Below are 72,089 nucleotides of genomic sequence, written 5' to 3'. Positions count from 1 at the left end.
AAGCTCCACCAAGGGACCCAACTCACCGGCTTGCCCAGGCGTGTGGCCCGGGGAAGCCCTGGAGATCTGGAGCAAGGCGGCAGAGGGGTGCTAGGGTTACCCAAGTCCCGCACCCCCCCTAGGCCTGGCCAAGCAGACCAATCACTTCAGAGGAAATTGAAGATGTAATCAAGAAACTCCCTAAGAACAAAAGTCCAGGCCCAGATGGATTTACAGGTGAATTCTATCAAACATTTCGAGAAGACTTACTACCATTTTTCCATAGGCTCTTACAAACCATAGAAAAAACAGGAATTCTCCCCAACTCCTTTTATGAGGCTAATATCACACTCATTCCCAAAGATGGCTAAGACACCACCAAGAAAGAAAACTATAGACCAATCTCATTAATGAACATAAATGCAAAGATACTCAACAAAATCTTAGCAAACCGAATCCAGCACTTCATCAAAAAGATCATACACTATGACCAAGTGGGATTTATCCCAGGAATGCAAGGTTGGTTCAACATATGCAAATCAATCAACATCATACATCACATCAACAACAAGAAAGACAAAAACCACATGATCATATCAATCGATGCAGAGAAGGCGTTTGACAAAATCCAACACCCTTTCATGTTGAAGACACTCAGCAAAATAGGGTTAGAAGGAATCTTCCTCAAGAGAGTTACAGCAATCTATGAAAAGCCCACAGCCAACATTATCCTTAATGGAGAAAAACTAGAAGCATTCCAACTAAGGTCGTGAACTAGGCAAGGCTGTCCACTCTCTCCAGTCTTATTCAATATAATCTGAGAAGTCCTTGCAATAGCAATCAGACTAGAGAAGGGAATCAAAGGGATCCAAATTGGTAAAGGGGAACTCAAATGATCACTTTTTGCAGATGATATGATGATATACATCAAAAACCCTAAGGAGTCCACAGTAAAACTCCTAGAAACAATTAACCATTACAGCAAAGTGGCTGGTTACAAAGTCAATACACAAAAGACAGTAGTGTTTCTCTATACAAATAACAAAGCTGAGGAGAGAGATTAAAAATACAATTCCATTTAAAATAGTTTCAAAAAAATATCAAGTACCTAGAAATCAACCTTATAAGAGAAGTGAAGGACCTATTCCAGAAAAATTTCAAAACACTTCAGAAAGAAATTGAAGAGGATCTAAGGAAAAGGAAGAACATCCCATGCTCATGGGTAGGTAGAATCAACATAATCAAAATGACTGTCCTACCCAAACTTCTATATAGATTTAATGCAATCCGCATTCAAATCCAGGCATCATTCTTTCAAGACTTAGAACAATCAGTCATAAAATTTATCTGAAACCACAAAAGACCCAGGATAGCCAAACAGATACTGAAAAACAAGAAGTTGGGTGGCATCTCTTTACCTTACCTGAAGCTATACTATAAAGCCATAGTGATCAAAACAGCATGGTACTGGAACAAAAAAAGAGCCTCGGACCAGTGGGTTAGAACAGAATTTCCAGACATAAATCCCCAGATATACAGTCAACTAATAATTGACAATAGAGCCAAGAACTTGAAATGGAGCAAAGAAAGTTTCTTCTACAAATGGTGTTGGTACAACTGGAAAACCACCTGTAAGAAACTGAAAATTGACCCATACCTAACTCCTTATAAAAAAAAGTCAACTCAAAATAGATTAAAGACCTTGAAATTAGATCAGAATTTATAAAGTTTATTGAGGAAAAATAGGCACAACACTTGAAGACCTATATATTAAAAAAGTCTTCGAGGATGGAACACCAATGGCAAGGATTTTAGCATCAAACATAAACAAATGGGATTACATCAAACTAAGAAGCTTCTGCATGGCGAAGGAAACCCAACTGAAAACAAAAAGACAGCTAACTGAATGGGAAAAAATTTTCGCACTCAATACATCAGATAAAGGGCTGATAACCAGAATATACAAAGCACTCAGAAAGCTGAGTCCCCCAAAACCAAATAAAGCCATAGAAAAATGGGGAGATGAAATGAATAGACACTTCTCCAAGGAAGACTGAAAGATGGCCAACAAACACATGAAAACATGCTTACCTTCACTCATCATTAGGGAAATCCAAGTCAAGACAACAATGAGGTACCACCTTATACCAGTGAGGATGGCTCACATCAAAAATAATGGGAAAAATCTGTGTTGGCGGGGATGAGGTATGAAAGGCACTCTTATCCACTGCTGGTGGGAATGCCCTGTAGTCCAACACCTATGGAGGACAGTCTGGAGAGTGCTCAAGGAACTCAGAATTGAGCTCCCATTTGCCCCAGAAATCGCTCTCCTAGGCATCTACCCCCAAGTAGAAAGGACATTCATCCCAAAGTATGTATGTGCCACTATTTATCGTAGCACTCAGTATAATAGCCAAGTCTTAGAACCAACCTCAAAGTCCAACAACAGTAGAGTTGATCATTAAGATGTGCTATCTATACACAATGAAATACTACATGGCAGTCAGAAATGAGACAATCACAGATTTTGCAGCAATGTGGATGGACCTACAACATATTATTATGTTAAACAAAGCAAGCCAGAAGACAAAAGTTAAACAAAGAATAATAGCACTATTGACCTTGCGCCCCCCCCCCCCCAGAGAGGCTGCAGGGGCCCGGAGCTGCTCCAACTGAGGAGCAGGGACCCCCGCGCTTGTGACTTCCCTGGTGCCCAGGGTGAGTGCGTTCCCCTAGGGCGCTCCCACGTGGGTGACCGAAGACATCCGCGCCCACCACCTTGCGCACTCCCCCAGAGAGGCTGTAGGGGCCCGGAGCTGCTCCAGCTGGGGAGCAGAGACCCCCGCGCTCGTGACCCCGCCAGTGCCCAGGGTGAGTTTGTTCCCCTAAGGCGCTCCGACGTGGGCAACCGAAGACATCCGCGCCCGCCACCTTGCGCGCCCCCCCAGAGAGGCTGCAGGGGCCCGGAGCTGCACCAACTGGGGAGCAGGGACCCCCACGCTCAAGACCCTGCTGGTGTCCAGGGTGAGTGCGTTCCCCTAAGGCGCTCCCACGTGAGCGCCCGAAGACCTCCAAGCCCGCCACCTTGCGCGCCCACCCCAGAGCCACTGCAGGGGCCCAGAGCCGCTCCAACTGGGGCACAGGGACCCCCGCGCCCGTGACCCGCCTGTGCCCAGGGTGAGTGCATTCCACTGGAGCCCTTACACGTGGGCACTCGGAGAATCACACACACGCCAGCTTGTTGGCACAGAGACCACACCACCCATCGCCTCATCTTCCAGGCCCCAGAGTTCACACCGCCCAACCAGAGCTTAGACAGAGGAGGGCATTCCCTAGTTCTTAGTGGGCCAGAGTCACCTGCCCACTGGGACAGGCTGGGACGAATAGACTGAGTGAGCTTGGGCCTGCCCTCTTGACCTTTAGGTAACCTAGAGCAACCTAGCCCCGACCCCCAGAGTGGACCTGAGACCCCCCAAGGGCTGAGAGCAGCTACCGGGAGGGCTTGACTGGGGGAATATTTTCCGCGGAAACTCGGAGGAACAGAGCTTCATTGACTCCCAGATAAGGGAGGGAACAGAGTGTTAGGCTCAACAGCACCCGCAACCAGTGTGGCCAGGAGCGGAACTACACCTGCTCACAGGAATAAAGAGGAAGGCTGACTTCCAGGTAGTAGAGGAGGGGAGAAAGAGCTAGGCTCAACAGTGCCCTTCACCATTGTGGTCAGGAGAGGGCCAGTAGTAGCTGCCAACAAAAGGACAAAACAACTAACCAGGCCACATAAAGAGCACAGGAGGAACCAAACCTCAGCGAGTTCACCCAAAAGTCCCTCTAGAACCACCCTCGGGGAGGAAATCCATTCCCACACCACAGGGGATCAAAACAGGCAGAATTTAGAAGCACAGCACTCTAAAGCACACCATTAAATACAAAGAAATATGCATAAATCAAGGAGAACCCTAATATCTGGAGATATGGTGACAAACCCTAGCAAGTTTCCAAGTCCACCAAAACGCACAGATCCCTGCGAAGAAGACCTAAAAGCAGCCATGAGGAAGGAAATGCAAGAATTAATAAAAAAAAATGAGAGAAACACTAGCTACCGAGTATAAGAAATCTATGGATGAACAAATCAGCCAAATTAAAGAAGAAATGTTAAAGAACATGAGAGAGACCATACAAAAAGAAATGAAAGAATTAAAAGACAAAGTAACAAGCCTTACAAGCAGAAACACAGAGTTGGAGAAACACATTGAAGAACTCGAAGGAAAACTGCAAACAAAAAATGATCAAGAAACCAACAAAGAAATAAAAGGCAAAGCACTGGAAGGAAAAGTCCAGTATCTAATGAACAAGGACAAAAGAAACAATCTAAGAATTGTGAGTATACCAGAAGGAGAGGAAATAGGGAAAGGGGAAGAACAAGTAGTCAGAGAGATAATAGCAGAGAACTTCCCCACCCTCTGGAAAGAAACTTCAATGCCAATACAGGAAGTAAAAAGAGTTCCCAATAAGATAGACCCTAATAAACAAACACCAAGACATATAGTAATCCAATGGGCAAAAAACAAAGAGAAAGAGGAACTCCTTAAAGCAATAAGGAAGAAAAGAAACCTCAAGTACCAAGGTAGGGACATAAGAATTAAACCAGATCTCCCATTCGAAATAATTCAAGAAAGAAGACAGTGGAATGACATATTTAAACGACTGAATGAAAGAAATTTCCAACCTAGGGTCCAATACCCAGCAAAACTTTCATTCATATGGGAGGATAGACTAAAAACATTCTCAAACAAGAGCAAACTTGAACTATTTGTGCAAACAAAACCGATCCTAAACGACTTACTCAGAGACGAATTACAAATCCAAACCCCCGATTGTAACAAAAACCACCCTACACAACACATCTGCACAACAATCCTCTCTCTCAATAATCTCCCTAAATGTTAATGGACTAAACTCTCCAATTAAAAGACACATAGTAGAGAACTGGATTAGGAAAAATAAACCAGACTTCTGCTGTGTGCAAGAAACACACCTACAGATACAGGATAAGCACAGGCTTAGAATAAAAGGATGGAAAGTAATTATTCAGGCCAATGGAAAACAAAAAAGAGCAGGGACAGCCATTCTTATATCAGACCAAATTGCATTCAACATCAAGAAAGTGATCAGAGACAAAGAGGGTCACTACTTACTGATCAGGGGAACATTAGATCAAGAAACCTAACTCTGGTCAATATCTATGCACCTAATGTAGAGTCAGCAACATATGTGAGGCAACTGCTCGTAAACCTGGAGAAACACATGAAGGGAAATGTGATAATAGTAGGGGACCTCAATACTCCACTATCACCACTGGACAGATCCACCAAACAGAAAAATAGCAAAGAAATAAGAGCTCTGAATGAAAAATTAGATTTAGGACTAATAGATTTATATAGAGCCCTCCATTCCCAGAAAGCAGAATACACATTCTTCTCAAGCCCACATGGAACCTTCTCCAGAATAGACCATGTCTTAGGATACAAAGCCTACCTATATAAGACCACAAAGGTAAGGATCATTAGAAGTACACACTCAGATCACTGTGCAACAGAGCTCAAATTGAGGTCAAGAAGAAGCAATGGAGAAAAACTAATACCCCGAGATTAAACAACATGCTGCTCAACAACAGCTGGATCAAAGTACAACTCAAGGAAGAAATAAAAAGATTCCTTGAGACAAATGACAACGAAGAGACAACATGTCAAAATTTATGGGACACAGCAAAAGCAGTAATTAGGGGGAAACTCATAGCAATACAGGCCTATGTCAAGAAACAGGAAAACAACAAATCCAACAGTTTAAAAGATCACCTCAAAGAATTGGAACAACAGCAACAGAGAAATCCAACCACAACCAGAAGGCAAGAAATAATAAAAACCAGAGCAGAAATAAACAACATAGAATCTAAGAAAACAATACAAAAAAATCAATGAGACCAGGAGTTGGTTTTTCGAAAAAATAAACAAGATAGACAAACCACTGGCAAAACTCACCAAAAAAAAGAGGAAAAACACCCAAATCAGTAGGATCACAAATGAAAGGGGAGATATTACAACAGAACCCCAAGAAATACAACATATCATGAGATCATATTATTAACAACTATACTCAACTAGGCTAGAGAACCAAGTAGAAATCGACAGATTCTTGGACAAACACCCTCTTCCAAGACTGGAAAAGGAATATCTAGAAAGCCTAAACAGACCAATCACCTCAGAGGAAATTGAAGATGTAATTAAAAAACTCCCTAAGAACAAAAGCCCAGGCCCAGATAGATTTACAGGTGAATTCTATCAAACATTTCAGAAGAGTTACTACTACTTTTCCATAGGCTCTTCCAAACCATAGAAAAAACAGGAATCCTCCCCAACTCCTTTTATGAGGCTAATATCACACTCATTCCCAAAGAAGGCAAAGACACTACCAAAAAAGAAAACTACAGACCAATCTCACTAATGAACATAGATGCAAAGATACTCAATAAAATCTTAGCAAACCGAATCCAGCACTTCATCAAAAAGATTATACAACACGATCAAGTGGGATTCATACCAGGAATGCAAGGTTGGTTCAACATAAGCATATCAATCAACATTATACATCACATCAACAACATGAAAGAGAAAAACCACATGATCATATCAATCGATGCAGAGAAGGCATTTGACAAAATCCAACATCCTTTCATGTTAAAAACACTCAGCAAAATAGGGTTAGAAGGAATCTTCCTCAAAATAGTTACAGCTATCTATGAAAAGCCTACAGCCAACATTATACTTAATGGCGAGAAACTAGAAGCATTCCCATTAAAGTCAGGAACTAGGCATTGCTGTCCACTCTCTCCACTCTTATTCAATATAACCTTAGAAGTCCTAGCAATAGCAATCCAACAAGAGAAGGGAATCTAAGAAATTCAAATTGGGAAAGAGGAACACAAGCTATCTCTGTTTGCCGACTATATGATGATATACATCGAAAACCCTAAAGAGTCCACAGTAAAACTCCTAGAAACAATTAACCAATACAGCAAAGTGGCTGGATACAAAGTCAATACACAAAAGACAGTAACATTTCTATATACAAACAATGAAGTTGAGGAGAGAGAGATTAAAAATACAACTCCATTTAAGATAGTATCAAAAAATATCAAGTATCTAGGAATCAACCTTACAAGAGAAGTGAAAGACCTATACCAGGGAAACTTCAAAACACTCCAGAAAGAAATTGAAGATGATCTAAAGAAATGGAAGAACATCCCATGCTCATGGATAGGTAGAATTAACAAAGTCAAAATGACTATCCTACCCAAACTCCTATATAGATTTAATGCAATCCCTATCCAAATCCAGACACAATTCTTTAAAGAAATAGAACAATCAATCACAAAATTCATCTGGAACCACAAAAGGGCCAGGATAGCTAAACACATACTGAAAAACAAAAAGCTGGGAGGTCAGCTAGGGAGACCCCGTCCAAACACGCCGCCCGCACGAGCAGTTTGGCTCTGCCCCTGGCAACTTCCTTCAGTATTCTTCAGGTAGGGAGACCCCGCCCAAACACGCTGCCTGCGCGAGTAGCTTGGCTCCGCCCCTGGCGAATTACTGCAGCTCTCCCCAGCTAGGGAGACCCCGTCCAAACAAGCCACCCGCGCGAGCAGTTTGGCTCTGCCCCTGGCGAATTCCTTCAGTAATCTTCAGGTAGGGAGACCCCGCCCAAACACGCTGCCCACGAGAGCAGCTTGGATCCGCCCCCGGCGACTCCCTGCAGCTCTCCCCAGCTAGGGAGACCCCGTCCAAATACGCTGCCCGCGCGAACCGCGTGAATATAGCTTAACACAACTTATAGGTATAGCCAGCTCAGGCCTAACCCCAAAATTTCTTAAATAATCAAGAACCCATAAAATTGGGGGAAAAAAAAGGTGGGCATTCAGAGACCTCTGTGCCCCCCAGTCTGCGTGCTTCTCCCTAAAGTGAGTGCAGCACCCAGAGGCCGCTCCACCTGGGGCATAGGGATCCCCGCATCCATGACCCCCCCCCCCGCACCAGTGCCCAGGAAGAGTGCATTCCCCTGGGACCATTCCACATGGGTGTTCTCCAAAGCATACCAATAAACGCAAAGAAATATTGGTAAATCAAGGAGAACCCTAACATCTGAAAATACAGAGACAGACCCTATCAAGTTTCCAAGTCCGCCAAAATGCACAGATCCATGGCAAGGTGACCTAAAAGCAGCAATGAGGAAGGAAATGCAAGAATTAATTAAAAAAAAATGAGAGAAACACTAGCTACCGAGTATAAGAAATCTATGGATGAACAAATCAGCCAAATTAAAGAAGAAATGTTAAAGAACATGAGAGAGACCATACAAAAAGAAATGAAAGAATTAAAAGACAAAGTAACAAGCCTTACAAGCAGAAACACAGAGTTGGAGAAACACATTGAAGAACTCGAAGGAAAACTGCAAACAAAAAATGATCAAGAAACCAACAAAGAAATAAAAGGCAAAGCACTGGAAGGAAAAGTCCAGTATCTAATGAACAAGGACAAAAGAAACAATCTAAGAATTGTGGGTATACGAGAAGGGGAGGAAATAGGGAAAGGGAAAGAACAAGTAGTCAGAGAGATAATAGCAGAGAACTTCCCCACCCTCTGGAAAGAAACCTCAATGCCAATCCAGGAAGTGAAAAGAGTCCCTAATAAATTAGACCCTAATAAAACAACTCCAAGACATATAGTAATCCAAATGGCAAAAAATAAAGAGAAAGAGGAACTCCTTAAAGCAAAAAGGAAGAAAAGAAACCTCAAGTACCAAGGTAGAGACATAAGAATCAAACCAGATCTCCCATTCGAAATAATTCAAGCAAGACGACAGTGGAATGACATATTTAAATGACTGAATGAAAGAAACTTCCAACCTAGGGTCCAATACCAGCAAAACTATCATTCATATGGGAGGATAGACTAAAAAAAATTCTCAAACAAGAACGAGCTTGAACTATTTGTGCAAACTAAATGACCTGCTCAGAGATGAATTACACAATCCAAACCCCCGATTGTAACAAAAACCACCCTACATAACACAACTGCACAACAGTCATCTCTCTCAATAATCTCCCTAAATGTTAATGGACTAAACTCTCCAATTAAAAGACACATAGTAGAGAACTGGATTAGGAAAAATCAACCAGACTTCTGCTGTGTGCAAGAAACACACCTACAGATACAGGATAAGCACAGGCTTAGAATAAAAGGATGGAAAGTAATTATTCAGGCCAATGGAAAACAAAAAAGAGCAGGGACAGCCATTCTTATATCAGACCAAATTGCATTCAACATCAAGAAAGTGATCAGAGACAAAGAGGGTCACTACTTACTGATCAGGGGAACATTAGATCAAGAAACACTAACTCTGGTCAATATCTATGCACCTAATGTAGAGTCAGCAACATATGTGAGGCAACTGCTCGTAAACCTGGAGAAACACATGAAGGGAAATGTGATAATAGTAGGGGACCTCAATACTCCACTATCACCACTGGACAGATCCACCAAACAGAAAAATAGCAAAGAAATTAGAGCTCTAAATAAAAAAATTGAAGATTTGGGGCTAAAAGACTTATATAGAGCCCTCCATCCCCAGAAAGCAGAATACACATTCTTCTCAAGCCCACATGGAACCTTCTCCAGAATAGACCATGTCTTAGGATACAAAGCCTACCTATATAAGACCACAAAGGTAAGGATCATTAGAAGTACACACTCAGATCACTGTGCAACAGAGCTCAAAATTGAGGTTAAGAAGAAGCAATGAAGAAAAACTAATACCCCGAGATTAAACAACATGCTGCTCAACAACAGCTGGATCAAAGTACAACTCAAGGAAGAAATAAAAAGATTCCTTGAGACAAATGACAACGAAGAGACAACATGTCAAAATTTGTGGGACACAGCAAAAGCAGTAATTAGGGGGAAACTCATAGCAATACAGGCCTATGTCAAGAAACAGGAAAATAACAAAACCAACAGCTTAAAAGATCACCTCAAAGAATTGGAACAACAGCAACAGAGAAATCCAACCACAACCAGAAGGCAAGAAATAATAAAAACCAGAGCAGAAATAAACAACATAGAAACTAATAAATCAATACAAAAAATCAATGAGACCAGAAGTTGGTTTTTTCAAAAAAAAAAACAAGATAGACAAACCGCTGGCAAAACTCACCAAAAAAAAGAGGGAGAACACCCAAATCAGTAGGATCACTAATGAAAGGGGAGAGATTACAACAGAACCCCAAGAAATACAACATATCATGAGATCATATTATGAACAACTATACTCCACTAGGCTAGAGAACCCAGAAGAAATCGAAAGATTCTTGAAAAAAAACCTTCTTCCAAGACTGGAAACGGAAGATCTAGAAAGCCTAAACAGACCAATCACCTCCGAGGAAATTGAAGATGTAATTAAAAAACTCCCTAAGAATAAAAGCCCAGGTCCAGATGGATTTACAGGTGAATTCTATCAAGCTTTCCAAGAAGACTTACTACCACTTTTCCATAGGCTCTTCCAAACCATAGAAAAAACAGGAATCCTCCCTAACTCCTTCTATGAGGCAAATATCACACTCATTCCCAAAGATGGCAAAGACATCACCAAGAAAGAAAACTACAGACCAATCTCACTAATGAACATAGACACAAAGATACTCAACAAAATCTTAGCAAACCGAATCCAGCACTTTATCAAAAAGATGATACATCATGACCAGGTGGGATTTATACCAGGAATGCAAGGTTGGTTCAACATACGCAAATCAATCAACATTATACATCACATCAACAACAAGAAAGATAAAAACCACATGATCGTATCAATCGATGCAGAGAAGGCATTTGACAAAATCCAACACCCTTTCATGTTAAAGACACTCAGTAAAATAGGCTTAGAAGGAACCTTCCTCAAGATAGTTACAGCTATCTATGAAAAGCCAACAGCCAACATTATACTTAATGATGAGAAATTAGAAGCATTCCCACTAAGGTCAGGAACTAGGAAAGGCTGTCCACTCTCTCCACTCTTTTTCAATATAACCTTAGAAGTCCTAGCAATAGCAATCCGACAAGAGAAGGGAATCAAAGGAATCCAAATTGGGAAAGAGGAACACAAACAATCTCTATTTGCAGAGGATATGATGATTTACATTGAAAACCCTAAACAGTCCACAGTAAAACTCCTAGAAACAATTAACCAATACAGCAAAGTGGCTGGATACAAAGTCAACACACAAAAGACAGTAGCGTTTTTATATACAAACCACGAAGTCGAGGAGAGAGAGATTAAAAATACAATTCCATTTAAAATAGTATCAAAAATATCAGGTACCTAGGAATCAACCTTACAAGGGAAGTGAAAGACCTATACCAGGGAAACTTCAAAACACTTCAGAAAGAAATTGAAGATGATCTAAAGAAATGGAAGAACATCCCATGCTCATGGATAGGTAGAATTAACATAGTCAAAATGACTATCCTACACAAACTACTATATAGATTTAATGCAATCCCTATCCAAATCCAGATTACATACTTTAGAGAAATAGAACAATCAATCACAAAATTCATCTGGAACCACAAAAGACCCAGGATAGCCAAACAAATACTGAAAAACAAGAAGCTGGGTGGCATCTCCTTACCTAACTTGAAACTATACTATAAAGCCATAGTAATCAAAACAGCATGGTACTGGAACAGAGACAGGACCTCAGACCAGTGGGTCAGAATAGAATTTCCTGACATAAACCCCCAGATATACAGCCAACTAATATTTGATAAAAGAGGCAAGAACCTGAAATGGAACAAAGAAAGTCTATTCAACAAATGGTTTTGGTACAACTGGAAAACCACATGTACGAAAGTGAAGATCAACCCATACCTCACCCCTTATACAAAAGTCAACTCAAAATGGATCAAAGACCTTGAAATCAGACCCGAATCTATAAAGTTTATTGAGAATAAAATAGGCAGAACACTCGAAGACCTATATATCAAAAAGGTCTTCGAGAATAGAGCACCATTGGCAAGAACTTTAGCAACAAACATAAACAAATGGGACTACATCAAACTAAAAAGCTTCTGCATGGCGAAAGAAATCCTACTTAACGCAAGATGACAGTTAACAGAATGGGAAAAAATCTTTTCACTCGACATATCAGATAAAGGGCTGATATCTATAACATACAAAGCACTCAGAAAGCTGATCCCCCAAAACCAAATAAAGCCATAAAAAAATGGGGAGATGAAATGAATAGACACTTCTCTGAGGAAGACAAAAGGATGGCCAACAAACACATGAAAACATGCTCACCTTCACTCATCATCAGAGAGATCCAAATCAAGACAACAATGAGATACCACCTGACACCAGTGAGGATGGCTCACATTAAAAATAATGGGAACAATCTCTGTTGGCGGGGATGCGGTATGAAAGGAACTCTCATCCACTGCTGGTGGGAATGCCCCCTTGTCCAACACCTATGGAGAACAGTCTGGAGAGTGCTCAAAGAACTCAGAATTGAGCTGCCATTTGACCCAGCAATTGCTCTCCTAGGCATATACCCCCAAGATGGAAGGACATTCATTCCAAAATATATGTGCACCCCACTATTTATCACAGCACTCAGTGTAAAAGCCAAGTCTTGGAACCAACCTCGATGTCCAACAACAGATGAATGGATCATTAAGATGTGGTATATATACACAATGGAATATTACATGGCAGTCAGAAATGATACAATCACAGACTTTGCAGCAACGTGGATGGACCTAGATCATATTATATTAAACAAAGTAAGTCAGAAGACAAAAGAGAAACACAGAATGGTAGCACTATTCTGAAGCACCCAGAACACACATCTTATACACAACTGATACTCAACAATCAAATAACATGGTTTAACAGGGTAGAAACTCCAAACACTGCAATAGTCAACATATACTCAGGAGCAGTGCCCAAAATACTTGAAAAAGGAACAACGCAAACTCTTGACTACACATTATTCCACAAAGAAAACAGCAACACCAAAAACTGCACCGTAGAGAGAACAGGTATGTGCGGGGTCCTGAAGCCCCCCAGGGGGGCCCGGCCAGCAGGAATTAGCTGGGAAGGCTTCTCAGACAACCGCACTCCTATTTTGCTGAGCAGAAGAGCAACCACACCTGTAAAAAATCTGTGAGAGGTTAATAATAAAGACCCAAGGCAGCGTCTCACTGTTCAAGGGTATCTTTATTGGCTACAGTTCCTTCTTATATAGTGAAGGAGAAGGGGGCAGTACAAAGGTGATGTCAGTCATACTTTTGGCGCGAAGGCCCATACAAGGCAAGGATATATTTCAGGTTTCAAGGAACAAAGAAAGTTAGGCATTCTCTAAATAAGGAAGTGGGCAGTGGGCTAGGGGGCTGGATGACCTTCAAGTTATGATGAACATGCTGTTTCCATGGAAATTTCTAGTGACCTTCCAGCTGCATTCCTAATTGCTTAACTATCAGGAGGTGGTGCAAGATGTGCCTGCCTCAGTGATCTTGAACAGACAATGTAGCATACACTTATTGATAACAGCCTAGTTCACTCCGGAATGTGGTCTTAAGGAGTGAGGCCTAGTTTCTGATAAGGTACCAGGCAGCTTTTGCTCTCCTCCGGGCTAGAGCTAATTATATCTACAGCTGCACATTCCTTTCTCTATAGCTCAAAAACTTACAGCAAGACTGCAAAATAGCTTTTAGGTGAAAAGCTGGAATATGGCAGAAAGAACAGCAAAATGGCCTCAAACAAGTCAGTCCCCAACAGGTATGTAATCAACCTTCCACGACAAAGGCCCACAACAATCACTTAGAGATAGTATTCAGGAACACAGGTAAAGAACACCACGGGAAATCACTGTCTCCAATGGAATCATCCCATAACACTACGTTTTAATGCCTTTATCTTATAATATTTAAAATAACCTCTCAGCTTTTCTGTCCACAGGCATCCTTGAATACAAATGGCGGATAAACTAAGATGGCAGCGCGGGATACCACACGAGATACCATACCTAGCTTGCACTATGAGATGGCCCCGAGAAAATTCTTTAACATACACTTTATCTCTAGGTTACACCTTCTTTTAGGAACTGAAGCACGTGACCAGTCAGACCACCGAAGCAGTAACTGAGACGTACAGACTTAAACTACACGCTCTATTCTGTGAACACATTCAAGCAAACTAGCATTCCCCTGCTATTCTCTCCTCTCTTCTCACTACTTTCTTTTTTATTTTTTCTCTTCTTTTTTTCTCTTCTTTTTTTTCTTTTTCTCTCTTTTTTCTACTCTTCTCTTTACTTTTTTCCTTTTCTCTTCTCTTTTTCTTTCTAAAGTATTTTCTCTTTTCTCCCTTCCTACCCCTTCCTTATACCTTCCCCTTTTCCCCCTTTGGAAATCCAACTATCCCTTCACCCCTCAATCCCATACAGACCTCCCGCCATATTAAAACTCTCCACCCTCAGTCCTTAATCTATTAGGCATCAAGATTGACCTCCTACCCCAACGAACCACTACCCAGCACCCAGTCGAGAGGACACCAGTCAAACCCACACCTCGTCTCCTGCAAGAAAAGGCAGCCAACTCCCCTGCGGGTCCATGCTGCGCGGCCCTCCCCACCAACTCCCCCTAACATGGACTGTTACCTGAAACCGGACTTAGGTCTAAAAGTATCCTCAATGCAAGAACCCTTCCAGGACCTCCCTGCTGCAAATCTTTTGCCAATCTGAAAAAGATCTGGGGATGGGAAGGAAAGACGCCTGGGAACCCACACACCACAAGAAAAACCCAAAAGACAATGGGAAAACCTGTATTTCCAACATAAGCATAAGAACTGTATCACACCACCTCTTTACCTGCTTTTCCCCAAATGTAAGATAGTCTTATGCATCACTTTGGTCCTTTAAATACTTTGCTACCTCATTTAAAAAAAAATCTGGCCTACATATACATATGTAAGCACATACATTTTTATTACCTATTTTTTTCTATTTATTATTTTTTCATCTTTTTTTGGGTATGTAACCTGTTTCTGTTTTCCCCTTTTGACCACCCCCAAATGCACCAACAATATAATGTAGCACCATTTCCCCCTGCAAAGGCACACTAAAAAACAGGGGAATATATATAAAGAGAGCTCTTATCTATTAGAGATAGGAACTCATAGTTGTTTACAATAGAGGGATATCTCTATTTCCCCCTGCAAAGGCACACTAAAAAAAGGGGGAATATATATAAAGAGAGCTCTTATCTATTAGAGATAGGAACTCATAGTTGTTTACAATAGAGGGATATCTCCTACCTTGAAAATATGTCATGTGGAATTAACTTAGACCTCAAGTGTTTAGATACCATCCATCCAGCCTTGAACCCAGGATCCCAGACACAGGAACGGCACAGTTCTTCACAACTGCTACAGGAAACAAATCCCATCTGGGACAGCCACAATACTGTGAGGTCACCAACAAGTGCCAGCTCTAATATGACGTCCTGACGAAGAAAATGGGAACAACTTGACCTAAGTGCAGGTTATCCTACCTTTCCAGCTAACGACAAGACAAAATCAGAAGACTTGTCACCCTTTGGTAGGTCCAAAAGCCAAGATTGCGAGTTACAGATGACTGCTGCTAGAACCATGACCAGACTGTATACAGCCTGGGACCAATAAAAAAGCCCTAACCTAGGGTTTGAACTACGATCTGCACAATAAACATGATCCCCAGTTCCAAAGGTCTGGCAGAGACCATTGTAACGGAATGGGGCTTCTGGAAGCACAAAGAAAGACACTGTCCTAGGTGCCATCCTAGGTTCAGTGCAAAGACCAAGATCACCAACCACAGAAGATAAATTAAAATGACACTGATGGAACAGAACTTCTAGAACCACAAAGACTGACTTCATCATAACTCCCACCGCAGGATCTGTGCAGATACTGAGATCCCTAGACACAGAGGCCTGATAGTATCACCCAGGACAGAGCAGAGGTCTTACAAACACCACAAAAGCACCACCGGGAGAGTAAATGATCCTGAACAGAGTCTATAGTTGATCCCATGACAATACACTCCAAGGGCGGAGAAACCCCATATTTCTTAGGCCAAGTGAATTCCTTTTCGAATGACCCCAATATTTACTGTGCCTGGGCAGGAGGGAAAAAAACAAAAAGCACAAAACATTATTTATTTTTTATATATATTATTTTATTTTCATTTATTATTATTTTTTATTTACCTATCTATTTTTGGTCAATTTCTCTGTTTGGGTGTGATAATTGAAGTTGTCCCCAGTTATACTTATTCTTTCTCTTCTTTTCTGTTCTTCCTTTGTATGCTATGCCATTTTTCTTATATCAAGACCATGGCTTTTTTTTTGTTTGTTTGTTTGCTTGTTTTGTTTTGTGTTTGTTTTTGTGGGTTATTTTTGTTTTTTTGTGTTCTTTTTTTTTTTTTTTTTTTTGGTGCTTGTGTTTATTCTTGGAGTCCTCACGGGATATTTGACACTTCTTTTTGTACTGGTGGAATGTTTCACCTTTTTTCCCTCCTTCGTTTCTCAAACTGATGTTGAGAGCCTCTAGAAGAATTCCGCTTATTTTTGGCGTATTAGACTTTTACCCCAGTTTATTACTTTTCTCTCCTTCAAACAAAACCACGTAACTTGAACTAGCTAGTCCTGCCCCCCCAATTAGAGGGGGAAACAAGAGAGACACCAGGACCAAACAGGTGCAAGACTACTATGCAGTAGGCTAGATACAGAGGAGACCACATATTCTAGCTACTCTGGGGGTGAGGGAAGAGGATATGGGTGGTAGGACAAAAATGGAGGTGTAGGGAGGACAATTTGGTGATGGGAATCCCCCCTGATTTTATGTAAATATGTACCTAAAATATTATTGTCAACAATATGTAAGCCACTATGATCAAAATAAAAAAAATTAAAAAAAAAAGCTGGGAGGCATCTCCTTACCTAACTTGAAAATATACTACAAAGCCATAGTAATCAAAACACCATAGTATTGGAACAGAGACAGGACCTCAGACCAGTGGGTCAGAACAGAATTCCCAGACATAAACCCCCAGATATACAGCCAACTAATATTTGATAAAAGAGGCAAGAATCTGAAATGGAACAAAGAAAGCCTATTCAACAAATGGTGTTGGTACAACTGGAAAACCACATGTACGAAAGTGAAAATCGACCCATACCTCACTCCTTATACAAAACTCAACTCAAAATGGATCAAAGACCTTGAAATCAGACCCGAATCTATAAAGTTTATCGAGAATAAAATAGGCAGAACACTCGAAGACCTATATATCAAAAAGGTCTTTGAGAATGGATCACCAATGGCAAGAACGTTAGCATCAAATATAAACAAATGGGACTACATCAAACTAAAAAGTGTCTGTATGGCAAAAGAAACCCGACTTAACGCAAGAAGACAGTTAACAGAATGGGAAAAAATCTTTTCACTCGACATATCAGATAAAGGGCTGATATCTATAACATACAAAGCACTCAGAAAACTGAGCCCCCAAAACCAAATAAAGCCATAAAAGAATGGGGAGATGAAATGAATAGACACTTCTCTGAGGAAAACAGAAGGATGGCCAACAAACATATGAAAACATGCTCACCTTCACTCATCATCATGGAGATCCAAATCAAGACAACAATGAGATACCACTTGACACCAGTGAGGATGGCTCACATCAAAAATAATGGAAACAACCTTCGTTGGCGGGGATGCGGTATGAAAGGAACTCTCATCCACTGCTGGTGGGAATGCCCCCTTGTCCAACACCTATAGAGAAAAGTCTGGATAGTGCTCAAAGAACTCAGAATTGAGCTGCCATTTGACCCAGCAATTGCTCTCCTAGGCATATACCCCCAAGATGGAAGGACATTCATTCCAAAATATATGTGCACCCCACTATTTATTGCAGCACTCAGTATAATAGCCAAATCTTGGAACCAACCTCGAGATCCAACAACAGATGAATGGATCATTAAGATGTGGTACATATACACAATGGAATATTACATGGCAGTCAGAAATGATACAATCACAGACTTTGCAGCAACGTGGATGGACCTAGATCATGTTATGTTAAACGAAGTAAGTCAGAAGACAAAAGATAAACACAGAATGGTAGCACTATTCTGAAACACCTATAACATATATTTTATACACAACTAATACCTAACAATCATATAACAGGATTTAACAGGGTAGAAACTCCGAACACTGTAATAGTCAACATATATGTGGGAGCAGTGTCCAAAATACATGAAAAAGGAACAATGCAAACTCTTGACTACACATTATATCACAAAGAAAACAGCAACAACAGAAACAGCAGCATAGAGAGAACAGGTATGTAATCAGACTTCTACAACAAAGGCCCACAATAATCCCTTAGAGATCGTATACAGGAACACAAGTATAGAACACCACGGGAAATCACTGACTGCAATGGCAACATACCATAACACTAGGTTTTAATGCCTTTATCTTACTATATTTTAAATAACCTCTCAGCTTTTCTGTCCACAGGCACCCTTGGATACAAAGGGCGGACAAACTAAGATGGCAACTCGGGATACCACACGAGATACCATACCTTGCTTGCACTACGAGATGGCCACGAGAAAACTCTTTAACATACACTTTATTTCTAGGTTATACCTTCTTTTAGGAATTGAAGCACGTGGCCAGTCAGACCACCGAAGCAGTACCTGCAACGTACAGACTTAAACTACAGGCTCTATTCATCGAACACATTCAACCAAACCAGCTTTCCCTTGCTATTCTCTCCTCTCTTCTCACTACTTTTTTTTCTTTTCTATTCTTCTCTTTACTTTTTTCCCTTTCTCTTCTCTCTTTCTTTCTAAGGTATTTTCTCTTTTCTCTCCCTTCATACCCCTCCCATATACCTTCCCCTTTCTCCCCTCCGGAAATCCAACTATCCCTTCACCCCTCAATCCCATCCAGATCTCCCACCATATTAAAACTCTTCACCCTCAGTCCTTAATCTATTAGGCATCAAGATCGACCTCCTACCCAACGAACCAGTACCCAACACCCAGGCGAGGGGACACCCAGTCAAACCCACACCTCGTCTCCTGCAAGAAAAGACAGCCAACTCCCCTGCGGACTCATGCTGCGAGGCCCTCCCTACCAACTCCCCCTAACGTGGACTGTTTCTTGAAACCGGACCTAGGTCCAAAAGTATCCCCAATGCAAGAACTCTTCCAAGAGCTCCCTGCCGCAAATTTTTACCAATCTGAAGAAGGTCAGGGGGTGTGATAGGAAGATGCCTGGGAACCCACACACCACAAGAAAAACCCAAAAAACAATGGGAAAAACTGTACTTCCAACATAGGCATAAGACCTGTAATACACCACCTCTTTACCTGCTCTCCCCCAAATGTAAGGTAGTCTTTTGCACCACTTTGGTCCTTTAAAAACTTCGCTAACTCATTTTATTTCTTTTCTTTTAATTAATTAATTAATTTTTTTAAATGTTTGTCCTACATATACATTTGTGAGCACATACATTTTTATTTCCTTTTTTTTATTGTTTTTGGGTATGTGACCTGTTTCTGTTATCCCCTCTGTCCACCCCCAAATACACCGACAATATAATGTAGCACCACTTCCCCCTGCAAAGGCACACTAAATAAAGGGGAAATCTTACATATAAAAAAAAGCTCTTATCTACTAGAGATAGGAACTCATAGTTGTTTACAATACAGGGATATCTCCTACCTTAAAAATATGTCATGTGGGGGGCCGGAGAGATAGCATGGAGGTAAGGCGTTTGCCTTTCATGCAGAAGGTCATCGGTTCGAATCCCGGCATCCCATATGATCCCCCGTGCCTGCCAGGAGCAATTTCTGAGCATGGAGCCAGGAGAAACCCCTGAGCACTGCCGGGTGTGACCCAAAAACCACAAAAAAAAAATATGTCATGTGGAATCAACTTAGACCTCAGGTGATTAGATACCATTCATCCAGCCTTGAACCCTGGATCCCAGACATAGAAACGGCACAGCTCTTCACAACAGCTGCAGGAAACAAATTCCATCCGGGACAGCCTTAATACTGCGGGGTCAACAACAAGGGCCAGCTCTAACATGATATCCTGACAACGAGGAAAATGTGAACAACTTGACCTTAGAGCAGATTAGGCTACCTTACCAGCTAACGACAAGACAAAACCAGAAGACTTGGCACCCTTTGGTAGGTCCAAAAGCCAAGATCGTGATTTACAGATGACTGGCTGCTAGAACCACGACCAGACTGTAATCTTGGGACCAATAAAAAAAGCCCTAGTTTAGGGTTTGAACTATGACCTGCACAATAATCATGACCCCCAGTCCCAAAGGTCCGGCAGAGACAATTGTAATGGAATGGGGCTTCTGGAAGCACAAAGAAAGACGCTATCCTAGGTGCCATCCTAGGTTCAGTGCAAAGACCAAGATCACCAACCACAGAAGATGGATTAAAATGACACTGTGGTAACAGAACCTCTAGAACCACAAAGACTGACTTCATCATAAGTCCCACCTCAGGATCTGTGCAGATACTGAGACCTCTAAACACAGAGCTCTGATTGTATCACCCTGGACAGAGCAGAAGTCTTCCACACACCACAAAAACACCACCGGGAGAGTAAATGATCCTGAGCAAAGTCTAGAGTTGATTCCCATGACAGTATACTCCAAGGACGGAGAAACCCCATATTTCTTAGGCCAAGTGAATTCCTTTTCAAATGACCCCAATATTTATTGTGCCGGGGCAGGAGGGAAAAAACAAAAACACAAAAAGCACAAAATCTTGGTTATTATATATATATTATATATATAATATATTATATATATACATATATATATTACCTTCATTTATTATTGTTATTATTATTTTTATTTACCTATCTATTTTGGTTGATTTCTCTGTTTGGGTGTGATTATTGAAATTGTTGTCCCCAATTATACGTATTTTTTTGTCTTCCTTTCTTTTCTTTCATTATGTGCTATGCCATGTTTCTTATTTCAAGACCATGGCGTGTTTTTTGTTTGTTTGTTTGTTTTTGTTTGTTTTTTGTTTGTTTTGTTTTGTTTTTTGTTTGTTTTTTGTGGTGCTTATCGATATGGCTGGAGTCCTCACTGGATATTTGACACTTCTTTTGGTACTGGTGGAGTGTTTCACCTTCTTTTTCTCCTTCATCTCCCAAATCGATGATGAGAGCCTCTATTCCGCCCATTTTCGGGGTATTAGACTCTTACCCCAGTTTATTTATTTTCTCTTTTTCAGGCAAAACCACGCAACTTAAACTAGCTAGTCCTGCCTCCAGTTAGAGGGGGAAATAAGGGAGGCATAAAGATCAAACAGGTGCAAGACTACTAAGTAGTAGGTTAGATACAGAGGGGACCACATATTCTAGCCGCCCTGGGGGTGAGGGAAGAGGAAATGGGAGGTAAGACAAAAACGGAGGTGTAGGGAGGAATATTTGGTGATGGGAATCCCCCCTGATTTTATGTAAATATGTACCTAAAATATTATTGTCAACAATATGTAAGCCACTATGATCAAAATAAAAATTATATTAAAAAAAAGAATAATAGCACTATTTTGAAGTACCTAGAATATACACCAGCTATACAACCAATACCCCACGATTAAATAACAGGGTGAAACAGGATAGAAACCTCAAACACTGTAATAATCACCATGTACTGGGGAGTAGAGCCCAAAACAAAGGGGAGAGAAATAACACAAAGCCCGACTACACATTATTTCATAAAAAAAAAAAAAAAAAAAACAGCAACAACAGAAACAGCAGCGTAGAGAGAACAGGTATGTAATTATCATTTTACTACAAAGGCCCATAATAATTTACTAGGGATCTTATACAGGATTACAGGTAAAAATTATGAGGAGAAATTACTGAGTCCAATGGAAACACTTCAAAACATTGCACTGCAAGAACTCTACCCAAGACCTTCATGCCTGGACCACATACCTCACAGGAAAACCTCAAAAGACAATGGGGAAGCCAATACTTTCATCATAAGTATAGACCTATATAACACAACCTCTTATCCTGTTTCTCCCCAAATAAAAAGTGATCTCCTGAATCACTTTCTCCCTTTTCTTTGTTTTGTTTTCTTTTTTTTTTTTCATTTTTATTCTTGTTAGTTTCTTTTGTTTGTTTGTTTTAGTTTTAGTTTTTGTTATTTGTTTTGATTTGTTTTTGCTTCTTTTGGGTCACTCCTGATGGCACTCGGAGGGTGCTCCTGGCTCTATGCTTGGAGAACGCCTCGGGTGGGCATGGGGAACCATGGGGGATGCCGGGATCTGAGCCACCGTCCTTCTACAGGAAGGATAGGCGCCTTGTCTCCATGCTATCTCTCCCGGACCCATTTTATTCCTTTAATTACATCTTTTATTTAATTTTTTTTCTTTTTTTATTTTCTTCCCACCCCCTATTTAATCTTTTTTTAAATGAAACTTTTTTCCTTTAGATATGTGTGAGCATATATATTCTTAGTTTTTGTCAGGTGTCTGTTTTCTTTTCTCTCCACCTCCAAATCCACCAGCAATATAATGTAGCACCACTTCCTCCTGCAAAGACATATTAAACAAAGGGGAAATTGTACGTGTAAAAACAAGCTCTTATCTACTAGGGATAAGAACTCATACTTGTTTACAACACAGGGACATCTCCCACCCTGAATGTATGTCATGTGGAAACAACTTAGGCTCCATGGAACTAGACACCAACTGTCCAGCCTTGACTCCTGGATCTCAGACATAGAAATGACAGAGTTCTCCACAACAGCTCCAGGAACCAAATCCCCTCGAGGGCATTCACAATGCTGCTCTGATGCCAACATGCACCAGTTCTAAATTGATAACCTGACAATAGGAAATGGGAACAACTTGATCTAAGAGCAAGTTGTCCTTCCTCATCAGCTAAAGATAAGACAAAATCAGAAAACATGTCACCCTTTCATCTATGCAAAAGCCAAGATTGCTATATACAGATGACTGGTTGTTACAACCAGGACTGGACAGTACTCATCCAGGGACCAACAACAACAACAGCAAAGAAAAGCTCTAGCCTAGCTTTTGGTCTACGATATGTTCAACAAGCAAGATCTCCCATTCCAGAGGTCTGACTGAGACAACCGCAACTGAACGGGTCTTCCGGAAACATAACGAAAGACTCAATCCCAGGCTCCATCCTAGGAGCAACATAATGACCAAGACCACCAACTACAGAAGATGGATTAAAACGACACTGAAGAAGCATAACTGCTAGAACCACAAAGAAAGACTTCATCATAAGCTCCATTCCTTGATCTGCACAGTCACCAAGATCTCTAGATACAGAGGTCTGATTTTACCATCCAAGATGAAGCAGAAGTCTTCCATACACCATGAAAGCACCAAGGGGTGAGTAAATGATCATGCAAGGAGTCTAGAGTTAATCCCATGACAGTATTCTTCAGAGGTGAGAAACCCTGTATCTCCTAGGCCAAGGGAATTCCCTCTACAATATCCCCAATAGTTACTGTGCCTATGCAGGGGGGGAAAGAAAAGAAAAAAAAGCACAAAACAATCATTTTTCCATATATTTATCAATCGATTGATCAATTTTTGACGTCTTTATTTTGGTGTAGAGATTGAAGTTGATATCTCCAATATTATTTTATTTTATCTATCTTTCTCTTTCTTTTTGTACTCCAGCATGATTTGATTTCAGAACGGAGACTATTGAGTGGTGTTAGTCTTTATTGCTGTAGTGCTCAGTGGATATTTAATTTGATATTTCTTTCTGTATTGTTGTGGTGTTTCAATTACCTTTTTAACATCCTATCTCAAACTGAGGTTGAAAGCCTCTAGAAGGATTCCGCCCATTTTCAGCGTATTTGACTTCTTTTTTTTTTCTTATTTTGTACCCCAATCTATTGCTTTTCTTTCCTTCAAACAAAACCACATAACTCGATTTATTTATCTCCACCTCTTAAATAGAGGGGGAAACAAAGGAGGGTACCAGGACCAAACAGATATGTGATCACTAATAGTAAGCTAGACAAAGAGGGGACCACCTACTCTAGCAGCCCGGGGGTGATGGTGGAGTATATGGGTGGCAGAAAGGGAATTGGGATGGGGAGGACATATTTGGCGATGGGTATTCTCCTGATTCAATGTTAATATGTACCTAAAATACTACTGTGAAAGATATGTAAGCCATTATGTTAAAAAAATTGTGTTTAATCAGAAATGTTCTTTGACTTACATATATTATTATATTACATTAATTATATGTTATGTTATGTTACTATATTATGTTATGTTAGTTTACCTCAATATGTTAATCAATTTTGTCTCTTGAATAAATTCTTACAATAAAAATAAAGTAAAAAAGTCATTGATTGACTAATGTAATGGGAGACTTAAGGTGATTTGAAAATACTTCTATGTAGAGACTCAGCCTAGCTCTGTATCTTATTAGTTGGCACTACAGGTATTAGGACTCATCCATGAAAAGAGTCATGTATTATGTGTTCTCATGACACTATCTACTGAGTAACTTTCCATGTACAATTAAATATTAGTTAAAACATAGAATTTATAGTGAAAAATAAATACTAACACATAGAGTTTAAAAGTGTAGTCATCCTTAGAGATAACTTTGAATTTTATACACATAACCTTGAAGAATATTTATTATCCTCACAGATAAATTGCTTTGAGTCTTGATGACCTTGAGCTCGCCAATCCTCGGACACACAGTCTTATTTTGAAGGATATATGAAGTCACAGTTCCTGGCATCAAACCAAACCCCCCAAATTTCAGCAACAGCAGCCTGAATGACTACTGCTAAAAGTAGATTCTAAAAATCTGTTTTCACTTATTATAAAGATACAGGCAAAGTTCTTACAGAAGCAAAAACAGGCAACATAAATTTAATCGCAGATTTAGGTTCAGTTAATGGAACAAATTAAGCTATCAGAATGTTCCCTTTTTCCTGTTCCCCATTTTTCCCATTAATTGTCCTTTCCTCCCCCTCTGTCTCCTTAAGTGGTCATGTCTGCTCCAAGCAGAGTGTCATGAGTAGCATATAGCGCATAAGGAGATGACATCAGTGCCCAACCTGTCCTTTACTCCTTGATTGCTGTATCCTTTGTCATGAGGGTATGGCACTGGGAGACATGGGGTTGGCATTCAGCCATTGATGAATAATATATTTGTCAAATGAATTCTGGTCCCAATCTCAGGTTGTAAATCTCAGGTTGTGTTGGCTACTCAGTGAGATTAATTATAGGATGGTACCACTGAAGCATGACTGGAAAGATAACTTAGACTAGTTTCCCAGTAGAATAAAGAAGCATGATAAATTGCATGTTTTGGATGAGATTCAAGCACTCAGGAGACTAGCAAAAAAGATAAAATATGCAAGCTACCTGCCTAGCTTATACCAAGGTATTCATGTTTTATACCAAGGTATCAAGTTAACCATTGAGAAGCAGTTGAGTTCCAGAGAAAATCATACAGGTAAAATATCTTTACTAAAATGAGTGTCAAAATATCCTTCTACTCATGTAGTGGTGGATTTTCACACGAAACACTACTAGGTGGAAAAGTGGGATTTACATGCTCTCAATTAGAGGTGTTTCGAAGGCCTTAGAAAGATAGTAAATTTACTTTTCATAGAAAATACTTCTAAAATTTATAGTTTATTTTAACTTTTTAAGTAGCAACCAATCTAAAATCCAATTTAAAAAATAATCAAAACTAAAAGAATCTAATTGGTTGATTTTATTCACATGCACAAATATTTCATTTTATAATCCTGACACTCTGGGATAAGTAATGGTGATGGAAATTTTCATTCTTTCTATTGTCTTAATGATTGTAGTATTTAAATATTTCTATTAGCATTTTTAATTTTTTCAGTAGTGTTGCCTCAATATTAAGGTTGTAATTCAGCACAGCTACGTAGCTCAAAGTAGATTCAGTGCAAATGGGGGAAATGAGAAGTGGATAATATGCCAAGAAGAAACTCAAGTAAAATTAAAAAAAATAATGCTGTTTCTAATGAAGGGCAAATAGAATTCTGTGGCCTCCAAAATAAGGATTGGCATATGGATCAGACAGAATCTTCAAGGACCCTTTGAGGTGACTTTTGTGATCACCATATTTGTCTCACACTATAATGGCAAACACATACTTTCTGAATAGCTTTACACCTGTTCTCCTAGGACCCTTGCTTTAGGTAGAACCACCACCAGCTGGGCCTGGATTTTAACAGCGTTACTAAAATATTTTACCCAACTCCCAGGACTTCCTCTGATTGCTCTTTTCATGTCTGGAACCTCCAGTTTCATGACAGAGTTACAGGGAGATGGTTTCGGATGATGGTTATTGTAGAGGACAGTCTGAATAGAATGGAAGTCAAAAGACAAACACAGGATCATTTAAGGGAGTAAAATTCTTAAGAAAACATTGAGGTATTAACTATAAAAATGAAAATAGTTAAGATACAAATGTATAAAATAGTAGTGAAAAGAGAAAAGTTTTCAGTTGCTCAAACTCTCTAAAAGAGATTCGTCAGCCAGATTGCTCCAAGCTTATAAAACTGACAAGTGTGTGCTCTAAATGTTCCCCTTTGACAGTGGGCTCTTGATTGCCTGCCACTGAAGTTGCAGCTACCCATTGATAAGGCAAGTTTAGTTCTGGTTCTTAGTCTCTGGCTATCAGGTTGTGCCCAGATATATCTCGTATTATTGTAAGTGACAGGTAAAGTAAAAATAATTTCAACAGAAGTGGCTGCAATTCCCTGTGGCAAGAATGATCCAAGAATGGTCCTCAGGGAGATGAGCCACATATAGAAATAGTAACCATTATTCATGTATCTTTGCTCAAGTCACAAGAACAAGAAGCAAATCTGAGAAAGTGTTCTTTGATGGTCAGAGCCTCCGTGTTCATCTTGTGAATTTAACAGCACTTCAACCAGAAATGGCATCCCAAGCCTGCCGACTTCATCCACATTCTCCAGCACAGATGCTCAAGTAAGTTTTCTTTTAATCTACTTGGTTATAATTTCCGTTGTGAACTGAATAGGTCTGTTAGAAAATTCTTAAATAATTTCTTTAGTAGATAAGTTTTCTGGAGCCATTAAGTGTTATTTTGAGATACCTACTACTTATGGTTCCCCAGGCCACAGGGAAAACAACCTCTTTCATATGTTCTGCAGCATAAACTTGAAAACCAGGTTCTTTAGACTTTGTAAGTTATTTACAGAGCTTCATTGTGGTGCACAACATGCTCAGTTCACAGTGCTGAGTGACAAAAGTAAGTGGAAATTGTAGGTCAGCTTCTTCATTTGTGAGCAAGAGATGCAAAAGAATGAAACAAAATAATGAGGTGATAGGTCAAAAGGGTATGGTAATTTGTCAAGACAGCTTCACTATACCATGCTGCCTTGCAGTGTCACCAGACAGCACTGGCACATTAGTTCAAGGTAAATGATTGCTGTGTGCCATTCTCATGATTTTTTTTCATGGCTTAGATTGAATCTTCATCTAATATTTAGAAGAGATATTTAAGGGTGTGGCAGATAAGGAAATATTTTCAGAATTTTTAAATATTTACCTGTAAAATGTAAAGGCAACTACAAAACAGTGCTGAATCTCTTTATTCCATTAAATTTGATAAATGTTAAATGGTACAGTTATAATTTTGTAATGGTTGGCTCAATGGTTATAAAAAATAAAAGAGGAAGTAAATTTCTTTCTCATATTATATGTGTGTATGTGTATGTTTGCAATTATTCCAAAGAGAAACACTGCTGCTTGTTGGAATCTATACATCAATTATCACTGTCTTAGTTTTGGCACATTATGATATGTAGAAATAAAGTACCACAGATCAACTTTACTTTTTTTTTTACCAATGAGAAACTTGAAATATTGGCATTCTATCAGAATTCTCAAAATTAGTAAGAAGCATTTTATATGAAGGCTCTGTCTTTATTAATATCAGTCTTAATCTTTTCTTATAAGTGCCTTTTGTCCAAGAAATTTTTACATATATTGTGTATATAGCTGTATAAGATAAGTACACACAGGAACCTGAGCAATAGCACAATGGATAGGACACTTTCCTTGCACACAGCCAACCCGGGTTTGAAAACCAGCACCCCATATGTTTCCCTGAGCTTGCCAAGAGTTATTTCTCAGCACATAGCCAGCTGTAACCCTTGATAGCCATCAGGTGTGGCCCAGAGACCAAAAATAAATAAATAGATAAATACACACATTGAAACAGTTATTGATAATAACCATAAGAGGTTTGTTTTTAAACAAATTTTTAAAAGTTAATGCATTCCCCCAAATTAAGAAGCTTGGATCTCTATACATCAAAATCTATATCTACATCTACACTTACCTCTATAGGGAAGAGAATTAATCATACATAGGAGAAAATTAAGGATATATATATAAGAATATTGACAAGAAAAAACATATTTACACATAAGTGAAAGATTTAAGTGCAAGATTATTTTCTCACAATGTATGCACTAAAGAACCTAACAAGTGCCTCTATCAAATGATGGCTCATCCTTCCTCGTGATCTCAAAGGACAAAATTTGGTTACTGTTAACATTTTATTCTGAATCAGTTCCCATTTATTTGTAAGTTAAAAGGCAACCTGGCTACACTATGGCTGATGTTGATGGTTTTGATATACAAAATCGCGAGGTCTTCACACCACCAAAGTGCCTATGGCCTTCCAGCACTGTGCTATGTCCCTTCTCCCCGTGACTTGGTCCCCTCCACTCTCATACACCATCGGCTACAGTAATCTCAGCTTTTGGAATCAGAAACTAAGGGTTTGCATCATTTGATCTAGTCTGTTTCTTTTCATTTTTTCTCTCTCTACCATAGATGATGCTCCTTTAACTTATTTTTTAGTTTGGGAGTCACAACCTAAGATGGTCAGTGCTTATTCCCGGCTGCTCTGCGCTCAGGGACAACACCTTGTGGAGCTCAGGTGGCCATGTGGGCTTCCAGGTTCCAAGCCAGGTTCAAGGCCTTCCCTGCCATAATAGCTCTCTTGTCCTCATTTTACTTTACTTTTCTTTTTTGCTTAATAAATATTTATTTTAAATATTGTTTTTTAAAAAATGTAAATAGTATCTTTATTTAAGCACCATGATTACAAATATGTTTATAGTTGAATTTCAGTTATAAAAAGGAACACTGATTACACTTTCTCCATCTATTTGCACTCTGGGTAATTAATTTACTTTTAATGGATAGGGAATAATTGTAGATTACTTTTGTACAAAGAAAGAAATAGATTTTCTTATGAAAGGTTTCCACTATTAGAGAGTTGTGGCACTACTAACATGTTGATACTTTCTGAACAGATGCTAGGTAGACAGATGCATAGAAGAACAATTGGTGACTAAATAAATAATGATAGATCAGATGTGTCCATAAGATATAAAAAAGTGTATCCTTGTTACATAAATTCTGTAACTAGATCTATAGCTATGTGTCTTCATGTCTTCCTGCCAAAGGTTAACAGATTAAATCAAATAAAAAATATATGGAATTTGGGGATTCTTTGACTTAGTATTGAATTTAGGCAAAATACTTAGAGAAGTCAATATGGTTGCCTTGCATGCCCACCATGGAGGTGGAATCAGCTGTTTAATTTAAAATGCAGAGATAGGAGATAAAGATTTGAAAGCAGAAATTTTATTTTCTTACAAATTGTGTATGAGCATATTCAAACGAAACCTAGCTACCTCTGAAACCTTCTCTTCTCTCTAGCTCTGAGCACTTCAAAAATATGTGTGTGAAACTGCTCTAAGAAGGTGGAACAGAGGCAATCGAGAGCAAAGAGGGGAGCAATGCATAGGAGACATTGTGTGATGTGACAGTTAACCCATGAGAAACTGATCTGCACTCGAAAGAGAGAAGGCAAGATGGCAGGGGAGTAAGGAGGAAGGGCAAGTAGATTATTGCTGTTTCATGAAGTTTACATTTAAGACAGTAAGCAGGTTTATTCATGACCCAATTGAATGAATCTTAGAGGTGAACTGAAAATATTGGTAACCCCCCATTCTTCCTTTACTGCTTTATGTGAAGGAATAGTCTTGTCTGTTGAGCTGGCAGCTCACATGTTTAATTGTGTTTTCCTCAGCATTTTAGTAGATCTCTGAACACAGAATAAATACTGCCTCAAAGATGACACACATTCAGTCTGATAAATGAAAAACATACCACTGAGCATTTTTTGACTTCATATAGACACTCATTTACTGTGTTCATTTTCTCTCTCTCTTTCTCTCTGTCTCTCTCTGTCTCTCTCTGTCTCTCTGTCTCTCTCTCTGTCTCTCTCTCTGTCTCTCTCTCTGTCTGTCTCTCTCTCTCTGTCTCTTTCTCTCTCTCTCTCTCTCTCTCTCTCTCTCACACACACACACACACACACACACACACACACACACATTTTTTCTGTTTGAACATGCAGTAGGGACTCATAGCCTTTAGTCATTAAGAGTTCTGGAGCCAACGTTTCCTTCTTAAAACAAATGTACCCTCCCGGAATGAACACGAGCTCTGTGGTGACAGAATTCCTCCTGCTGGGTTTCTCTGGCCCCTGGAGGCTCCGTTCTTTCCAGTCTGGGATTTTCATGGCGGTGTACCTGGCCGCCCTGGCAGGCAACGGGCTCATCGTCACTGTCACAGCCCTGGACCCCCACCTGCACACTCCCATGTACTTCTTTGTGCGGAACCTGTCCCTGCTGGACCTGTGCCTCATCTCGGCTGTCGTGCCCAAGGCTGTGGTCAACGCTCTGACCCGCAGGGACTCCATCTCCTTCCTGGGCTGTGCCACCCAGGTCTTCATGGTGCTCTTCTCAGCTGTGGTGGAACTGTTCCTCCTCACAGCCATGTCCCTGGACCGATATGCAGCCGTCTGCCACCCCCTGCACTACGATGGCATCATGACCAGGGCCACCTGTGCACAGCTGGTGGCTTTGTCCTGGCTCAGTGGTGCTTTCATATCCCTCATACACACGGCTGAAGTCTTCTCCTGGTCTTACTGTGACCTCAACGAAATGCACCAGTTCTTCTGTGACATCCCCCAGCTGCTAGCCATCACATGCTCAGAGAACGTGATGACAGAAATGGTGCTCATTTTCACGAATGCTGTCCTGGACTTGAGCTGCTTTATCTGCATCATCGTCTCCTACATCTACATCTTCTCCACAGTCAGGAAGATCTCGTCCAGCGAGGGGCAGTCCCGAGCCTACTCTACCTGCCTCCCACACCTGGCAGTGGTTGTGCTCTTCCTCTCCACGGCCTTCATTGCTTACCTGAAACCTATCTTCGGGGCCCCATCATTTGCTGACCTCGTTTTGTCTTCTTTCTATGTTTTGCTGCCCCCTTCCCTCAACCCCATCATCTACAGCCTAAGAAATAAAGACATGAAGGCAGGTTTGAAGAAGCTGATCACTAGAAAGCTCCTAACGAAAGAGAATCTCCTGGTTTTTCTTCTTTCAGAATAGAAAGAAGCATTTTTTTCTTCTGCTCCTGTCAGTAAAGAGCTCGTTTAGCTGGTCGGTTGGAATCTTGTGCTCTTCTTCAAGGTTCCCTGAGTTTGGGGGTGCCCTTCAGTCATGCATGGAGGGTCTTTTGCTTTGGTGGGGCTTTGTTGAGGCTGTGCTCACAGCTCTGGGGCCTGGTGAGACACAAGCTTTTGCTGGGGTCACCACATCTTTCTGTCTCATGCATCAGTATGCAGGTCCCGGCGGGGCTACCAGAATGAGCCTGGATGTCCTGCTGTGTGCTTAGGAGACAGTGAAGACTATGGGAAGCTGAGCCTCGGCCAGAAATGTGCTTCTCTTTCAGTCTCTCCATCTCCACACTGTAGCCTCTCCCTCAGGAGTCTGCTCACCCATTCCATGGACTCTCTGGATGTTCTTCCTGCATGCTCACCTTTTCCCAAGAGAGGTGACTCTCGAAGTCAATAGAAACTTCCCTGTTGTCTCCTCTCACACCACTTCAGTACTGTGGGGTTGCATAAAAGATGGGAAGCAAAGCTGTGTGTTATTATTTTAAGCTGCAACTCCAGAAACATTTGCTTTGTTTATATCTTAAATTTCACTTTATCTCCTTCCTACCTAACCTTTTAAAATTGCTGCCCATCTCTCCTGATGACCAGGACAGAGAAGGAACTTGGAAAGGCTTCTATGATTTGTGAGTACCCAGTGCTGTCCACTGACCCTTTCAGTCTTTGACCCAAAGAGCTGAAGAAGTGAGCTGGCACAGATTCAGTCTATCTCCTGCTGACTCTGCTGATTGAGGGATTCATTGTTCCCAACCTCCTATTCTTTTCTGCTTTATGAATGGCACCAAGTAACGCTTTTACAGTAAAATGCATAACATATATCAGAATTTCCTGGAGAAAAGGGAGGTTGAAATAAAAAAAAAGGTTTTTTGACTGCTCCTTTGCTATTTCCAGCATTGTATCTTCAAATTGATTGCCATGGTTTTGGGTAATGGCATTATATTTTGCCATTATGTAGGTACAGTTTAAGGTTTAAAATAAACATAAAACTGTATACTGTCAAAACCATAGTAGGGTGAATAAACTTGAGATTTCAGAATCAACTACTACTATTTTTTAATATTTACTCTATGTTAATATACCAGTTTTTGCTTCTTTAGGCCATACCTGCCCTGTGCCTTAACCCCTATTCTCTGTCCCTAGATTTAAAAAAAATACATTAATAAATATAATTATAAAAGAAAAAATGATAGCTAACAACATCATAATATTTATAAAAAACATGTTGGATAATATAAGTCATTATGATACATTATACTTTTAATTTGAATTCATTTCCATTATTTAGTTACCAACAGGCCAAGAGAAGCTATGAAAATTGCCATTGAGAGAAACTTTGTCATGACAAATAGAACCCTTATTTGAATATAGACACAGTATAATAAAAAATAATACTATCATTCTGTATATATTAACAAAAAATTAACAAAAGAAATTTGAAGAATTAAACTCAGAAACCAAATGTTCTCTTTATTTTTTTAGTATAAACTCTTTATTTAAGCAGCATAATTACAAACACGATTGTAGTCGGGTTTTAGTCAATAACAGAGCATCCCCCTTCACCAGTGCAACATTCCCACCATCAATGCCCTCCTCCTTCCTTCCCATCCCCTGCTTATATTTGAAACAGGCATTTTATTACAGTTACTTTTTTAAGTTTAGTAAGCTTTTCTTTTTTTTTTAAGATAAGAATTAAAAAATACAATAATAATGGTATGAGAGTGGCATTTGTTGTTTGCACAGGCCCAGCAAAATATGAGGAAAATGGGAGAAAAAAGCCTTGGCTTAAATACAAGGTCCTGAAGTTTTCTGGCATAAGACCAACTCTGGGCTCCAGGAATACTAGGTTTTCCAACCCCTGAGTCATTCTCTGTGGTCCTGGTGAATTTTTTTTTCACGCATTAGCTGTTATTGGTTTCAGGTTCCTGTATTAAAGATTCTGGTTTCTGTGCATTTCCTTCATTGAAGTCAGGATGATGTGATGCATCCTCTAATTTTACCTCACCATTAGATGAGGAGCATCCTGCCCTGCAAGCAGGTTATTGCTGTTGCAAAGTTGTCTGGGTGTTAAGATAATACTCTTTGGAGAAAGTTAATGCCAGGGCAGTGGTAGGGCCTTCCCTGGAAGAGGTTTGCTTCCTGGTAATGTTACAGACAATCGTAGTTGTTTCTATAGATGGTATTCATGGTTCAGGGGTGTATGAGCAATTCCCATTCTTCTGAGGCCTGAGCCAAGTCATTATGCCAATGTTCTGGATATAAGGCCTAACTGCACTACAAAATTTGTGTTTCCATCACTATTTGATAAGAATTTATTTGCATATGTAATATTTTTTCATCTTAATGTGCCTATGCAAAAGAGGAACAATGCACAAAGACCCCTCCCAGAAATGGGAGTCTTTTTTGTAGGTAAGGTTATACGAAGAATAGGGGTGGGGTAACATCTGCACACCTAATATCATCCAAAAATGAGAAGAAGATATTAAATGACATTTCCTCAAAAAAGAATTACAGATGACCAAAGGGCAAATGAAAAAATGTTCCACATTACTAATCATCAGGAAGATTCAAATCAAAACAACACTGAGATATAATTTCACACCCTAGAAGCAAGTTCTTCTTCTTTGGATATTTCCCCAGAAACTGTACATCCCACATGCTAAGATTTATAAAATACCTGAATTCAGTAACTCTGAAAAATGCAAATCTGTTGTAAAACAAATTGCATATCTGCTAGTGCTATGTAATAAAAGTAAAGTTTGTGAAAGTAAATATTTGCCATGGCATCAAAATTATGAAATATGTATAATTAACTTGTGAACAGTTAAGCATGAAGCAGTTCTGGACTGACAAACACAAAACAATGCTGAATGACATACAGACCTTTGATAACATTGGAGGCACAAATCATGCCATGTGTTAAAAATCTTATTATTGGTCTGGATAGCTAATATAGCAGATAGAGTGCTAGCATTACTTGTCTTCCATACCCAAGTTGGATCATCAGTGCTCCATAAAGTTTTCCAAATCCCCCCACAAATGATCCCTGAATGAAGAGCCAGGATTGAGCCCTGAACACTGACTCCCCCCCCCAAAAAAATTGATTTTTGTTAGGTAACACCTTATTAAACCTAAAACAAAGATTATCTCTGGCTCCCTTGTATGTTTGTTTACAACTTGGATTTACCCCAAAACAGAGATTGCCTTACTTGGAAACCTGGGTGGGACTGGCTCAGGATAGCCTGAGCTCTCTGTCCTTCCTTACTGCCCCACCCAGAGGTAGACTCTGGACTCAATAAAAATGGCAATTCTGGCAGGTAGCTGGCTCTCCATATGAGATAGAAGACTGCCAGACTACACGTGTTTTACTTTCAGCCTGGTTTGGATTATTTCATGTGTGACCCTGATTCAGATTTGATCACCTGGGGTTGGAGATATGGCAAGTGGAGTGATCTTACAGGTTTCAATAGGCTTCTCCAAAGAAATATACATGTGTATATATATGCACACATGTATTTATAACAAACTACAAAACTGGACAAGGTGCTGCTCAAAAGTGGAGCTAAAGTAGGTCTGAGTCTGGAGAACAGGAGGGGAATGGTGGGGTGGACCATGGCCTAAAGAAGATAGATACTTGGGGGTCACCCTTCGTGTTTCCTCAGGTTCATTCCTCTAGGTTCTATTACCTGTAAGATAAAAAAAACCCTCTTTATAAAATAATAATAAATCAATCAATAAAGAGACCCAAGTCATTAAAATTGAGCTCTCAGACATGGGCCAGCCTCAAGGGCACTGGGCTCTGGGGAATGGGACATACAGAAACAAATGGGAGCCAGAAAAGAGTGCCTGCTGCGATGCTAGGTGACTGCTCCCTGCTCAGAGAGGCCCCTTGATTCTCCTGCTTGCATTTGCACACAGACTCTTGCATGCCTTTGGGAAGGAAGGTTCAGGTAGAGGAAGGTCTCAACAACTGGGTATGTACAGAGACTGTCTTCTACTATGGTGAGGACTTCATAGGTTTAATATCTCAAGTTTTAACAAAAACATTTTAATGATGCTGTTAAGTACTATAATTTGCAAATTGAGGGCCAGAGTGATAGCACAGTGGAAAGGACATTTGTATTACACGTGGCCAACCTGGGTTAGATACAGCATCCCATATGGTCCCTTACGAATTGCCAGGAGTAACCCCTGAGCACTCACTGCCAGGTGTGGCCCAAAAATGCAAATTGAGAACAAAAATCTATTTTACGCTACGTGCTCTGAGATGATGGAAAACAAACTGTCTTCCCAAGATACATACATTCTTTACAGAAAGTGAATTTATGCAGAACTATGTGATTTCTCCAAAATGTTACATTTATGCGTTTTTATTTTCAGTTTAAAATCTTTTTTATTTTATTTTATTATTGGGGGGGTCACACCTGGCAGTGCTCAGGGGTTACTCCTGGCTCTACACTCAGAAGTCACCCCTGGCAGGCTCGGGGGATCATATGGGATGCCGAGATTCCAACCACTGTCCTTCTGTCTGCAAGGTAAACGCCTTACCTCCATGCTATCTCTCCGCTCCCTAAAATCTTTTTTATTTAGGTGATAAGTTTATAATAAGTTTCTGGCATTGATGTTCAAAATTACTACCTTCCTGGTGCCCCTCAGAAGTGTCCATGACCCTCTCCCCCATCACTATGTCCATTCAGCTTGAGCAGTCCCTTTTTTTCACCCCCGTCCCAATCTCACTGATATTTATGGTTTTGATGCAGACTATGACCTCTTAGCTCCATCCATGTGCTTGAGACCAGCCACTTATGCTGTCATGTTATTCCAGGCAACCTAATTTCCCCCCACTCCTACCCCACTAATCTGTCACTCTCAGATGAATAGATAAATATGTGTGACTCCTACACACAATAAAAAAACTATGAAGCCACAAGAAAAAAAATAAACTCATGCAGTTCACAGCAACTTAGAATTGGAGGGTGTCACTGCAGTCGGGGTCATTCAGAGACAGGTTGGGACTCCGTTAAGATATCCACTCCAGCAGGGCAGACTCTCACATCTACTGAATGAAGCTCTTGAAAGGAGGCACCCCTGTAGGCCAAGGAAACCCTTCACCCCTAAGTATGGGGAGAGGGAGACGAGCGCCTGTTAGAGCAAACATCTGGTATGTTGCAACTGACTCATATTCTGTGCTTTCCCAGGCACATAGGTCACATTTCCCCCTGGTCACATCCTCAGACATATGTTGCATATACACCTGGTCGGTAAGGGCCTTCATTTCTCTTTTTTCAATCTTCCTGTGTTCAGGTAAATCCTGTTTTCCCTATTGGCTGTCTTGCTGTTTAAATATTCCTTCCCCCTTTTTAATAAAGAATCATCTCTCTAAAATCGCTCTAGGAAGTTCATCCATATGCGCCCATTCTGTCTTTCCACCCTTCCTAAGCTGCTCATCCCAGATTCACCCAAGATCCGACATCATCAGCTTCATCTACATCTCACATTACATTGAGCAAATAATTCTCCAGAGGGAATCCAGTCCTTCAGGACACCCCTATCTGGGACATCCCTCTCAAGAAGAGATTTCTTTATTTTTCATTTTTATTATGACAAATGTGCATTACAAGTCTTTCACAGTTATATTTATGGCACTTAGTGACAGTAAAATAGGGCCATTTCCACCACCAGTGTTGTCCTTCCTCAGACCCTGTTCCCACCATGCATCCCACTTTGCCACCTGGACTGCTAGTGTAACAGGTTCCTTTTGTATATAACTTGTTGTAGATTGGGTATATTGATTCTGTTGTCATTGACTTTGGGTTTGGTATTTAGAGCTGATCATTTTTTATTTTCACTCAATGTTCATGTGACTATTTGCTCCTGGTACAAGCCACTTCCCCCGCTCAATTTATGAGGCAGAACAAGATGATTCAAGTTCTGTGGTTTTGTTGGGAAAAAAAAGAGAGAAAAGAAAAACTAGAAAGAAAGCTGAGAGGAATCCTTCTAGGAACTATCAATATCAATTTAAAAAAAGAAAGGGAAAATAAAAAAATAAAACAAGCAACAACAAAACCCACAACAGCAACAATAAACAACAACTAAACAAAATAACAAGAAAGAAATAAAAGGTAAAAAAGGAAAGAGTGTTGGTGTGGCAAAGTTTTGTGGGGCTTGGGGGGGGCGTTGTTTGTTTTGGTTGGCCGGCTTTCTTTTGTTTTGTTTTTGCATAGGCACAGTAAGCATTGGAAAATTAGAAAAGGAATTCCCTTGGTCTAAGAGGTACAAGGTTTCTCTACCCTTGAAGCATACTGTCATGGGAACTACAGGCTCCAGACATGCTCATTGTCGAACCCCAAGGTCTTTTTGATTTCTTCCTTTTGTGTCCCAGGATGGGAATTTGGGAGCAAAGATGAAAGTAGGTAGGATTGATGGGGGGGGGGGGCTACAGTAGGTAGTAGCTTCAGGCTCTCTCAGTGACGCTAGACACAAAGGTTCTGTACTGGCTCCATAATGGCTCGGTAGCACAAAGACAGAAAATACTCCTTGAGCTCTCACAGAGGTGGAGATTTGAACATTCAGAGAGGTTACAGCAGCAGCTCAGGCCATGGAATAGGCATAGGAGGTAACTCTGTCCTCTAGAAAAAGAAGTCAGGAACTGCTCTGAAAACCCATTCCTGAGTGCCAGCTTCCCTACTATTGTGCTGGACAGGGACAAGAGCACTGGCTTCGGGCAGAGCCCCTCCCTGCAGGACAGTCAGGAGGACAGATTTCAGCAACATTCATGTTCAATAGAGACTGGAGCACCAATATCTGTCTCTAGGGACAGAGACACCCCAGAGGCTGCCCTGGCATCAGGGTCCAAGGACCCAAAGCTGACGCAAGGCAGAGTGTTGGAGTTGTTTGTGACCAGGACTTCCAAAGAGAAAGAAGGTTGCAAGTGAGCTCTGTTGTCCTGGGAAACACTTCAGCTGTGGTCAGGACAGGGATTGCACATTGAAAGCAAACATTCACTTCCTCAGGGACAGAGTAAGTGTCATGGTGGCTAATACAAACACCTAAGTCTGTGCATGTGTAGTCAGATGAACTCTTAGAAGCAGCATAAGTTGCTTACTATTATGGCCTATTGTTTTATATAAAATATAAACTTTAATGTTCACGTGTCTGGGTGAGGCCTTCCTCGGCAAGATGCCTGTAGCCCCTACCATTGGCTGGTCTGGAGATGCAGGATAATGAAGAAATAATTCACAAGCAGTCAAGTAAAGTTTCATTGGAGTCAGCTTGGTTTATTCCAAGATCCTATCTGCCATGTGCATTTTCTTACATGGCTTCTATGCTCAGCATATTCAAGCAGCTTCTCTCTGCTGCTTTTCCTCTGGCTCTCTGCCTTTTATTCTCTCTGCTGCTCCTAAGCCATGTCTTTTTCTCTCATATCTTTTTCTCTGGAGCTCTCTCTGCTTCCTTTTCTGCTGCTCTACATGCTCCCTTGCTCAGTTCCATTCCCCCCCCCCCAGCAGCTCCAGTTTAATAATATTTGAGCCTCTTCCACTCTCTGGCTCTCTCTTATCCTTATCCCCTCTTTCCCTCCAGACAGACTCCTCTACCCGCCCATTCTAGATGTGGGGTGTTCTGATTATTCAGGTGGGATAAACAAGAAGTTGGGAGAGGGGATACCCAAAATGGCCAAAGTGACATTTTTTTAATTTTTAAATATTTTATTTAAACACCTTGATTACAAACATGATTGTGGTTGGGTTTCAGTCATGGAAAGAACATTCCCCCATCACCAGTGCAACATCCCCAACACCAGTGACCCAAATCTCCCTCCTCCCCATCCCAACCCTGCCTGTACTCTACACAGGCTTTCTATTTCCCTCATACATTCTCATTGTTAGGATAGTTCACAATGTAGTTATTTCTCTAACTAAACTCATCCCTGTTTGTGGTGAGCTTCATGAGGTGATCTGTAACTTCCAGCCCTCCTCTCTTTTGTCTCTGAAAATTATTATTGCAAGAATGTCTTTCATTTTTCTTAAAACCCATAGATAAGTGAGACCATTCTGCATCTTTCTCTATCTCTCTGACTTATTTCACTTAGCATAATAGATTCCATGTACATTCATGTATAGGAAAATTTCATGACTTCATCTCTCCTGACGGCTGCATAATATTCCATTGTGTATGTGTACCACAGTTTGTTTAGTCATTCGTCTGTTGAAGGGCATCTTGGTTGTTTCCAGAGTCTTGCTATGGTAAAACGTGACATTTTTATGTGAGAGAGGAAATCTTTCTTCAAAGAAGTTGAAAATCCTAAAACCAGCATGCCTCCGAATATCTGAGCAAAGCATTGTTGAGACAAGGCACCATGGGGCAGCAAGAAGAGTTCTGAGACAGTCACACATGCATCCACGCACACACACACACACACACACACACACACACACACAAGTTCTGACATCACATGCATGCACAATGTCCTTGCGAAGCAAAGCTCATCTTGGTTGATCCCCTCTGCTTACTGTTTTGCTCTTACAGATGGAAACAGTAGAGAAGACCAATCTAACCCTGATGGGGGACTTTATCCTTCTGGGCCTGTCCATCCCGGCTGAGCAGCAGCATGGCCTGTCAGTGCTGTTCCTCTGCATGTACGTGGTCACTGTGCTGGGGAACATACTCATCATTCTGGCCATTGCTTGTGACTCCCACCTGCACACACCCATGTACTTCTTCCTCAGCAACCTGGCCTCTGTGGACGCCTGCTTTTCATCTACCACCATTCCTCAGATGGTGGTACACACCCTGACGGGCTCTCGGACCATCTCCTTTGCCCGCTGCCTCACCCAGCTCTTCTTCTTCATTTCCTTCGTGAACATGGATAGCCTGCTGCTGTGTTTGATGGCCTACGACAGGTATGTGGCCATCTGCCACCCTTTGCATTACAGCAGTATCATGACTCTGCGCCTATGCGTTCAGCTGGTGGTGGGGCTCTGGGTGCTCGCTGGCCTACATGCCCTCCTCCATACGGCCCTCATGGCCCGCTTGTCCTTCTGCGCCTCCAAGGTTATCCACCATTTCTTCTGCGACCTCAACCCTCTGCTGCAGCTCTCCTGCTCTAACATCTCCACCAACGTGCTGGTCATTTTCCTAGTGGGAGGCCTGCTGGCTCTCACGCCATTTGTCTGCATCCTCATCTCTTATGGTTTCATCTCTGCAGCTGTCCTCAGGGTCTCCTCCCGTCAGGGCAAGCAGAAAGCCTTCTCCACCTGTGGCTCCCACCTGGCAGTGGTGGCACTCTTCTATGGCACGGCCATTGCCGTCTACTTCAGCCCGTCATCCTCACACACTCCTGAGAGGGACACCCTGTCAGCCATCATGTACACCATGGTAACACCCCTGCTGAACCCCTTTATCTATAGTCTGAGAAACCGGGACATGCAGCAAGCATTCCGCAGCCTGCTGGGACGAGGCCAGACTCTCGGCAATCAGCAGGAGCCCAGGGAGAGATGAGGTGGCATGTGCCCAGCTTCCTTGGGGTCACGTGGATATGTTGCATCTACATACTCATTTGCATATAAAGGCAGAGACCCTCAAGGCTGGTGCTTCCTGCACTCACAACAGGGAGGCATGCTGGGCTGCAGCATAGATGAATTCTGAGTGTGTGAGCTGTCAGTCTGCCTCTGGGGTCATGGTCGTTCCAGAGTGACTGATTATCATTGTCAGGCTTCGCCTACAGGCACTCCTATGCCACTCCACAGTGAAGGGGCACAGGCCCTGGAGCTCAGACATTCTGTTTCCTGCTGGCAATGAGCTGGACTTAAGAGGGGAAGGTTATGTCTTGGGTCCTGAAGCACTTTGAACAATTGTGGCAGGACAAGATCTGAGATCATAAATTCTGGGGAGATGCATGCTTCTCTCAAAAGTCATGTGAACTAAGCTGTCACCCACACCTTACACATAGGATGCTGTGTCAGGGACATCCTTCACCATAAGCATAACACCTGCCCACCTGAGCACGTGTGATCCTGTACCCACACAGTCCACTCCACCAGAAGCAGAAGCCCTGCAAGCCAGGCTGTGAATAGGCTCTCAGAGTCATCGTCACAGTCATCTTCACAAATCTTAGACCAGTCACAGATGATGACCTCATAGTTCCTCCCGGATAGGGGAGGGTGGCTACAGCAGAACAGGAGTAGGGCACAGAAGGGAATGCATCTGGGTTTAGGAAATTAGGTGCCCCTTATAAGGGATGCTTGAATGATAGAGAATGAGGTGCTACAGGGCATGCTTGTGGATGATCTGGAATGGGGTGCAATAGGGGGTTATTAGCTATGAGGGATGCTTGAGGGAACAGAAAACAAGGTGCTAGAGAGGGTGCTTAAGGGTGACATGGAATGAAGTGCTACATGGGGTCACAGGGAATGGGTACTTTAGGGAGTGCTTAGGGTAACAGGGAATGGTGTGCTATGGGGTCCTCGAGATGAGAATAAGGTTCTGTAGGGCTTCTGAAGGGTTACAGAATAGGATGCTTAGAAGACCCAGGAACTGGGGTGCCATCAGGGTGATTGAGGGTGAAAAGAAGAATGGGGCTCTGGAAGCAGTACTTGGAAGGTGAGTGCTTTAGGGGCTCTTCAGGGGATAACAGAGAAAGTGGAGTGATTGGGGGATGAACTAGAAAATGGGGTGCTTTGATAAATGCTCAGGTGGGACTGGGGTGCTGTATAGAAATGGCCTTCAACTGCCAGTCTGCATGCCAGGCCAGTCATAGGTGCAGGAGGGCAAACCCAGTGCTCAGCTGCCTTGGTTCTAATGGCTGGCTTGTGGGCCAATGTGCAGGACAGGGACTGCACAGAGGTGCTGAGGGTTGGGAACACTGCTGGTAGGGCCTGTAGTTAAGGGTGGGTGACTCTCTAAAGCCCTGGACAACCTTCTTTAGGAATGGTTTCCTTTCCTCTCCCTTTAGCTGTTATTCTGTATTCTGCTAACAGAGTAGTAAATTATCATTTCAGCCCAAACAAAGCTGCACACCATTAAAAACAGAGACACTTCTTGTTGTCTCCTTGTCTTCCAGTCATATTGTGAAGAGTCCCCTATGAGAATGAACATTTTGGGACGTGACTGAAGGAACCCAACTCCCCACCCTGACTGTCTTGGGAATTACTCTCCTTCTCCGGGACCACTAGATGGTCTTATTTGTAGGTATGGGCATGATTCATGGCATGGGCCTTGGAACTATTTTGCCTAGCAGAAAGTATTTCAAGTATGATGCTTAGTACACTTCTTTTGGTTTGAAGGGAAGATCCACCAGCCTAGATGCCATGTATGGGACCAGATATTTGCATTTATGTATGCACAAACAGAGTAGCCTTGATTGAGTGTGTGATGTGAGTGAGCTGACCACATGAGCAAGTTTTCCCAGAGAGCAGGCATCTATCTATATTGCCTAAGTTTCAAAAATTGGTTAGTGCCTCGATTATGTCTGCTGAAACTAGTCACTTGTGATGAAACTATCCGTGTACACAGGGTTGGACCATTACAAAAAGTTTCTCAGTCCATTGCCCTGGAAAAATGCAGAAATATGCTTTGTAGACTCAAATTTGAGCCACCAACTTGCCTTAACTCTTAATGTTAATACTGAGTAGAATATTGTTGATTTTCATTAAGAACTTAATTCTTCTAGACTGACAACTGTGTGTGTGTGTGTGTGTGTGTGTGTGTGTGTGTGTGTGTGTGTGTGTGTGTGTGTACACATCAAAAATGTACCCATAACAAACAGTACAAATGAGATAGTAAGGGCCTGGAGAGATAGCACAGCGGTGTTTGCCTTGCAAGCAGCCAATACAGGACCAAAGGTGGTTGGTTCGAATCCCGGTGTCCCATATGGTCCCCTGTGCCTGCCAGGAGCTATTTCTGAGCAGACAGCCAGGAGTAACTCCTGAACATCGGCCGGGTGTGACCCAAAAACCAAAAAAAAAAAAAATAGAGATAGTAAGTGCTTTAAAGACAAAGACAATAAATTACATGGGAAAAAATAGTTATATTGTGCATTGATGTCTTTATTCTGCCAAGTCTTCTCTGAACCACAGGCTGCACTGAGCCCTAAGAAACAAGTATGGGAGGGACACATTGGGCTGACTCCTGAAACACTCGTAAACGTTAAAGAGGTGATTGGTAAAAGTGACACACATATTTGCATTAATTTAAATTTAATTTTATTTTGGGCCAAATTTATTTTATTCCTTTAGATACCCAGGGTTTACTCCTGGTTTAAAAAAAAAAAGGAAGTGACTTACTTCACTTTCTTTTATTTTTTCTTATTTTCTTCCTCCCTCTGTTCCTCCCTCCCTCCCTTCCCTTCATTCTTTTGCTTTCTTTTTGTCTTTCTGTTTTTTTGTGCCAGTCTGCTGGTGCTTGGGTCTTACTTTGGTCTCTATATTCAGTATTCACTCCTGGCATGGCATATGAGAGATTAGAGGTCAACTGCATGTCAAGCAAGCGTGCTATCTCTATGCCCCCTTCCCCACCACCTAACTTCTTTTTATATGGGGAAACTGCCTCCCAAGCTTCCCCCTCTTCGAGTGTCATGTTCTAAGCCCCTTTGCAATGTGTCAACCCTCTGTTGCCCCAACCTCTCTTCCTCATGACCTCTCAGGACAAAGCTCAGATTGCTAGTGGCAGTTCTAGGCCCAGGCCAGCTGCTTCTACCCTCTTTAAATTTTGTTGCTTAAGGGAAAACTTGCTGTCCCATCACTTGTGATGATATTCCATTTTGGGATTTGCTCTTCATTAGCCTGTGAATGGCAGCTTCATCTGCTCTTTATGGCACCAGAGTTGCTGCTACCACATCATCCTGGTACTGAGCTCTGCCCTCCCATTGTCCTTGCTCTGGGACATTCAGCATTACCCCAGCTTTGGCCCTTATCTATCACTTTAACTGCTTATATTTCAGGATGAAGCATGCAGCCCCCTACTTCCCCATCCCTCATGGCTTTTCAAATGTCAACAGCACCATCAGGCAGGCACTTTTTGTAAATCTCATTTCCATGATGTCCCAGCTTACTGCCACCTTAGCATCTGTCATAGAAAAGGCAGATCCCTACATGCCCGGGGCAAGCCTAACTGCTCCCCTTCATAAAACCACACCTTCACAAACTCAGCACCCCTCTTCTTGATCTCTGCTCCATGAGTCTGTTTTCTCAGACACCAGGTTATTCAGTGATGAGGAAGCACAAGTTAGAATCCCTTCTGCTATGATGTATGGTGCCCAGTCCTTCCTAGCCTCTTCAGTGCTGCCTTCATGTCCTTGTTTCTCATACTGTAGATGAGGGGGTTCATGGTGGGTGGTACCACCGTGTAGAACACGGAGACCAGCAAGTCCAGGAGTGACGGAGACTTGGGCAAAGGGCGCAAATAGGCAAAGAAGCCTGAGGAGAGAAACAGGGTGACCACCAGAAGGTGAGGCAGGCAGGTGGACAGTGCCTTGGACTTGCTTTCACGTGAGCGCATCCTGAGCACTGCCAAACAGATGTGAATATATGAAAAATCAATGCACATGAAACAGCCGAAGTCCAGCAGCAGACTGAGTCCAATGATCACCAGTTCTCCGATGTTGTAGGAGCAGGCCAGGGCGAGCAATTGTGGAACATCACAGAAGAACGTCTGCACTTGGGGAGGCCCACACAGGGGTGCCGAGAAGGTGGCTGTGGTGTGCAGCATGGCATTGACAACCCCGCTGGCCCACGAGGAGGCCGCCATCTGCATGCAGGCCCCAGGGCTCATGATGAGCTCGTAACGGAGAGGATGGCAGATAGCTACATAGCGGTCGTAGGACATAACCGTGAGCAGCGCCACCTCTGTTGTGGCCAGGAGGAAGAAGAAGAAGACCTGAGAGACACATCCGAGGAAGGAGATGGTGTTGTCGTTCATCACAGAGCTGATGATGGACTTGGGCACCGTGACAGAGATGAGGCAGAGGTCCAGCACAGACAGGTTCCCCAGAAAGAAGTACATAGGCGTGTGCAGGTGGTGGTCCTTGGTGGTGAGGGTGATGATGAGCAGATTGCCCAGCAGTGAGGCCAGGTAGAGCAGCAGGAAGAGGGCAGCGTGCAGCACCCGCAGCTCCAACGTGGTGGCAAAGCCCAGCAGGAAGAATGTGCCCCCTGAGGTGAGATTGTCCATTTGCCGGACCGTTGGCTAATTGGCGTTAGAATAAAAATAAAGAAGACATCTAAGATTGTGGCAATAGGATGGATGTCTGTTCTTTTAATCTGCATCCTGCCCCACATGCATGCATTTAGAACACTCCAGAACCATTCAGACACCCAGAAACCTGCAGTGAGTGATGCCTGTCCCCTATCTTGTCTAGGGAAATGCCTGGCTGGCTCACTCAGTGGGACTGCAGCCTGTAGGCTCTAGCATGGAGGGAAAACACAGGGCTCAGTGTAGCCAGCCCCAGTTTGTCGTACTGAACCAGTCATTAGAATCTGCTATATGCATCGGTGACTGAACTTACAAGTGAGCTTTCACATCTACTCATTCCTTTATGGTCCGTGGATCTTCCACCAGCTCAACGTGCAGACAATGCAGCCAGCCCCTCCCCTTCTGCTCACGCACCCAGTTCTTCTTCCTGGAGAAGGAAGGGTATGACACTCAGGAGTGGGGAATCTTGTGAGAGACAGAGAGAGAGAGAGAGACAGAGAGAGAGAGACAGAGAGAGAGAGACAGACAGACAGAGAGAGAGAGAGAGAGAGAGAGAGAGAGAGAGAAGGCTTCATTGCCTTTGGGTTGTTCTCTAATTCTTAAGGTAGTGGGAAATTGTCTGCAACACAATTTTTTCTTGTTAGTGGAAATGCAAATTGGGTGCATTCCTGGGGCTGTGGTTGCTGCAGCTCTGTGGACAGTCCCAGTCTCATCCGTGCTGAAGAGCTGGTATGCTTGGCTTCCTGAAACCATCTCTAAGGTCTTGCTTGCATCCTCTTTAATTAAGACTTAGATAAAACAAACAGCGGGAGAGATGGCATGGAGGTAGGGTGTTTGACTTGCATGCAGAAGGACGATGGTTCGAATCCTGGCATCCCATATGGTCCCCTGAGCCTGCCAGGAGCAATTTCTGAGCAGAAAGCCAGGAGTAACCCCTGAGTGCTGCTGAGTGTGACCCAAAAACCAAAACAACAACAACAAACAAAAACAAAAAACTCTACCCAGGTTTGCCTCCTCTAAACAGGAGTTGTTTGGGTCTGAGCTTCAGCCAGCAGCATGTATGTATGGGTTTGGGAAGGAAGGATCGATGTCCAATGCAACAAGGCTTCCCTGGCTACTAGATCAGCAAAGGTGGATTTTGGGCACTGCCCCCCAGTTGTTTTGGGTCTTTCCTCTCATTACTCTACTGAAGAAGTTTAAACCATTAAAATAAGTTCTCTGAGCAGGACCGTACTTCCTCTGGAGACACTTCCTGGCTTTTCTCAAGCATGCTGTGGCCTGAGATTATGTGATTTGAGAGTACTTAGCTGTCCATGGCAGGAGCCCACATTCCACTTGGAAATGTCAGCTTGGCTCAGATGAGGGAGACTCTGTGGAGCCCAGGGAAGGTGGCTGATGTGGAGCAAAGGAGAAGAGATGGGAAGGGTTGGACATGGGCCTGGGCATTAACAGGGCAGGCAGTGGGCAGAGAGGACAGCTGTGTCTCTCAAGTGTGCCTGCTCCAAGTCTGGGCTTTCAGGAAGTAGGGCTGGTGACCTCACAGAGGTGCTTTCTAAGACCCAGAATGTCTCCATGTTAGGAAGATGTTTTTCCTGAGAAGAGTGTATAAATCTGTTACCATCATCATCTATGAGATGTGGAAGGTCTGGAATAAGCTCCAAGCATGGAAAGTGGACCAGGCAGGCTTAGAATTCTGCACAAGGGAACAGCTGTAAGGCATTTGCCTTGCGCGCAGCTGACCCTAGTTTGATCCCTGGCATCTCATATGGTTCCCTGAGCCTGTCAAGAGTGTTTACTGAGTGAAGAGCCAGGAGTAACCCCTGAGCATCAGCGGGTGTGACCAAACCCCCCTCCAAAGTGAATTGTTCTTAAGAAAAAGATGTGTAGTGGTGCCTCACTACTAAGACACATGGATTTTTTTGCAGAGGTAATAGTGTTCCCCTCTTTCAGTCCTATGTCTGTGTTCAGGAAGACTTTCCCAGAACTCTCCTAGTCTGTCAAGAACAGTGTCATCATCCAGCTGACATATGAGGGGTCACCAATATTCTACCACCTTTGTGGGGCCTAACATAGCTTGTATTCTGCCCACTTCCCTCTTGCTTATTTTCTGAGGCCCTCCCCATGCAAAAGGCAGAGGGAGAATACATACCTGCAGGCTCATAGGCATGGGACTGTGGAGCTGGGACAGATTGCCCAGTCACTGTGCAGCAGGCAGCAGGCTACAGTGCTGCTTTAAGCTCCTGCCTTGGCCATGCAAGGAGACGCCCTGGGAATAATATAACTTAAGAAAGATGCTGTGACCTTGGGTGACAAGGTGGGGGTGTCACATTCACGGCCAGAGCCAGGACCAAATCTCAAGGGACAAAATCTCCTGCTTTTCACCTGGGGCACCACTACAGTGTGTTGGTGAAAGCAAGTTGCTCCCTTCCTCAGCATGCAACAGCTCCATGTGACATTTTCTTATTAGTCACACACAATAGCCATGGGCTCTGAATGAGTACAGCCACTTGTTTCAATCTTATCTTTATCTTACCCCGTGGTGTCTGTACCTTTAAATTCTTCCACATAGAAACAGGGAATACATTTCTCTTTGCCTCCCAGATACTATATTTTCCTCTTTTTGGCAGTTTCTATGATGCCCAGAAGGTCCAATGTAGACAAGTCAAATCCTTTCCATCTATCTTCATGGAGTCTAGCTATGTCTTAGAATTCTCCCCTATCTTCTGTTTTATGGGTCATGAAACAAATAGTACAAAATTAAACAAGTTTCACCTTCCTAGTTTTTCAGCCCCACACCACCAGCAAGCTTATTTCCAAGTATCCCTTTTTTTTTTTTCATAGCACCATTATATAATATTTTTTGTTTTGTTTTATTTTATTTTGGGGTCACACTGATTGACTCGGGGATTATTTCTGGTTCTGCACTCAGAAATTAATTCTAGAAGGCTCCAACCATATGGGATGCTGGAGATCGAACCTGGATTGACCACGTGCAAAGCAAATGTCATATCCACTGTGCTATCACTCCAACACGAACTTTTTTTGTGCTTTGGGGCCACACTCATCTGTTACTCCTGGATCTGGGCTCAGGAATTACTTCTGGTGGTCCCAGGAAACACTTTGGGGTGCCAGGGTCAACTATGTACAAAGCAAGGGCTCTCCCACTGTGCTATCACTCAGTCCTGCACCATTGTAAAATCTTTCTTTCCTCATTTTCCAATATAGAGGGAACTAATAATTTTTAATCTATTTAAATCTGTTCTTCCACCATATTTCATGGGTTTTCAAATAATCAGTTGCTGAATTATTGCTTTGTTATTTGTAGATTCCCAAGTCTGTGGCAATTTTTTTGAGTAGAAATAAGTCTCTCTTCCAGTTTTCATATATCTGCTTATGTTGATAAGCACCAAAGTTATCAAATGGTACATTTCTTTCCATTTTTTAACATAGGTGGAAATTTGTATTTTATGGTTCACATTAGCCCACTTATGAGGATCCATCTGGATTGATTTATATTCCGCATTACTGGAAACCATGACTTGGTAACTCAGCCACTTGCATTTCCAATCACCCAAACTGGTCTGATCCCCTGAAGAAAGTAGTCTTTGTCTGCCCTTATGGAACAGCTGCATTGTTTTAGCTGTGTGTGTCCCCATATATAATTTTTGGAGTGTATATTTTATACATTTTAAAAGTATAGAATAAAAAAGAAATGTATTAGAATAAGCTCCATGCCCACATAAATGTATTGAGAAATTAGGTTATATATTCAAAAATCAAAGCCAGGACTGGGAAATAGTTCAGGTGTGTGACCCCAGAACTCCACAGCTCTGGATCTCCAGGAGAAACCTGTACCCCCACCCCCCATCCAGCACCCCCAACTGCCATTTCAGAAAACCAGGGGGGAAATTTAAAGATACTGGATCCATGACAGTTGTTTAGGTTTAGTTATAGAAGAGGGAAATAACAGACAATAGAGATGAGGGCTAGAAGGACCAGCTCATGACAGGAAGCTCACACAAAGAGCGGTGAGTACAGTTAGAGAAATAATTACACTGACAAGTAGCATAGCAATGTTAATGAATGATAGAATTAGAATGCCTGTCTTGAATACAGGCAGTGGGGGAGGAAGGGAGAGGGGAATGGGGACATTGGGAATGCAACATGGGAATGTTGCATGGGTGAAGTGGGGTGTTCTTTATATGACTGAAACCTAACTAGAATCATGTCTGTAATTAAGGTGCTTAAGTAAAGATTAAAAAAATAAGAAGAGGGGAATAATCACAAGGATCCAAATGTTGGAGGCTACAGAAGCTCAAGAGGCCCAAAGCTGCCAAGGCTGCAGGCTGCGGATCCCCAAGGCTGCCAGGGACTGATGCTGCAAGGTTGCAGAGGTCTGTGAGGCCCCAGCTGCTGGGTGGGGCCCCATGCCCACCCAGGAATGCAAACATGTAATGACTGCCCACCCAGGACAGAGAGCGAGGAGAGAAGAAACTAAGTACACCTTTTATTCCTCCTGGTGTCTGAGGCCTGCCCAGGGGTTCCAGAAAGAAGGAGAGAGAATTAGATGGAAATCCACTGACCAGAAGTGGCCAAGAGAGGCTGGGGAGGCACTGGTTCAAAGAAAAAATAATACAGAGTAGTTGCAAAGCAGGCAGCTTTCCTCCAATGCTTTATGTCTGCCCCCCCCCCCCTTCAAGCCAGCAGGCACTGCTCTGGTCACTATTCTGTGCCCCATCTCAACAGTCCAAGTTTCTCTTTTTATACCGGCATAAAGTATCCAAGGGGAGTGTCCAGACCCAACTGCCTTATTTTTTCCAACAGCCAACCAACTCTCATTGTCTCGTTGTCTCATCCAACTGCCATAGGAGACCATTTGAATTTTAGTGGATCAGCTACTTTTTGGTGTAGCTTTCGACCTCTTTTTGCATTGAAACTTTGGTTTGATCTCTTTATTTCTCTATTCACCAACACCCATAATTTAAGGAGTTAATATCTAAGATATACAAGACACTAATAGAACTTAACAAGAAAAATACACCTAACCTTATCAAAAATGGAAAAAATAAACAGACATTTTCTCAAAGAAGAAATACAGATGGCCAAAAGACACATGAAAAAAATGCTCCACATCACCAATCATCAGGGAGATGAAAATCAAAACATTAATGAGGTATCATCTCACACCACAGAGATTCGCACACATCACAAAGACCAAGAATAACCAGTGCTGGCGTGGATGCTGAAAGAAAACTCTCATTCACTGCTGGTGGGAATGTAAACTGGTCTAGCCTTTTTGGAAAACAATATGGTTATTTCTCATAAAGTTGAGCTCCCATATGATCCAGCAATACCACCTCTAGAAATATACCCTAGGATCCCAAAAAACACCATGCAGAAAAGCCCTCTGCATTTCTATGTTTGTCACAGCATTATTTACAATAGCCAAAATCTGGAAACAACCCAAGTACCCAAGAACAGTTGAGTGGATAAGGAAACTGAGGTACATGTACACAATGGAGTACTCTGAAGCTGTTAGGAAAAACAAAAACATGAAATTTGCTTATATGTGGATGGGTATGGAGATTATTATGCTAAGTGAAATGAGTCAGAGGGAGAGGAATACATATAGAACAATCTCGTTTGTGGACTATAAGAAAAATAAAAGATAGTGTCTAACCCAGAGACAATAGAGATGAGGGTCAGGAGGGCCTGTCCATGTGGGAAGCTTGCCACAATAGTGAATCAGTGCAGTTAGGTCAGAGAAGGGACCACTATAACGATGGAAATTAGAAATGATCACTCTGGACAAAAAATTGGATGCTAAAAGGGAATGAATTGATATTCATGATACATACCTCTTCATTAACAGTAGTGAAAACTACAGTATCTGAAGGGGGGATAAAAGGAAGAGAGAGAGAGAGAAAAAGAAAAGTAAAATGTCTACCAAGACTCGATCAGGGTGGAGGGTGGGAGGGAAACTGGGGTCATTGGTGGTGGGAAACATGTCCTGGTGAAGGATGATGTACATTGTATGCCTGAAACTTAATTATGAACATTTTTGTAACCACAATGCTTTTAAATAAAGTAAATATTTTTAGAAAAAGAGTTTCTACATTTCTACAGAATAGGATTTCTTTTTTTTCCCTTTTTTAAATAATTAATATCTTTAGTTTAAACACCATGTTTACAAACGTGATTGTAGTTGGGGTTCAGTCATAAAAAGAACACCTCCCTTCACCAGTGCAACATTCCCATCACCAATGCCCCTATCTCCTTCCACCTCCTTGCCTGTATTTGAGACAGGTTTTCTATTTCCCTTACACATTGACATTGCTATAATAGTTCTCAGTGCAGTTATTTCTCTAACCGCACACACCACTCTTTGTGGTGAGCTTCATATGGTGAGCCAGTCCTCCTGGCTCTCATCTCTGAGAATTATTTCAATAATGAATTATTTCGCTATTATTTCTGAGAATTATTTCAATAATATTTTTCTAAAACCCCATAGATTCTGTGTCTCTCCTTCTGACTTATTTCACTCAGCATAATAGATTCCATGTACATGCATGTATAGAAAAATTTCATGACTTCATCTCTCCTGAAGGCTGCATAATATTTCATTGTGTATATGTAGCAGTTTCTTTAGCCATTCATCTGTTGAAGGGCATCTTGATTGTTTCCAGAGTCTGGCTATTTACAATAGCCAGAATTTAGGTGAAAGGAAGGGTGAGTTCTCATCCTTAATGGATAAAATAACTGCTCTTAGTAACTAATATTTTTCAATTTCTGATACTTTTTTTTGTCCCCATAGGAGCTCATCAGCCGTGCTCCACTGATCATCCAAGTTATAGACTGTGTGGCCACATAAGTGGTGGTGTGATACTCCCATGGTTTTAATATTGTCTTTCCAGTAAGAATATATTAAATTAGTTGTGAAATTGTCTAAAAGCCTCATAAGCTCAACAAAACCAACAATAAAATGCTCGACTAGCAACATACAGCTTAGAAGATGACATAAGGAAAATTATATTTTTTAAAAAATTTTATATGAGGCCTTGTTATATTGACTCAAACCAAAAATTAATTCAAAGCTAAACTACTAACTATATTCTCATGTCATTTGATTTCTATTTTATATATACATATAAAAAAGACCCTTCACCAGTGCAACATTTCCATCACCAATGTCCCAAGTGTCCCTCCTCCCCACCCCACACCGGCCTGTACTCTAGACAGGCTTTCTACTTCCCACGTTCAGTCACACTTTGTTATGATGGGTCTCAGTGTAATTATTTCTGTGATTGCACCCATCACTCTCTGTGGTGAGCTTCATGTCGTGAGCTGGACCTTCTAGTCCTCCTCTATTTTGTCTCTGAGAATCATTACACAAATGTCTTTTATTTTTCTCAAAACCCATAGATGAGTGAGACCATTCTTTGTTTATCTCTCTCCCTCTGATGTATTTCACTCAGCATAATAGATTCCATACGCATCCATGTATAGGAAAACTTCATAACTTCATCTCTTCTGACGGCTGCATAATATTCCATTGTGTATATGTACCACCGTTTCTTTAGCTATTCATCTGTTGAAGGGCATCTTGATTATTTCCAGAGTCTGGCTATTATAAATAGCGCTACAATGAATTTAGGTGAGAGGAAGGATGAGTTCTCATTCTTTTTTTTTTTTCTTTCTGGTTTTTGGGTCACACCCGGCAGCGCTCAGGGGCTACTCCTGGCTCTATACTCAGAAATCGCCCCCGGCAGGCTCAGGGGACCATATGGATGTCAGAATTTGATCCTTCAGCATGCAAGGCAAATGCCCTGTCACTATGCTATCTCTCCAGCCGAGTTCTCATTCTTAATGGATAAAATAACTATTCTTAGTAGCTAATATTTTTCAATTTCTGATACTTCTTGATCATCAAATTTAAACCAACATTTCCTTGCTGTATTTTTATAATAGACTGTGCGATGACCCTTTTCCATTTCACCATGATGGTTCTAAACAGAGAATAAATTGTATTCATGATTGTTCTTAGAGTCCACAATGTACTACTATAAGTCAAGATTTTTTAAAGGAAAAGTCCACATAGGTCTGTGGTTTTTCATCTAATTGCCATTATAGAAGAGATTCAAATGTATTAAGAACACAGGTGGTAGTTTCCAAATTTCTGTCCTTTTCAAAGAATACTCCTGCATCACAATGGCTGCAATAAATCCTATTATTGTCTCTGAGTTCTTTTTAAAAAATACTTTAAGGCAATCTTGCAACATGCATTTATCGGTAGATGTCAAAGGCAAGGATAAATTAATAAAAATTTCCAATATCTGAGATAAATATTCTCTATGTTCTCTGTCTTTGTTTTCTTCTATATGTGCATTTCCCTGATGATTAGTGATACAGAGCATTTTTTTGGTGTGGTATGTGCAGCTAGAGAAATGGCTACACTAACAGCTACCCTGACAACAACAGAGAAATACAATGCCTCTATTGAAGACAGGCAGGAGGTGAGGGGGAGGTAGGAAATGGAGGAAAATTGTGGCAGAAAAATTGCACTGGTGCAACAAGTTGCACTTTATCTCTTCTTTGAGGAATTTCTCTTTTTTTGATGGAGTCTATTTTTTGTTCTTGTAAAGTCCTATCAGTGCCTTATAGGTTCTCTGATATTAATTACTTATCAGGCGGGCAATGCACTGGTGAAGGGGGGGTGTACTTTTTATGACTGAAACCCAACTACAAACATGTTTGTAATCATAGTGCATTAAGATAGTATTTAAAAAAAAACCAGGGGCCAGAGCAATAGCAAACAGTAAGACATTTGCCTTGCATTCAGCCAACCTGGGAAGACACGAGTTCAATTCCTGGCATCCCATATGGTCCCCCAAGCCTGCCAGAAGCGATTTCTGAAGTGCAGAGCCAAGAGCCCTGAGTGCTACCATGTGTGGCTCAAAAATTTAAAAAAAATTTTTTTTAAAAAGAGAGGGTTTTAAAAATCTGCATCCAAGGTGAAGACATTATCAGTGGTTTGTGTCATAACAGCGAGACGTTGATATTCTGAAACTCGCTTCTCAAAGAAATTTGTTTTTTCTCCCAATGAAATGTTTTCCATAAAGTCAAAGGGGTTTTGGGCCTCAAAGACCTTTGAGAATCCAAGTTCCACAAGTAACCTGTCTGCTACAAACTCAATATACTGTTTCATCAAAAAACAGTTCATTCCAATGAGGTCAACAGATAAAGCTTCTGTTAAAAACTCCTGTTCAATTCTAACAGCGTTAGCAATGATCTCTCTCACCCTTTCTTCTGAAGGTTTGTTTACTAAGTATTGAAATATCAGGCAAGCGAAGTTACAATGAAGCCCTTCATCTCTGCTGATGAGTTCATTGGAAAAAGTCAGTCCAGGCATTAAACCTCTTTTCTTTAGCCAAAATATTGCAGCAAAGGATCCCGAGAAGAAAACTCCTTCTACAGCAGCAAAGGCTACTACCCTTTCCCCGAAAGTAGATTTCCTATCTGCTATCCACTGCAAGGCCCAGTCTGCTTTTTTCTTAACACAAGGCATTGTTTCAATTGCATTAAATAGAAGTTCCCTTTCCTTAGGATCTCTGATGTAAGTGTCTATTAGCAAACTGTACATCTCCGAGTGAACATTCTCGGTAAGAATCTGAAAGCCATAGAAACAGCGAGCTTCTGGAACCTGTACTTCCTGGCTAAAGCGCTCCACCAAGTTTTCATTCACAATTCCATCACTAGCTGCACAAAAGGCTAAGATGTGAGAATAATAATAATAATAATGATAATAATAATAATAATAATAATAATAATAATAATAATAAGCTTCTAATTGAAGCTTATTCCAGTGAGGGAGATCCTTTGATAAGTCGACCTCCGAGAACTCTTACTTAGGAGTGGCTCTGCAATCGCCTTGGCTTCATTTTCATTGGTGTCTGGAGAGAGCCTCTCCGCCTCTCGGGCGGCCACTTCCGGCGCGTCCGGGTCGCCCATGATGCGCGCTCCGCACGCACGCGGGCACCGCGCCTCAGGCCGCCACTCTCGCTCCCGGCCGCGCTGGCCAGAATAGGATTTCTTTTTTCTCCTTTCTTATTACTGCTGCATTCTGTATTGTAGCTTTACCTGTATGTGTTTTTTGGGTATTCAATTATTTAATGTACTGAGTTTATGATTTAGAACAAGCTGGCACAAAATTTTATAGCTGATATTTAGTTTTTCAGAAAAATTCTAGATACTTCAGAAACAAGACATTCTATATTCTAAAATTTCCTTATTTTCAGATTTATAGCTTTAAATAAACCTCTAATGTAATTGTCAAGGTGTAACTCATTGAATAGGGCTATAGTATTATATATTATCATTCATCAAAGGGAGTTATTTTATTTCTTTGATATTATATTTGATATTGTGTTCTAAATTATTCATTTGGACTTACTAATCTAAGTATGTGATTATGTCATTGCAGATAGAAAGAGTAGAGTTGTTTCCAGTTTTCTTTATTCATACTTCGAGTGAAATTACATTATCTATCACTATAGTACATATGGACAACCTGCATTGTTTATATAGAGCAAAAACATATTAAGTGTTACCTGATTTTTCAGGATTCTGGAATGAGTTAATATATTTTTATAAGTGCATAATAAACTCTTACTTTTCACTTCATATATATGTAATGGAGAAATTGAAAACCCTTTCTGGAATATGTAAATCTAAAGATTGAAATAATTCTAAACAATTTGAAAAAGAATACAAAATTGGGGGACTTGTTCTGATTCCTTTTGCATAATAGAAACAATATATTAAATAAATAGCTAATAAGAAACATGCAAATTGATAGTATCTGACTTCTACACGATTGATCATAATGAAAAAGCGATTGTTTATATAAAAACAAAATTAGATACAAAATGTGTGCAAAATAACCAAGAACATCAAATATTTTATGCTGTGTATAAAACACACTAAAATGGATCATTGTAAGAGGTAAGGCTAGGTCTTCTGAGGAAAATGAGGACCTAAAGAGAACCCTTTCCTGTGCTTCTCTGCCTTTCCTGAATCATTCAAGCTCTCCTCAGAGCCCTGGGAAGCGAACCCCCCAAAAACTGCATTCTGAAGCTACCCAACAAGTGAGTGAGTGAGTAAGAAATGGCTGACTGTGGGGACTGCCAGGTGAAGTGCTGATTGCTTCACCTGTAGAGTCTCCGCCCTGCTGTGCTTCTTCTGAGGAAACTGAGGACCTAAAGAGAACCCTGTCCTATGCTTCTCTGTCTTTTCTGAATCCTTGAAGCTCTCCTCAGAGCCCTGGGAGGCAAACCCAAAAAAAACTGCATTCTGGAGCTACACAGCGAGCAAGTGAGTGAATAAGAAATGGCTGACTTTACAAGCCCAGAAAGGGGAAGCCGCTGAATTCTGCTGGAACTCAGATGCCAGCACCCCTATCTGCCTGTCTTCTGTGCTGTGCACCATTTTCGGCCTGATTTTATCCTGTGTGTGGCTCATCTGCAGACAGTTCGCCTTCCCTGGAGCCTTCCCTGGAGGTGAGCTTACATGCCCAGAAAGGGAAAGCCGCTGAACTATGCTGGAACTCAGATGCCAGCACCCCTATCTGCCTGTCTTCTGTGCTGTGCTCATTTTCGGCCTCATTTCATCCTGTGTGTGGCTCATCTGCAGACAGCTCGCCTTCCCTGGAGCCTTTCCTGGAGGTGAGCTTACATGCCCAGAAAGGGAAAGCCACTGAACTATGCTGGAACTCAGATGTCAGCACCCCTATCTGCCTGTCTTCTGTGCTGTGCTCCATCTTCGGCCTGATTTCATCCTGTGTGTGGCTTATCTGTGGATGACTCCCCTTCCCTGGAGCCTTCCCTGGAGGTGAGTTTACAAGCCTAGAAAGGGTGGAGGCAGAGGAGCATGGCTGCTCTGCTTCACTTCCCGGCCATGCACACATTTAGCCAATGAATACAACCACAACATGTAGAAACCCATAACACAAGTGTGACAATGAGGAAACAACGCAGGCCAGTGCCAAACATAGAGAATGACGATGGCAACTCTGATGACTTGAACATGGCCAACCAACTAGTCAGTCTCTCAGATAAGGAGTTTAGAATTGCAATATGGAAGATGTTCAAAAAACTCAAAGAAAGTATAGAAGAGAAAACAAATAAGAATCAAGAGAATATGAAGATAGAAATCAGTAAACTCCAAACTGAAATTTCAGATCAAATATCAGGTCTGAAAAAAATCAGTATATGAATTGAAGAAAAACATGGTTGAGCTTTTCCGTAGGTTAACAGCAGCTGAGAATAGAATTAGTTCACTGGAAGATGAGATGAATAACAATTCCATGCAGCAGAAGAAATTGGAAAAAAATCCTTAAAGCAAACAATAAAACAATGGAAAAATTACTCAAAGAATGGGAACAGATGAAAATAGAAGTATATGATAAGATCAACAGAAACAACTTAAGAATCATTGGAGTCACAGAGACCCAGGATGAAAATCTCCAGGAAGAATCAACTGTCAAGAACATCATTAAAGAGAAACTACCAGAGCTAATGAATACATGCAATCAAATCCTGCATGCCCAAAGAGTACCAACTAAAAGAGACCCCAGAAAAAATACCCCAAGACACATCCTACTCACAATGACGAATCCTAAAGATAGAAACAGAATTCTGAAAGCAGCAAGATTGAAAAGAGAAATTACATTCAAGAAAACATCCTTGAGATTTACTGCAGACCTGTCACCAGAAACACTCAAGGCCAGAAGGCAGTGGTGGGACATAGTGACAAAACTCAATGAAATAAATGCTTCGCCTAGAATACTGCACCCAGCAAAACTCACTTTCAGGTTTGAAGGAACAATACATGATTTCACAGACAAACAACAGCTCAGAAACTTTACAGACTCAAAACCATTCTTAAAAGACAAACTGAACGGCCTACTTTAAGACAAGACTGACCAACAGAAAAAGCAAACTTTGATATAAAGATGGCACTAACTCCCAGGACAATTCTTTCTCATAATGTCAATGGACTAAATGCACCAGTTAAGAGACACAGAGTGGCTATATGGATCAAAAAACTCAATCCAACCTTCTACTGCCTAAAAGAAACACACCTGAATAGTCAGAACAAACATAGACTCAAAATAAAAGGCTGGAGGTAAATCATGCAAGCAAACAACACCTATAAAAAAGATGGAGTAGACATAGTAATATCAGGTGATGCAAACTTTATACTTAGGAAAGTTGTAAGGGACAAAGATGGACATTTTGTATTAATCAAGGGATATGTACAGCAGGAAGAAATCACTCTCCTAAACATATATGCACCTAATGAGGGGCCAGCAAAATATTTAATACAACTGTTGACAAATCTGAAAAATAATATTAATAACAACACAATAATTGTGGGAGACCTCAACACAGCATTGTCAACACTTGACAGGTCAACCAGACTGAAATCCAACAAGAATATACTAGACCTGAAAAGAGAAATGGAAGAAAGAGGCCTAGTAGATATATACAGGACACTCCACCCCCAGAAGTCCAGATACACATTCTTCTCTAATGTACATGGAACATTCTCCAGGATAGACGACATGCTAGCACATAAAACATACCTCCATACTATCAAGAGGATAGAAATTTTGCAGGCTACCTTCGCTGACCACAAGGCCCTGAAATTATATGTGAACCACAAAGGAACACAGAAGAAAAATTTTAATACCTGGAAGTTAAATACCCTGCAACTGAACAACCAGTGGGTCTGAGATAAAATCAAAGAGGAAATCAAAACCTTCCTAGAAACAAATGACAATAGAGACACAAACTATCAGAACCTATAGGACACAGCAAAAGCGGTACTGAGAGGAAAATTTATACAAGCACACATCAGGAAAGAAGGGGCATACCTGAATAGCTTAATGACACAGCTCATAGAATTAGAAAGTACTCAACAAAATGACCCAAAAATAGGGAGACAGAAGGAAATAACAAAGCTGAGAGCAGAAATCAATGAAGTGGAAACCTGAAAAACAATCCAAAAGATCAATGAAAGCAGAAGTTGGTTCTTTGAAAAAATAAACAAGATTGATAGACCACTGGCAAAATTAACAAAGAAAGAGAGAGAGAGAGAGAGAGAGAGAGAAACTTGATAATTCTTATTAGGAATGAAAAATGAGAGATCACTACTGATATGGTAGAGATCCAAAGGATAATCAGAAACTACTTTGAGAAACTCTATGCCACTAAAAACGAAAACCTGGAAGAAATGGATAAATTTTTGGACTCATAATCTTCCATGGTTGAATGAAGAGGATGTATCATATCTAAACACACCCATCACTATTGAGGAAATTAAGACAGTAATCAAATGTCTGCCCAAAAACAAAAGGCCAGGCCTAGATGGATTTACTAATGAATTCTTTCAAACCTTTCAAGAGGAACTTCTACCAATCCTGGCAAGACTCTTTCATGAAATCAAAAAAACAGGAACACTTCCAAATAGCTTTTATGAAGCCAACATCGCCTTGATACCTAAACCAGACAGAGATGCTACCAAAAAAGAAAATTACAGACCAATATCGCTGATGAATACAAATGCAAAGATCCTCAACAAAATCCTGGCAAATAGGATTCAATGGCTCATTAAGAAAATCATCCAGGGGCCGGGCGGTGGCGCTAGAGGTAAGGTGCCTGCCTTACCTGCGCTAGCCTAGGACGGACCTCGGTTCAATCCCCCGGCGTCCCATATGGTCCCCCAAGCCAGGAGCGACTTCTGAGCGCATAGCCAAGAGTAACCCCTGAGCGTCAAATGGGTGTGGCCCAAAAACCAAAAAAAAAAAAAAAAAAAGGGGCCGGGCGGTGGCGCTCGAGGTAAGGTGCCTGCCTTACCTGCGCTAGCCTAGGAGACGGACCGCGGTTCGATCCCCCGGCGTCCCATATGGTCCCCCAAGCCAGGAGCGACTTCTGAGCGCATAGCCAGGAGTAACCCCTGAGCGTCACCGGGTGTGGCCCAAAAACCAAAAAAAAAAAAAAAAAAAAAGAAAATCATCCACTACGATCAAGTAGTTTTCATCCCCAGGAATGCAGGGCTGGTTTAACATCCATAAATCTTTTTTTTTTTTTTGGTTTTTGGGCCACACCCGGCGGTGCTCAGGGGTTACTCCTGGCTGTCTGCTCAGAAATAGCTCCTGGCAGGCACGGAGGACCATATGGGACACCGGGATTCGAACCAACCACCTTTGGTCCTGGATCAGCTCCTTGCAAGGCAAACGCCGCTGTGCTTCTCTCCGAGCCCATAATCCATAAATCTATCAACATAGTACACAACATCAACAACAAGAAAAATAGAAATCCATGATCATATTAATAGACACAGAGAAAGCATTTGATAAGGTCCAACCCTCATTCTTGATCAAAACTCTCAGCAAGATGGGAATGGAAGGAACCTTTCTCCATATAGTTAAGGCCATTTACCACAAGCCAGAGGCAAATATTGTCCTCAATGGAGAAAAACTGAAAGCCTTTCCTCTAAATTCTGCCACAAGACAAGGCTGTCCTCTCTCACCACTTCTATTCAACATAGCACTGGAAGTACTCGCTATAGTGATTAGGCAAAAAAAAAAAAAAAAAAAGATATCAAGGGAATCCAGATAGGAAAGGAAGAAGTCAAGCTCTTGCTGTTTGCAGATGACATGATAATCTACATAGAAAACCCTAAAGTTTCTACCAAAAAGCTTCTAGAAACAATAGACTCATATAGCAAGGTGGCAGGCTACAAAATTAACACACAACAATCAATGGCTTTTCTGTACACCAATAGTAATAAGGAAGAAATGGACATTAAGAAAATAACCCCATTCTGAAGCTACCCAGCGAGCGGGTGAGTAAGAGGTGGCTGACCTTGGGGACTGCCAGGTGAAGTGCTGATTGACTCACTTGCGGAGTCCCCGCCTGGCTGTGCTTCTTCTGAGGAAACTGAGGACCTGAAGGGAGCCCTGCACTTTGCTTCTCTGTCTTTTCTGAATCCTTGGAGCGCCCCTCAGAGCCCTGGGAAGCGAACCCCCAAAAACTGCATTCTGAAGCTACCCAGCGAGCCGGTGAGTGAGTAAAATATGGCTGACTGTGGGGACTGCCAGGTGAAGTGCTGATTGACTCACTTGCGGAGTCCCCGCCTGGCTGTGCTTCTTCTGAGGAAACTGAGAACCTGAAGGGAGCCCTGCCCTGTGCTTCTCTGTCTTTTCTGAATCCTTGGAGCTCTCCTCAGAGCCCTGGGAAGCAAACCCCCCAAAACTGCATTCTGAAGCTACCCAGCGAGCGGGCTGAGGACCTGAAGGGAGCCCTGTCCTGTGCTTCTCTGTCTTTTTTGACTCCTTAGACTCTCCTCAGAGCCCTGGGAAGCGAACCCCCAAAAACTGCATTCTGAAGCTACCCAGTGAGCGGCTCTCCTCAGAGCCCTGGGAAGTGAACCCCCAAAAAACTGCATTCTGAAGCTACCCAGCGAGCAAGCGAAAAAGAACACCATCGCAACAAGAAGAAAAAATCACATTAAGAACCGTGCTGGATCACAGAAGCAAGCATTTCTCACCGGACTGTCTTCTCTGCTGCGTGCTCGGGCCTAAGATTTGATCCTGTGTGAGGCTTCATTCACGGAGGACTCCCCTCCCTTAGAGGCAAGTCAACCCATCCAGAAAGGGAGGAGCCAGAGGAGAGTGGTGTCTGCATCATATAGCCAATGAACTCCACCACAACACGTAGAAAAACCCACAATACAAGTGTGACAATGGGGAAACAATGCAGGCCAGAATCAGACATAGAGAATGAAGATGACAATTCTGAGGACCAGATAATGACCAACCAACTAATCAACCTCTCAGATAAGGACTTTAGACTATCAATATGGAAGATGCTCAAAGATCTCCAAGAAACCATGGATAGAGTTGAACAGAACACTAATAAGAACCAAGAAAATATGAAAACAGAAATCACAAAACTCCAAACTGAAATAACATGTCAACTAACAGGTCTGAAAAAGTCAGTAAACGAAGTGAATGACAAAATGGATAAGCTCTGGGACAGGGTATCAGAAGCTGAGAATAGACTTGGTGCTGTGGAAGATGAGATACATAACAATTCCATACAGCAGGAGAGATTGGAAAAAAACTTAAAGCAAATGAACAGACAATGGAAAAATTAGTCAAAGAATGGGAACAGATGATGATAGAAGTCTATGATAAGATCAACAGAAACAACTTAAGAATCATTAGAGTCCCAGAGACCCAGGAAGAAAATTTCCAGGAAGAATCAACGGTCAAGAACATCATTAAAGAGAAACTTCCAGAGCTAAAGAATATATATGATCAAATCCTGCATGCTCGAAGAGTACCAACCAAAAGAGACCCCAGAAAAATCACCCCAAGACACATCCTAGTCACAATGAAAAATCCCACAGATAGAGACAGAATTCTGAAAACAGCAAGATCAAAAGGGGAAATTACATTCAAGAAAGCATCCTTGAGATTTACAGCAGACCTGTCACCAGAAACACTCAATGCCAGAAAGCAGTGGTGGGACATTGTGAGAAGACTGAATGAAATGAATGCTTCACCTAGAATATTGTACCCAGCAAAACTCACTTTCCGGTTTGACGGAAGAATACATGGTTTCACAGACAAAAACCAACTCAGAAACTTTACAGACTCAAAACCAGTCTTAAGAGAAAAACTGAAAGACCTAATTTAAGACAAGACTAACCAAAAGACACACCAAATTTCGATATAAAGATGGCATTAAATCCCAGGACAATTCTTTCTCTCAACATCAATGGACTAAATGCACCAGTCAAGAGACACAGAGTGGCTAAATGGATAAAAAAAAAACTCAATCCAACCTTCTGCTGCCTACAAGAAACGCACCTGAATAGCCAGAACAAACATAGACTCAAAATAAAAGACTGGAGAAAAATTATCCAAGCAAACAGCACCCATAAAAAAGCTGGAGTGACCATACTAATATCAGATAATGCAAACTTTATACTCAGGAAGGTTGTAAGGGACAAAAATGGACCTTTTATATTAATCAAGGGGTATGTAAAGCAGGAAGAAATCACTCTCCTAAACATATATGCAACGAATGAGGGGCCAGCAAAATATTTAATACAACTGTTGACAAATCTGAAAAATAATATCAATAACAACACAATAATTGTGGGGGACCTCAACACGGCTTTGTCAACACTGGATAGGTCAACCAGACTGAAACCCAACAAGAATATACTAGATCTGAGGAGAGAAATGGAAGAAAGAGGCCTAGTGGATATATATAGGACACTCCATCCCCAGAAACCTGGGTACACATTCTTCTCCAATGTACATGGGACATTCTCCAGGATAGACTACATGCTGGCACATAAAACATACCTCCATAAGATCAAGAGGATAGAAATTTTGCAGACTACCTTCGCTGACCACAAGGCTCTGAAATTATTTGTGAATTCCAAAGGGACTCAGAAGAAAAACTTTATCACCTGGAAGTTAAACAGCCTCATACTCAATAACCAGTGGGTCCGAGATGAAATCAAGGAGGAAATCAAAAGGTTCCTGGAAACAAATGACAATAAAGACACAAAATATCAGAACTTATGGGACACAGCAAAAGCAGTACTGAGAGAAAAATTTATAGCTTTGCAAGCGCACATCAGGAAGGAAGAAGGAGCTTACCTGAGTAGCTTAATGATACAGCTTATAGAACTAGAAAGTGCTCAACAAAAGGACCCAAAAATAGGGAGACAGAAGGAAATAACAAAGCTGAGAGCAAAAATCAACGAAGTGGAAACCCAAAAACAATCCAAAAGATCAATGAAAGCAGAAGTTGGTTCTTTGAAAAAATAAACAAGATTGATAGACCACTGGCAAACCTAACAAAGAAAGAGAGAAACTTGATAACTCGTATTAGGAATGAAAAAGGAGAGATCACTAATAATATGACAGAGATTCAAAGGGTAATCAGAAACTACTTTGAAAAACTCTATGCCACTAAAAATGAGAACCTGGAAGAAATGGATAAATTCTTGGACTCTTATAATCTTCCACGGTTGAAGGAAGAGGATGTAGCATATCTAAACACCCCCATCTCCATCAATGAAATTAAAACGGTAATCAAATGTCTGCCCAAAAACAAAAGCCCAGGCCCAGATGGATTCACTAATGAATTCTTTCAAACTTTCCAAGAGGAACTACTACCAATCCTGGCAAGACTCTTTCATGAAATTGAACAAGTGGAAACACTCCCAAATAGCTTTTATGAAGCCAACATCACCTTGATACCTAAACCAGACAGAGATGCTACGAAAAAAGAAAATTACAGACCAATATCGCTGATGAATGCAGATGCAAAGATCCTCAACAAAATCCTGGCAAATAGGATTCAATGCCTCATTAAGAAGATCATCCACTATGACCAAGTAGGTTTCATCCCAGGAATGCAAGGATGGTTTAACATCTGTAAATCTATCAATGTAATACGCAAAATAAACAACAAGAAAAATAAAAACCATTTCCAGGGCGGGATTCAGAACATAAAAACCGGCCGGCAGACTGCTGCAGAAGCTGGATTCCCTGCTTGGGACATCAGGCGGGGAACAGACACGAATCTAAGCCTGCGCAGAGGGGCCCAACTGTGAGTGTGAACTGTAAATATCTGTCTACTGTCCTCTTGTGTGAAACTCTTGGGAGTGGAGCAAAAGAGGCTCCAGAAATCTGCTCTCCCTATCCCGGAGGCCATTTCCAGGGCGGGATTCAGAACATAAAAACCGGACGGCAGACTGCTGCAGAAGCTGGATTCCCTGCTTGGGACATCAGGCGGGGAAAAGACACGAATCTAAGCCTGCGCAGAGGGGCCCAACTGTGAGTGTGAACTGTAAATATCTGTCTACTGTCCTCTTGTGTGAAACTCTTGGGAGTGGAGCAAAAGAGGCTCCAGAAATCTGCTCTCCCTATCCCGGAGGCCATTTCCTGGGCGGGATTCAGAACATAAAAACCGGCCGGCAGACTGCTGCAGAAGCTGGATTCCCTGCTTGGGACATCAGGCGGGGAAAAGACACGAATCTAAGCCTGCGCAGAGGGGCCCAACTGTGAGTGTGAACTGTAAATATCTGTCTACTGTCCTCTTGTGTGAAACTCTCGGGAGTGGAGCAAAAGAGGCTCCAGAAATCTGCTCTCCCTATCCCGGAGGCCATTTCCAGGGCGGGATTCAGAACATAAAAACCGGCCGGCAGACTGCTGCAGAAGCTGGATTCCCTGCTTGGGACATCAGGCGGGGAACAGACACGAATCTAAGCCTGCGCAGAGGGGCCCAACTGTGAGTGTGAACTGTAAATATCTGTCTACTGTCCTATTGTGTGAAACTCTTGGGAGTGGAGCAAAAGAGGCTCCAGAAATCTGCTCTCCCTATCCTGGAGGCCATTTCCAGGGCGGGATTCAGAACATAAAAACCGGCCGGCAGACTGCTGCAGAAGCTGGATTCCCTGCTTGGGACATCAGGCGGGGAAAAGACACGAATCTAAGCCTGCGCAGAGGGGCCCAACTGTGAGTGTGAACTGTAAATATCTGTCTACTGTCCTCTTGTGTGAAACTCTCGGGAGTGGAGCAAAAGAGGCTCCAGAAATCTGCTCTCCCTATCCCGGAGGCCATTTCCAGGGCGGGATTCAGAACATAAAAACCGGCCGGCAGACTGCTGCAGAAGCTGGATTCCCTGCTTGGGACATCAGGCGGGGAAAAGACACGAATCTAAGCCTGCGCAGAGGGGCCCAACTGTGAGTGTGAACTGTAAATATCTGTCTACTGTCCTCTTGTGTGAAACTCTCGGGAGTGGAGCAAAAGAGGCTCCAGAAATCTGCTCTCCCTATCCCGGAGGCCATTTCCAGGGCGGGATTCAGAACATAAAAACCGGCCGGCAGACTGCTGCAGAAGCTGGATTCCCTGCTTGGGACATCAGGCGGGGAAAAGACACGAATCTAAGCCTGCGCAGAGGGGCCCAACTGTGAGTGTGAACTGTAAATATCTGTCTACTGTCCTCTTGTGTGAAACTCTTGGGAGTGGAGCAAAAGAGGCTCCAGAAATCTGCTCTCCCTATCCCGGAGGCCATTTCCAGGGCGGGATTCAGAACATAAAAACCGGCCGGCAGACTGCTGCAGAAGCTGGATTCCCTGCTTGGGACATCAGGCGGGGAAAAGACACGAATCTAAGCCTGCGCAGAGGGGCCCAACTGTGAGTGTGAACTGTAAATATCTGTCTACTGTCCTCTTGTGTGAAACTCTCGGGAGTGGAGCAAAAGAGGCTCCAGAAATCTGCTCTCCCTATCCCGGAGGCCATTTCCAGGGCGGGATTCAGAACATAAAAAACCGGCCGGCAGACTGCTGCAGAAGCTGGATTCCCTGCTTGGGACATCAGGCGGGGAAAAGACACGAATCTAAGCCTGCGCAGAGGGGCCCAACTGTGAGTGTGAACTGTAAATATCTGTCTACTGTCCTCTTGTGTGAAACTCTTGGGAGTGGAGCAAAAGAGGCTCCAGAAATCTGCTCTCCCTATCCCGGAGGCCATTTCCAGGGCGGGATTCAGAACATAAAAACCGGCCGGCAGACTGCTGCAGAAGCTGGATTCCCTGCTTGGGACATCAGGCGGGGAAAAGACACGAATCTAAGCCTGCGCAGAGGGGCCCAACTGTGAGTGTGAACTGTAAATATCTGTCTACTGTCCTCTTGTGTGAAACTCTCGGGAGTGGAGCAAAAGAGGCTCCAGAAATCTGCTCTCCCTATCCCGGAGGCCATTTCCAGGGCGGGATTCAGAACATAAAAACCGGCCGGCAGACTGCTGCAGAAGCTGGATTCCCTGCTTGGGACATCAGGCGGGGAAAAGACACGAATCTAAGCCTGCGCAGAGGGGCCCAACTGTGAGTGTGAACTGTAAATATCTGTCTACTGTCCTCTTGTGTGAAACTCTCGGGAGTGGAGCAAAAGAGGCTCCAGAAATCTGCTCTCCCTATCCCGGAGGCCATTTCCAGGGCGGGATTCAGAACATAAAAACCGGCCGGCAGACTGCTGCAGAAGCTGGATTCCCTGCTTGGGACATCAGGCGGGGAAAAGACACGAATCTAAGCCTGCGCAGAGGGGCCCAACTGTGAGTGTGAACTGTAAATATCTGTCTACTGTCCTCTTGTGTGAAACTCTCGGGAGTGGAGCAAAAGAGGCTCCAGAAATCTGCTCTCCCTATCCCGGAGGCCATTTCCAGGGCGGGATTCAGAACATAAAAACCGGCCGGCAGACTGCTGCAGAAGCTGGATTCCCTGCTTGGGACATCAGGCGGGGAAAAGACACGAATCTAAGCCTGCGCAGAGGGGCCCAACTGTGAGTGTGAACTGTAAATATCTGTCTACTGTCCTCTTGTGTGAAACTCTTGGGATTGGAGCAAAAGAGGCTCCAGAAATCTGCTCTCCCTATCCCGGAGGCCATTTCCAGGGCGGGATTCAGAACATAAAAACCGGCCGGCAGACTGCTGCAGAAGCTGGATTCCCTGCTTGGGACATCAGGCGGGGAACAGACACGAATCTAAGCCTGCGCAGAGGGGCCCAACTGTGAGTGTGAACTGTAAATATCTGTCTACTGTCCTCTTGTGTGAAACTCTTGGGAGTGGAGCAAAAGAGGCTCCAGAAATCTGCTCTCCCTATCCCGGAGGCCAATTCCAGGGCGGGATTCAGAACATAAAAACCGGCCGGCAGACTGCTGCAGAAGCTGGATTCCCTGCTTGGGACATCAGGCGGGGAAAAGACACGAATCTAAGCCTGCGCAGAGGGGCCCAACTGTGAGTGTGAACTGTAAATATCTGTCTACTGTCCTCTTGTGTGAAACTCTTGGGAGTGGAGCAAAAGAGGCTCCAGAAATCTGCTCTCCCTATCCCGGAGGCCATTTCCAGGGCGGGATTCAGAACATAAAAACCGGCCGGCAGACTGCTGCAGAAGCTGGATTCCCTGCTTGGGACATCAGGCGGGGAAAAGACACGAATCTAAGCCTGCGCAGAGGGGCCCAACTGTGAGTGTGAACTGTAAATATCTGTCTACTGTCCTCTTGTGTGAAACTCTCGGGAGTGGAGCAAAAGAGGCTCCAGAAATCTGCTCTCCCTATCCCGGAGGCCATTTCCAGGGCGGGATTCAGAACATAAAAACCGGCCGGCAGACTGCTGCAGAAGCTGGATTCCCTGCTTGGGACATCAGGCGGGGAAAAGACACGAATCTAAGCCTGCGCAGAGGGGCCCAACTGTGAGTGTGAACTGTAAATATCTGTCTACTGTCCTCTTGTGTGAAACTCTCGGGAGTGGAGCAAAAGAGGCTCCAGAAATCTGCTCTCCCTATCCCGGAGGCCATTTCCAGGGCGGGATTCAGAACATAAAAACCGGCCGGCAGACTGCTGCAGAAGCTGGATTCCCTGCTTGGGACATCAGGCGGGGAAAAGACACGAATCTAAGCCTGCGCAGAGGGGCCCAACTGTGAGTGTGAACTGTAAATATCTGTCTACTGTCCTCTTGTGTGAAACTCTCGGGAGTGGAGCAAAAGAGGCTCTAGAAATCTGCTCTCCCTATCCCGGAGGCCATTTCCAGGGCGGGATTCAGAACATAAAAACCGGCCGGCAGACTGCTGCAGAAGCTGGATTCCCTGCTTGGGACATCAGGCGGGGAAAAGACACGAATCTAAGCCTGCGCAGAGGGGCCCAACTGTGAGTGTGAACTGTAAATATCTGTCTACTGTCCTCTTGTGTGAAACTCTTGGGATTGGAGCAAAAGAGGCTCCAGAAATCTGCTCTCCCTATCCCGGAGGCCATTTCCAGGGCGGGATTCAGAACATAAAAACCGGCCGGCAGACTGCTGCAGAAGCTGGATTCCCTGCTTGGGACATCAGGCGGGGAACAGACACGAATCTAAGCCTGCGCAGAGGGGCCCAACTGTGAGTGTGAACTGTAAATATCTGTCTACTGTCCTATTGTGTGAAACTCTTGGGAGTGGAGCAAAAGAGGCTCCAGAAATCTGCTCTCCCTATCCTGGAGGCCATTTCCAGGGCGGGATTCAGAACATAAAAACCGGCCGGCAGACTGCTGCAGAACCTGGATTCCCTGCTTGGGACATCAGGCGGGGAAAAGACACGAATCTAAGCCTGCGCAGAGGGGCCCAACTGTGAGTGTGAACTGTAAATATCTGTCTACTGTCCTCTTGTGTGAAACTCTCGGGAGTGGAGCAAAAGAGGCTCCAGAAATCTGCTCTCCCTATCCCGGAGGCCATTTCCAGGGCGGGATTCAGAACATAAAAACCGGCCGGCAGACTGCTGCAGAAGCTGGATTCCCTGCTTGGGACATCAGGCGGGGAAAAGACACGAATCTAAGCCTGCGCAGAGGGGCCCAACTGTGAGTGTGAACTGTAAATATCTGTCTACTGTCCTCTTGTGTGAAACTCTCGGGAGTGGAGCAAAAGAGGCTCCAGAAATCTGCTCTCCCTATCCCGGAGGCCATTTCCAGGGCGGGATTCAGAACATAAAAACCGGCCGGCAGACTGCTGCAGAAGCTGGATTCCCTGCTTGGGACATCAGGCGGGGAAAAGACACGAATCTAAGCCTGCGCAGAGGGGCCCAACTGTGAGTGTGAACTGTAAATATCTGTCTACTGTCCTCTTGTGTGAAACTCTCGGGAGTGGAGCAAAAGAGGCTCCAGAAATCTGCTCTCCCTATCCCGGAGGCCATTTCCAGGGCGGGATTCAGAACATAAAAACCGGCCGGCAGACTGCTGCAGAAGCTGGATTCCCTGCTTGGGACATCAGGCGGGGAAAAGACACGAATCTAAGCCTGCGCAGAGGGGCCCAACTGTGAGTGTGAACTGTAAATATCTGTCTACTGTCCTCTTGTGTGAAACTCTTGGGATTGGAGCAAAAGAGGCTCCAGAAATCTGCTCTCCCTATCCCGGAGGCCATTTCCAGGGCGGGATTCAGAACATAAAAACCGGCCGGCAGACTGCTGCAGAAGCTGGATTCCCTGCTTGGGACATCAGGCGGGGAACAGACACGAATCTAAGCCTGCGCAGAGGGGCCCAACTGTGAGTGTGAACTGTAAATATCTGTCTACTGTCCTCTTGTGTGAAACTCTTGGGAGTGGAGCAAAAGAGGCTCCAGAAATCTGCTCTCCCTATCCCGGAGGCCAATTCCAGGGCGGGATTCAGAACATAAAAACCGGCCGGCAGACTGCTGCAGAAGCTGGATTCCCTGCTTGGGACATCAGGCGGGGAAAAGACACGAATCTAAGCCTGCGCAGAGGGGCCCAACTGTGAGTGTGAACTGTAAATATCTGTCTACTGTCCTCTTGTGTGAAACTCTTGGGAGTGGAGCAAAAGAGGCTCCAGAAATCTGCTCTCCCTATCCCGGAGGCCATTTCCAGGGCGGGATTCAGAACATAAAAACCGGCCGGCAGACTGCTGCAGAAGCTGGATTCCCTGCTTGGGACATCAGGCGGGGAAAAGACACGAATCTACGCCTGCGCAGAGGGGCCCAACTGTGAGTGTGAACTGTAAATATCTGTCTACTGTCCTCTTGTGTGAAACTCTCGGGAGTGGAGCAAAAGAGGCTCCAGAAATCTGCTCTCCCTATCCCGGAGGCCATTTCCAGGGCGGGATTCAGAACATAAAAACCGGCCGGCAGACTGCTGCAGAAGCTGGATTCCCTGCTTGGGACATCAGGCGGGGAAAAGACACGAATCTAAGCCTGCGCAGAGGGGCCCAACTGTGAGTGTGAACTGTAAATATCTGTCTACTGTCCTCTTGTGTGAAACTCTCGGGAGTGGAGCAAAAGAGGCTCCAGAAATCTGCTCTCCCTATCCCGGAGGCCATTTCCAGGGCGGGATTCAGAACATAAAAACCGGCCGGCAGACTGCTGCAGAAGCTGGATTCCCTGCTTGGGACATCAGGCGGGGAAAAGACACGAATCTAAGCCTGCGCAGAGGGGCCCAACTGTGAGTGTGAACTGTAAATATCTGTCTACTGTCCTCTTGTGTGAAACTCTCGGGAGTGGAGCAAAAGAGGCTCCAGAAATCTGCTCTCCC

General features: G+C 42.5%; 4 protein-coding genes across 4 annotated transcripts; 2 read left to right on the top strand and 2 right to left on the bottom strand.

Annotated features, from left to right (window-relative positions):
• The first annotated feature begins 30,715 nt into the window (after positions 1-30,715).
• Positions 30,716-31,693, top strand: LOC126016432 (olfactory receptor 14A16). The gene has a single exon (XM_049779003.1). It carries the CDS (start codon positions 30,716-30,718, stop codon positions 31,691-31,693), a length of 978 nt encoding a protein of 325 aa, XP_049634960.1.
• An 8,588-nt stretch (positions 31,694-40,281) lies between these two features.
• On the top strand, positions 40,282-41,253 carry LOC126016431 (olfactory receptor 1C1). The gene has a single exon (XM_049779002.1). It carries the CDS (start codon positions 40,282-40,284, stop codon positions 41,251-41,253), a length of 972 nt encoding a protein of 323 aa, XP_049634959.1.
• A 3,738-nt stretch (positions 41,254-44,991) lies between these two features.
• LOC126016430 (olfactory receptor 14A16-like) lies at positions 44,992-45,921 on the bottom strand. The gene has a single exon (XM_049779001.1). It carries the CDS (start codon positions 45,919-45,921, stop codon positions 44,992-44,994), a length of 930 nt encoding a protein of 309 aa, XP_049634958.1.
• An 8,990-nt stretch (positions 45,922-54,911) lies between these two features.
• Positions 54,912-55,950, bottom strand: LOC126015508 (ribonucleoside-diphosphate reductase subunit M2 B-like). The gene is given in 2 exon segments (XM_049778046.1): positions 54,912-55,830; positions 55,833-55,950. Coding segments are annotated over 2 exon segments (1,014 nt in total). The 3' UTR covers positions 54,912-54,934.
• Positions 55,951-72,089: the final 16,139 nt, after the last annotated feature.

This window comes from Suncus etruscus, chromosome 8 (genome assembly GCF_024139225.1).
Source record: "Suncus etruscus isolate mSunEtr1 chromosome 8, mSunEtr1.pri.cur, whole genome shotgun sequence".
NCBI lineage: Eukaryota > Metazoa > Chordata > Mammalia > Eulipotyphla > Soricidae > Suncus > Suncus etruscus.
The sequence above is the reverse complement of the archived record's forward strand: the minus strand, read 5'-3'. Positions and strand labels throughout refer to the sequence as shown.

Bases quoted from the DNA above. Each gene is read 5' to 3' on its own strand.
- LOC126016430 (XM_049779001.1), bottom strand. From the start codon at position 45,921: ATGGACAATCTCACCTCAGGGGGCACATTCTTCCTGCTGGGCTTTGCC.
- LOC126016432 (XM_049779003.1), top strand. From the start codon at position 30,716: ATGTACCCTCCCGGAATGAACACGAGCTCTGTGGTGACAGAATTCCTC.
- LOC126016431 (XM_049779002.1), top strand. From the start codon at position 40,282: ATGGAAACAGTAGAGAAGACCAATCTAACCCTGATGGGGGACTTTATC.